The sequence below is a fragment of the Chiloscyllium punctatum genome, chromosome 18, assembly GCF_047496795.1.
Source record: "Chiloscyllium punctatum isolate Juve2018m chromosome 18, sChiPun1.3, whole genome shotgun sequence".
NCBI classification, from domain to species: Eukaryota; Metazoa; Chordata; class Chondrichthyes; order Orectolobiformes; family Hemiscylliidae; genus Chiloscyllium; species Chiloscyllium punctatum.
The window spans coordinates 16,000,665-16,072,753 of record NC_092756.1 but is presented as its reverse complement, the minus strand read 5'-3'; the positions used below and the strand labels follow the sequence as shown (position 1 = coordinate 16,072,753).

The window sequence follows — 72,089 nt, the reverse complement described above, 5'->3', positions numbered from 1 at the left end:
GAAATGTGGACACATTTGTTAAAGAGATTGCTAGGGAGTCTCCGAGCAGGAGTGCAGTAGGAATAGGAAACGTTGCCAGCGTTTAATCAGATGATAGGAACAGGGAGAGGTGAAGGTACTGGAGGTGGTGAGAGTGTTACAGAGAGGGGCAAAAGCCTAAACAATGTTACAAAGCCAGTACGAATTGCTGCAGCTAGAGCTGTTGCAAAGGTAGGGATGGACATATGTATTCTCATTGATTCATTCATGGCCTGAGGATGTCACCGGATGGACCAACATTCATTGCCCTACTGCTAATTGCCCAGAGGCAGCTCAGAGTCAGCCATATTGCTGTGGGACTGGAGTCACATGTGAGCCAGACCAGGTAAGAATGTCAGATGTCCATCCCTACAGGACATACGTGAACATGTTGATTTTATCCAGATAATCAACAATGCTTATATGGTGACCTCACTAATGTCCTTCACAGATACAATCTGACATCCCAACTTCTACTCTCAATGCTGTGACCAATGAAGGTAAGTATCCCAAACGCCTGCTCCACCAGCCTGTCTACCTGCAATGCTACTTTCAAAGAACTGTGTACCTGCATCCCTGGGTCACTGATTGGCAACACTACCCAGGGTCCGAAAATTAACTGAACAAGTCCAGCCAGGTCTGCTTTACCAGAATGCAACATATTGCCTTTCTCCACCTGCTATTCCTCAACTCAATGCCCCAGCATTACTGTTGATCCCATTGTACTCTTGGATAACCGTCTTCACTGTCCACATTATCACCAATTTCATTGTCACTCACAAATATGCTAACCATGACTCCTGTATTCTCATCCAAACCATTTAAATAAATGATTCACAGCAGTGACCCACCACCGAACCCCATGACACACCGTTGGTCACAGGTTTACAGTTGAACTGCAACCCTCTATGAACACACTCTGTCTCCTACCGTCAATCCAATTTTGTATCCAATTGGTGAGTGCACCCTGGTTATGTGTGATCTAAACTTATGAACCAGTCTGCCATGCAGAACTTTGTGAAGGGCCTTGCTAAAGTTAATGTGGACATCATGTACTGCTCTGCTTTGATCTGTCACTTGTCTATCTCTACACTTCGGTTTGAGGCATAATTTCCCATGCACAAAGCCATGCTGACTATCGTTAGTCTGTCCTTGCCTTTCCAATTGCACAATGATCCTTTCTATCAGAATCAACTCCAAAAACTTACCAACCGCTGCCATCAGTCTCACTGGTCTGTCGTGTCCGTCGATGACACAAACATCTCTGCAAGGGCCACGGTAGTTTCCTCGCTAGCTTCTCACTAGGCACTGGGATACATCTGATCATTTCCCAAGGTTTTATCTGACATTTTTTGCATTTTAAGCCATCCAGCACCTCCTGTTCTCCAATGTGAACTCTGTTCAAGACATCACTATGTATTTTCCCAAGTTCCCGAACTTCCATGTCTTTCTCCCAAGTAAATACTAACGCAAAATATTTGTTCAGTATCTCCCCCATCAGCAGTGATTCCACACAGACAGGGTCTTTGATCTTTCAGGGGCCCTATTCTCTCACGAGTTAATTTTTAGACCTGGTTGCATACTGTCAAAATGCTTCTGAAATTTCAAATATCCCTCTCCCGCAACTAGCCTCCTCCAGCCTTAACTCTTCTGCCATTTAAGGTCACACCAAAATATAGAATCCAACAGAGTTAAAAATATTCCCCTTTTATAAAATCATGCATCTCCCATTGTTTCTAAGCATCCAGTGATCATTTATTGTCATATCCTTTATAATACACTCCAACACGTTCCCGACTTACTGTCAGGTTAACACCATTTGGTTTCAGACTGACGGCACAAAGGGTTTAGGGAATCCTTGTGGATCAATCTGTAAACGGTAGTTTACAGGGTCAGCAGGTCATAGAGAAGGCAAATCAAATGTTGCCATTTATTGCAAAGGGAATGGAGTCTAACAATAGGGAGGTCTTGCTAAAACGATGCAAGGTACAAGTCAGGCCACACCTAGATTATAATGAACAGTATGCGTGCCCTAAGGAAAGACATTCTTGTATTGGAGGCAGGCCAGGGAAAGTTCTTTCGGCTGATCCTGGAGTTGGCGGGATTTTCCAATGAGAAGAGGTGGAGTAGGTTGACCTTGAACCTATTGGGGTTTTTGAAGAATGGAAAAGAAATTGAATGAAACATCCAGGATTCTGAGGGGCTTTCACAGGGTAGATGCCGTGAAGTTAGAAAATGGAACAGTACAGCACGGTAATAGGCCCTTCGGCCCACCATGGCTGTGCTCACCATTGTGCTATTCCAAACTAATCACATCTTCCTGCACAAGTGCGATATCCCTCTATTCTCTGCCTGTTCATGTTTCTGTCTAAATGCCCTTCAAATGTTTGCTCTTGTTGCCAGCTCTCCCACCTCCTGAGCAGCTTCTACCCTCTCGGTAAAGTCAACTGGCCTCATTCATCTCACTTAAAACTTCTCACTCTCGCCTTAAACCGGGGCACCCTAGTATTTGATATTTCTACATTGGAAGGAGGATTCCAACTATCCACACTATTCACGCCTTTCCTAATGCTATATACCTGTACCCAGTCACTTCTCAGTCTCTGATATTCTCACAAAACAATCCAACTGCGTTCAACCTCCTTACAGTAAACACATTCTCATCCAGGCAACATTCTGCCAACCCTCTGTTACACCCTCCCCAAAACCTCCACATCCTTCCTGTGGTGTGTCAGTGAGAACGACATGCAACATTCCAGACATGGCCGAATAAAGTTTCATTCAGTCCCAACATGACATGCAAACGTCTGTACTCAATACTGTGACCAATGAAGGTAAGCATACCATACTCCTCCTTTACCACCACATTCTGCTGTGTTGTTATTTTCAGGGAGCTACGGATTTGCAACCAAGGTCATCTGTTTATCAATGTTTCCAATTAGTCAATTCGTGTACTTCTTTCTTCCATTTGACTTCATAAATGCATCACTTCACACATGTCCCGATGAAATTCAATTTGCGATTTCTCTGCACAGCGTTCCAGCTGATCTACATACTGCTGCAACCTTTAACACTCTTCCTCACTATCCACAATTCCCCGAACTATCCCTAATCATTACATGCCTTTCCAAATGTCGTCTGCAAAATACTAAGCAAACTGCTGACCTTTTCATCTGAATCACAGATATAAATTACACACAGACATCGCAGCATTGATCCTTGTGAAACAGCATTGGCCACAGACGTCCAATCAGAAATTGACCACTCCACATGCCTCTGTGTACTATCACCAAGAAAATATTGCATCCAACTTACCAACGAGCATGGATTGTGATTTGATCTTCCAGATCCCCCTTGCTATTTCGAAGCTGTCCATTCAAAATGACTCTATATTTTGATTCCCAGATTAAATTGGCTGTCTCACTAATGCACTGACTGCGTCCTTTTTTCACAACAAAACGGGACCTTGTTTGGTTTTTTGCTGATCCTGCCTAAATCCCTACAATCCCTCAATAATTACATTGCTGTCATGATCAATCTGCAGCCACCCCTCCACAATAACAGTTCAATAATATCTGTTCCCTTCAGTTAATACTGTCATTCCATCTGCCTTGTTGCAAATGCATAGCGCGTGTCACTGTGAGAGGGCCCTTGAGGGACGGTTAGAGGTCACAGACTGGGAGAGATGTTTGGGGGCGCGACAATATTGCAGGATTAAACATAATTACAGTTGCTACAGAATGTTCGCAGGAGAAAACATTTTATTGTTTGGAGGAAGTTAGAGCGATAAATCGTCTTTGATTAGATTCCAGAGATAGGGATGTGTGTAGGGTTGTAGATCGTTACATGGACTATGTTGATCAGGGCGTAGAAACATTCACAGAATTCCAGGATGTGGTACATTTAACAACAGTTGTGGGATCTGGAGAATATCACAGTGATAGAGAGGATGGTATGGACTGGAGAATATTACAGGGAAAGGGTGGGTAGTATGGACTGGAGAATGTTGCAAACACATGGAAGATGATATAAGCTGGAGAATGCTGCAGCAATAGAGAGGAGTATATGGACTGGAGGATGTTGCAGGGAAGGGAGGAAGTTGTAGACTGGATAAAGTTAGAAGGAGAGATGATTTTATGCACTGCAAGGTATGTCAGAGAGAGTGAATGGTGTGCATGCTGCAAGATATAACAGGGATAGGGAAGCTTGTCGGGACTGGAGGAGAGAGTCATAAAGAGGGTTGTGAGAGACCAGATTCACTTATGAGCATAGGGTGTGCTACAGTGAGCAGAGTCTTTTGCAGATAGAAATGAGGATACAATGGCCACAAAGCAGTCACACCTATACATAGGTATATTGGAACTGAAGGAATTGAAGAGACTACACAGACTGGGAATGTAGTATGCAGTGGAGTAGATAGGGATGGTTTTAGAGACTCAACAACATTAGAAAATAATGGGGGTTGCAATGCTGAGAGGGGGTATTCAGCAAGGTGGAGGATATGGACCTGAAGGAGATTTCACAGATAGCGATGACTTTCGGGTCTGGTGGGGGCTGCACCGTACGGGGCATTGTAGTGGCTTGGGAAATTTACGCAGATATGGAGAGTATTAGTGGTCGGCAGAATTCACAAAAACGGGTCTGCAGGACACGACAGAAATCAGAGGTGTTGTATCAACTTGATGGTGTACACAGGCAGGAAAGCTTGTGGGGTTTGGAGCAGCTCACCATGACAGAGAGATGTATGGAGGCTGGAGATGTTGTAGAAAGATTACTACGTTTAATTGGATAGAACTCCACATAAGTCTGTCCTGGCTCTTTATATAGCTGACCCGCTGTCGATAAGCTTCTGGTACTCATCCAAAAGCACTTAAAATAGCCTGTTCGACATGTGCGTAATCTCTTGGCCACTCAGGATACAGCGCTGCAAATACCTCACTGGCTCTGCCTAACAGCTTAGACTGAACTAACTTCACCCACAAGACCTCAGGCCACTGCATCAGTCTATCCAATTTTTCAAATGAACTACAGAGGTCCTTGAAAGTAGAGTCACAGGTAGATAGGATAGCAAAGAAGGCACTTGGTATGCATTCCTTTATTGTTCAGATTATTGAGTACAAGAGTTGGGATGTCATGTTGCGGCTGTACAGGAGATTGGTTAGGCCACTTTTGGAATACCGTGTGCAATTCTGGTCTCCTTCCTATCACAAGGATGTCGTGAAACTTGAAGGGTTCAGAAATGATTTACTAGGATGTTGCCAAGGTTCGAGGATTTGAGCTATAGGGAGAGGCTGCACTGGCTGGGGCGTCGGAGGCTGAGGGGCGACCTTATAGAGGTTTACAAAATTATGAGGGGCATGGCATAAATAGACAAAGTCTTTTCCCTGGGGTTGGTGATTCCAGAACTAGAGTGCATAGGTTTAGGGTGAGAGGGGAAATATATGAAAGAGAGCTAAGGGACAAATATTTCACACAGAGGGTGGTACACGTTTGGAATGAGCTGCCAGAGGAAGTGGAGGAGGCTGGGACAATTGCAACAGTTGAAAGGCATCTGGATGGGTATATGAATAGGAGGGGTTGAGGGGGAGATGGGCCAGGTTCTGATTGGTGCGACTGGATTGGCATGGACAAGTTGGACCGAAGGGTCTGTTTCCATGCTTTACATCTCTCTGATTCTCTGACTCTAATTGCTGAAGTTTCAAATCACTGCAGGCAGTCAGTGATCGAGATAGAATTGTAAGGTCTTTTGGGGGTTACACCGTTCTGGAGGATTGTAGGGACTTGATGATGTTATATATGCAAGTAGGGTTGTCGGTACCAAAAATGGGAACAGAAATAGAGAACCGCAGGGGATTACAGAGATCTGGAGGCTCGTGATCTCTGGTGGAAGTTCCATGTAGAGGGATGTGTCGTGGAACTGCTGGACCTTGGAGAGATAGGCAGATTTGAAGGGGCTGGAGGGGTTTACAGATGCATGGAGACATTTAGTGACTGGAGCATACAGAGATGGTGAGGGTTGTAGGAGATGCAATAGTTTGGAAGGACTGTAGAAGCTGGAGCTGTTCACATGACAAGGAGGATTGTAGGGGTGTGAAGAGTTAACAGAGGTTGGAGCATTCTTAGTAATTAGTGGTTTGGAGCACTGTCCAGGCTGGGGAAGGTTTCAGAATGAGGGAGGGGTCGAGCAAAAGGAAGCAGTTACAGAAAATCAAGGAACATAAATATGTCACTTCGGTGCTTTGCCACTGATGGTCATCAGGAGGACAGTTGTCCTCATTAAAATGTACAGATCCTCATGGGAATGGACAGTGTGGATGCTGAAAGGATGGTTCCTTACACTTATGGGAGAGAGACAAACAAGCAGACTCTGTTTGACAAAGGTGGAGAAGGGGGATTTGTCTTTTTCTTCCAATGGCCCAAACCTACTTCAGGGTTGTTCCCACACAGCTCAAAGGAAAGCAATGCGATAATATTGGTCATTTAGGATTACAGGAGATAAGAAACCAAGGCCAGGCTGGAAGGGCTGGTGGGAGTGAGAGAGAAGGAAGATGTTCAACAGCTGGAAAGGTTTACAGGGAGTGGACACTGTCAGGACGAGAGAACATGACATGCTTACTCATGAGAAGGAGATAACGATATGGCACTCGGTCAAACACAGCAGGAGGAACCCAAGCTCCATACCTGTCATTTGCTCATGGAGCTGCTCTAACCCAGTCTGTGCCAAGCCCCACATACAAACAGAGTCTAGATTAGAGTGGTGCTGGAAAAGCACAGCAGGTCAGGTAGCATCCGAGGAGTGGGAACATCGACATCAGGCAAAACGTCGATTTTCCCGCTCCTCGGATGCTGCCTGACCTGCTGTGCTTTTCCAACACCACTCTAACTGCGACTCTGAACTCCAGCATCTGCAATTCTCACTTTTGCTACATACAATCGGCATGAGGTTTCCCAGCTGCTTGTGCTCAGGGCCCAGTGCACTCACCCCTGAACCTGTTGGTGAGGTATTTACATAGTTATACATTCTCCAGAAACACTGTGTCTGAGCTGTAATAAACTGGTAAATTCACACTCTACCAAGCAAAGACCATCTGCACTCAGATTCCCCGGTGAGACAACCTTCTGAGTGACAGTCTGCAGAGAACAACAGAATCCACAAATCCCCATTGCATTGGTCAGGGTCAATGACAAAACTTTCATTCTTTTAAAAATGACAACTCCTCAATTCCTGTATCTCATAAAACTGCCATTTAGAATAAAGAACATTCTAAATGAAGGCTTTGATGACGTGACCTCTGGTCAGTCCTGGAGATCTGTTTGTTCCAAGATGCACGGAGAGTGCTTTTTACCAGAGCACCACCAGGTCAGTGTCAGGCACACAGAGAGAACGGGCAAATAGATTCACACCTGAATTCACATCTTCCAGCCTGGCAATCTTAAGCGGTGCTCACCATTCCGGTAAAGATCTCTAGAAACAGGACATCAGAGCCAGAAGACTGGAGGTTGGCTATCGGGTCGCTACTATTTAACAAAGGCAGTAAGGAAAAGCCATGGAACTATAGACTGGTGAGCCTGACATCGGTGTATACCTTGTTGGAGGGAATCGTGAGCGACAGGATGTACATGTATTTGGAAAGGCAAGGACTGATTAGGGATAGTCAATATTTCTTTTTGAGTCGGAAATACTGTCTCACAAACTTGATTGAGTTTTTTGAAGAAGTATCAGAGAAGATTGATGAGGGCAGAGCAGTGGATGTGATCTATATGGACTTCAGTAAGGCGTTCAACAAGGTTCCCCATTGGAGGCTGGTTAGCAAGGTTAGATCTCACGGAATACAGGGAGAACGAGCCAATTGGTAAAGAACTGTATTAAAGGTAGAAGACAAAGAGTGGTGGTGGAGGGTTGGTTTGCAAACTGGAGGCCTGTGACCAGTGGAGTGCCACAAGTACGGTGCTGGGTCCAATATTTTGCATTGTTTCCATAAATTATCTGGATGTGAGCATAAGAGGTATAGTTAGTCAGTTTGCAGATGACAACAAAATTGTTGGTATAGTGGCCAGCGAAAGAGGTTACTTCCAATTACAATGGAATGTTGATCAGATGGGCCAATGCGCTGAGAAGTGGCAGATGGATATTAATTCAGATAAATGCAAGGTCCTACATTTTGCGAAAGCAAATCTTTTTTGCTGGACTTATACAGTTAATGGTAAGTTTTGACAGAGTGTTGCTGAACATCGAGATATTGGAGTGCAGGTTCATAGCTATTGAAAGCAGAGTCGCAGATAGGTAGGATAGTGAAGGCGGCATTTAGTATGCTTTCTTTTATTGGTCAGACTATTGAGTACAGGAGTTTTGAGGTCATGCTGTGGCTGTACAGGACATTGGTTAGGTCACTTTTGGAAAACTGTGTGCAATTCTGGTCACCTTCCTATCAGAAGGATGTTGTGAAACTTGAAAGGGTTCAGAAAAGATTTACCAGGATGTTGCCAAGATTGGAGGGTTTGTGCTATAGAGAGGTTGATTAGGCTGGGGCTGTTTTCCCTGGAGCATCGAAGGCTGAGGGGTGACCTTATAGATGTTTATAAAATCATTAGGGGCGACCATATAGAGCTTTATAAAATCATGAGGGGCATGGAGAGGCTAAATAGACAAAGTCTTCACCCACGGGAACGGGAGTCCAGAACTGGAGGACACGGGTTTGCGGTTAGAGGAGAGAGGTATAAAAGAGACTTAAGGGGCATTTTCTTCACGCAGAGGGTAGTACGTGTATGGAATGAGCTGCCAGAGTAAGTGGTGGAGTCTGATACAAAGCTATCTGGATGGGTATATGAATAGGAAGGGTTTGCAAGAATATGGGCCAGATGCTGGTAGGTGGGACTGGATTGGGTTGGGATATCTGGTCGGCATGGACAGGTTAGACCGAAAGATCTGCTTCCATGCTGTACATCTCTTTGACTCTAAGATCAGCTGAATGGTCCAATCAAAGACGATCTGTGGTTCAAATCGTAACATCCTTCAGGGTCCACAACCCATTCTTGATCCCATCCTGCAGGCTCTATGAATCCCACACTGTCTAACCTCCTGCAGGATCCACTTTCCTTCCTACATTAGTACCATCCTCCAGGTTCTGCAGCCCTTCCTACGTCTGTAACATGGCCCGGTCTCTACAAATCTTCCTTCCTCTGCAATGTTCCCCAGAAAGGCACTGGAGGATGGTGGCATTTACAGAGTTAGGGAGGGATATCGGGATTGGAGAATTTTGCAGGCATTAGGAATATAGGGACTTGAGGAGGTTTCACAGTTTATGAGTGTTATATGGACTGTAGGAAGTTACAAAGATAGGGATGGTTTCAGATTGGAAGAATCTGCAGAAAAAGTTTACATGGTTAAAGGCAAGAACCTTAGCGGTGTGCACGAACAGAGTGATCCTGTGTACCTGACGTTACCACCCAAGTTGAGAGGTGTTAAGAAGGCGTATGGTGTGTTGGCTTTCATTAGCAGGTATGGCTAAGACCCTAAACAATTTTTTTTTCCCTCCAGAACTTACTGTGGACAAAGACTGTGGAACGCAGAGAACAAGAGTAATACGTTAGACCACAATTGGAGTTCTCTGCCATTCCAGTCTCCCTGCTATAAGAAGGATGCTGTGAAACTTGAAAGGGCTCAGAAAAGATTTACAAGATTTTACAAGGGTTGTTGCTGAATAAGCTGGGGCTATTTTCCTGAGAGCGTCGGAGACTGAGGGGTGACCTTACAGAGGTTGAGATAAACATGAGGGGCATGGATTTGGTAAACATTCAAAGTCTTTTCCCAGGGGTTGGGCAGCCCAAAACTAGAGGACATAGGTTTAGTGTTAGAGAGCAAAGTTTTAAAAAGGGACTGAAGGGACAACTTTTTCATGCACATGGTGATGTGTGTATGGAATAAGTTGAGAGAGAATGTAATAGAGACTGATACCTTTTAAATGTTGTAATTGTATCTGGATGGATATATGGATAGTCAGAGTTTAGTGGTACATGGGCCAAATGCTGGTAAATGGGATGAATTTATTTACATCTTCTAGTCAGCATGGATGAGTTGGACTGAAGGCTCTGTTTCCATGCTGTACACCTCTATTATTTGAAAAGAGTGTATGTTATAGAAGAGGTGGTGCTGGTGGTTTTAAAACACAAAGGAATGGAAAGCCCCAGGCCCTGATTAAGTGTATCACAGGACATTGTGGGATACGAGGGAAGAAATTGTGGAGCTACGAGCAAGGGCATTTGTACCATTGACAGCCATGTGTGATCGGCTGGAAGGCTGGAGGGTGGCATAGTGGATTTCGAAGATTCCAAATGGATCTTGATGAAATGGGTGAATGGGCTGAAGAACTGCAGATTTAATTCAATCTGAATAAATGCGAGGTAATGCATTTGGTAAAACAAACAAGGGTAGAGCTTATACAATTAATGTTAGGGCCTCAGTTAGTGTTTTAGAGCAGAGGGATCCCCGGGTTCGGGTACATAATCCTTGAAACTTGCATCACAGGATGGATAAGACAGTGCTTGGCATGCCTGACTATTGCTCAGTCCATTGAGTGGAGGATTTGGGACGTCATGTTGAGATTGTACAGACATTTGTGAGGCCTGTTCTGCAATACCCCATCTAGTTCTGGTCGCCCAGTTATAGGGAGGATATTATTAATCTGAAGGGTGTTCAGAAGAGATTTACCAAGACGTTGCTGGGTATAGAAGGCTTGAGTTCTGAAAAATGGCTGGATATGCAGAGTTTATTTTTTCACTGGAGCCAGGAGGTTGAGAGGTGACCTTATAGAAGTTTAAGAAAAAAAGTTGGGATATAGATAGAGTGATAGCTGCCTTTTCCTTCGGATGACAGAGTCTCAAGTGGAGGGGCCACATTTTTTAGGTTAGAGGAGAGAGATGTTCAAAAAAAAGGATGTAAGGTGCAAATTGTTACACAGAGGGTGGTTTGGGTGTGGAATGAACGTCCTGAGGTGGATGTCGGTACAATTACAACGTTTAGTTAAGTACATGAATAGGAAAGGGTTAGTGGGATATAGGCCAGCAACAGGCAGCTGGGACGAGTTTAGTTTGAGATTATGGTTGGTGTCCACTGTAGGGTCAGTTTCCATGCTGTACAGCTCTGACAACACTGTGGTTTTGACCCATTATTTAAGAAAGGCTGCAAGAGAAAGCCAGGGAACTGAAAACCAATTAGCCCAACGTCATTGGTGGGTTAGTTGTGAAAGTGATTCTGCCAGACTGGAGTTACATTCGTTTGTAAAGGCAAGGATTGATGAAAGATAGTCAGCAGGGCTTTGTGCATACAAAGTCAATCTCACTAACTTGATGGCTTTTGTTGAATTGGTGACCAGACATTTTCTACACCAACGTCAGCAGGGCCTTTGATGGGATTTAGCATGATTTAGGGTGTAGGTTTGCTCGTTGAGCTGTAGGTTTGATATCTAGATGTTTCTTTACCTGGCTAGGTAACATCATCAGTGGCGACCTCCAAGTGAAGCGAAGCTGTTGTCTCCTGCTTGCTATTTATATCTTTCTCCTGGATGGGGTTCCTGGGGTTTGTGGTGAACTCCAGGAACCCCATCCAGGAGAAAGATATAAACACAAAGCAGGAGACCACAGCTTCGCTTAACTTGGAGGTCGCCACTGATGATGTTACCATGCTCAGGTAACGCAACATCTGGATTGTCAAACCTACAGCTCAGAGAGCAAACCTACATCCTAAACCTCAATCTGAGCAACAAACCTTCATAAACCTTGCATTTAGCATGATATACTGGTTCGTAAGATTAGATCACGTGATCAGGAAGAGCTAGTCAACTGGACACAAAATTGGCTTGACAGTAGGAGACAGGGGTTGGTGGGAGAGGGTTGTTGTTCAGACTGTAAGCCTGTGACCAGCGGTGTGCTACAAGGATCAGGGCTGGGACCACTGATGTGCATCATCTACATAAACAATTTGGTTGAGAATATTGGAGTCATTGTTAGTAATTTTGTGGATGATCAAATGAATGGTGTAGTGGGCAGTGAATACGGTTATCAAAGGGGATCTCGACCAACTGGGCCAGTGGACCAAGGCATGAAAGATGGAGTTTAATTCAGGTATTGAGTTTTGGACTAACACAGATAATGGTACAACCCTGGGTAGTGTTGTCGAACAGAGCGAGACCAAGAGGTGCAGTTACATTGGTATTTGGAAGTAGCATCACAGGTGGACAGGGTGGGGAAAGTGACATTTGGCACACTTGCTGTCATTGGCCAGCACATGAGTTGGAGATATTTGTAACATTGTCTTCAATATTTCCCTTGGACAGAGGAGGCTTATAAGGGGTGACCTTATAAAGGTTTATAAAACCATACGGAGAGTAAGAATGGTGAATAGCCACGGGTAAGTGAGACCAAAACTAGAGGGTATAAACGTGAGGTGAGAGAACAAAGATTTAAAGAGGGAGCTGAGGGGCAACATCCACAGAGGATGGTGCATAGACAGAATGAACTGCCAGGGGCACATGGGAGGAACAAGAATAATTACAACTTGGAAAAGAAATTTAGGCAGGCACATGGAGAGGGGAAGGTTTGAACGGATATGGGCCAAACACAGGCAAATGCAACTCGTTCAGGTTTGGGGAAAATAGTCAGCATTGATGACTTGGACTGAAGGTTCTGTTTTCATGCAGCATGACCCAGTACCCAGTTAAAGAGGACGAGAATACGAAGATAAGGCATGTTGTAGACACTGAAGCAAGGTATAGTGATAGGGATGGTAGTCTGCAATGCGGTACATTTCAAATATGCGGAGGGCCCATATGGAAAGAAGGAGGTTACAGAGATAGGAACTGTTATAGGAGTTAAAAATTATTGAAGACACTGATCCACAAGACATACCATAGCTACAGTGTTGGAGAAGGTACACAGAACAGAAAGATCTCAGGCAGCATTCCCACCCTCTCGTGGGAGGCCTGCTTTCCCCTTTGTTGTACTGATGCTCACTAAGAGACCACAGGCCTGGATTGATAACTCTCTATGTTGTCTCAGTACAACGTAAGTTAAAGTAGATGTGGTGATTGAGCCAGAGTTGTGTCTGTACTGTGCTCCCCCTCCAGCACTGTATCTATGTCATGTCCTGTTAGCTGATGTGTGGATCCCTCACATTGCTGTCTGCTCTGTGCACTGTGTGTGATCTTACCTCACTGCAGGATTTATTGAAGGCTCTAGATCTCCCTGCACTTTGTCTCTCTGGCTGACCAACCATCTTCAATGTGGTGATGGATGAAACACCCAGCAGCTGGGAAGTCTATTGAATCTCCCTGAGTACCTACAGGAGACAGACAAATAGACAGAATGGAAAATTACACTGATGTAGTGAAGGTTACACATGTAGAATGGCACTGAGTCCCATAGAGTCCCTGTGCTGTTGCATCTCTCTGGATTGGAGAATTCTGTTGGCTCAGGATCTGGAGTAGCTGCAAGAGTGAGGGACACTGACAGAGGCAGCAATTAGACCCACACAGTGAGGGATACCAAATGGAGAGATACTGAGTGATATCACCAGAGTTCAAGAAGGTGTTAGGATCAAACAATTGTGACAGAAGAAGATGTTTAGCTTCATGATGCCCTGGTATCAGTGCTCAGGCATGAGCAACGTGCGAGCAGGTGAAGTGATGGCCTCGTGGTATTATTGCTAGAGCATGTATCCAAAACCTCAGCTAATGTTCAGGGGAGACAGGTTTGAAACCCACCATCTGAAGTGGTGGAACTTGAAATCAATAAATTCAAATATTATAATTAACCATCCATAAATATGTATGAAACCATTGCTGATGTACAAAAAACCAAAACACTTGTCCTTTCGAGAATGACATCTGCCCATCCTCACATGGTCTGCATGACATACCCACAGCAAAGTGTTTTCCAAATCCAAATAGAAAAAGGTGATGCATCGGAACAGCATGGGGATGTGGCTGAAGACAAGCAGAAAGGAACAGGCTTGGACAGAGTGTAACTAAAACTCTACATTAACGAATTGGATTGTGATAGGAAATTGTAGAAAAGAGTACAGAAACTTTTTTTTCCGCATAGACAAAGTATCTTCAATAAGTTAGCTGGATTTGTGACACAGCTGAAAGAGATTTAGATCCCAGAGAGATGTGGTTACAGGGGAAACAAAATGTGGAAGATAAATATTCAATGGTTTACAACCTTGTGGAAACTCAGGCAAAATGGACAACGCTAACAATAATTGGTAACAAAGGCGTAGGATAGAAAGCGCGGGGGGTGGGGATTCCTTAAAAATCAACGGGCAAACAATGGTCACAAAATATCCTTAGCAGATAATGTTCAGGATAAGCCACTAGATATTCAATAAGTACAGTTAGAGGAAGAGGATCCCCAACTAAGCAGTGGGGCCTGTTAGAATCCAAAGGGACAATCTGTGCATGGAGCCAGAGGAAGTAGTTGAGGTCTTCAATGAATACTTCCCATCTGTATTCACACAGGAGAAAGACATTGTAGGGATTTCAGTTGGGATGGTGAGGCTCTGGAACATCTTATGAGAAGGAGGCGCTAAATGTATTCACAGGGAGAAAGGTGGAGAAATTCCCAGTAACAATAAAATAAATCCCAGGCAGTAATGGGAAGTAAGAGAGGAGATTGCTGGGGCCCTGGCGGATCTATTTAAAACTTTGCTGGCCACAGGTGAAGTGCTGAATGACTGGAGGATGGCGAATGTGGTTCATTTGTTCAAGAGTAGCAGTGATAGGCCAGGTAATTACAGAGAAAATCGTCTGACAGTAGCGGGAGGGAAAATATTGGAAACAATTGTGAGGGACACGAATCAACATTCGAAAGGACAGGAATACATTAGGGATTGTCTGTTTGGATTTGGTAGAGGACTGGCCTCTGATATTGATGAGGCCAGTGCAGATGGTGTGGTAACATGGTGTTTATTAATGTCTTTGACAAGGTCTCACATGGAAGGTCGGTGCAAAAGGAAAGAGCCCATGGAATCCAAGGCATGTTGGAAAATTGGATCCATAATTGGTGAAGCAGGTTTTTCACGAATGGAAAACTTTGCCCAGCGTGTGTACCACAGGGTTCTGTACAGGAACCTTTGCTGGTTATTATGTACGTTAATATCTCGGATGTGAAAGCAGAAGGTATCATTGGTAGGTTTGCAGATGACATGAAAGGTGAGGGTGTTGTCCACAGTGAGGAGCATGGTCTCAGGCTGCTCTCTGATACTGATCCGATGATAAACTGAGCAGAGTAATGGCAGATGGAGTTTACTTCTGATCACTGTGAGGTAATGAACCGTGGGAAGTCTAATCAGCGAATGATATCCATCATGAATGGTAGGTCCGCCTGGAGTACTGAGGAATACAGGGACCTTGGTGGACAAGTCACTGGATGTCTGAAGGTGTCAGCACAGGTAGACAGAGTGGGGAAGACACCTGAACTGGGAACAGGAGGGGGAACACATATCCTGGTGGGGAGAGTTGCTGGAGCTGCTCGAGAGGATTTAAAATTGTCTGGCAGGGATGTGGGACCGCAAACAGTCGTACAGCCCGAAAGAAGGTTGAGGCTGGTATAGATGTTCAAGAGAGCAATTTAAATAGACAAGGCAGGCAAGAACATAGCAGGCAATGAGGGAAAATTGATTAATTAAACTGCATTTATTTCAATGCAAGGGGCCGCAGAGATAAGGCAGATGAACCCAAAGAATGGAAGGGAACATGGGACTGCGATACCATAGATATTACAGAAACACAAATAAGGGAGGGACAGGACTGGCAGCTCAATGTTCCACGGGACAGAGGCTACAGGAAGGATAGAACAGGAGGCAAAACAGGAGGAGAGCTGGTGGTTTTGATTGGGGGAAAACAACACAGCAGTACCTCGAGAGAATATTCATTCAGGATCGGCCAGTTAAATGATATTAGTGGAACCAAGAAATAAAAATTGGTCATCAGTTTGCTACGATTGTACTACAGCGATAGGCAATGGGAGATGAAAGAGCAAATATGTCAGGAGATCTCAGATATCTGTTAGAATGATAGCGTCGTAATGGTATGGGATTTTAACCTTTCCAAACCTGGACTGGGATTGCTACTGTCTTAAGCAGTTGGATGGAAGGAATTTGTTAAGTGTTCCAGAAACTCCCAGTCATCATGTAAATGACCCAACGGGAGAATGGGGCTAAACCTGACCTCCACTTGGGAAACAATGTAGGAAACGGGACTGAGGTGTTAGTGGGGGAGCACTTTGGAAAGTCACCAGATTGGTATTAGTTTGAAAATAGCGATGGAAAAGGACAGGCCTGGTCCACAAGTTCAAGTTATACAATGGAGCAAGATAGTCATGAATCTTTAAAGTAGATTTGGGGAGGCTATTTGCAGGTAAAGGGAAGTCTGGCAAGTAGGAATATTTTAAAACCGAGATAAAAAGGAGCGTTCAGCGCCAGCGTGTTCCTGTTAGTGTGCAGCTCAATGCTGACTGACTTAGGAAACACTGGCTGAGTTTCGAGGCTCCAGCCAAGAAGGGGGCACATGTCAGATATAACTGGTTGACTCAAGGGAATCCCTTCAGGAGCATCAGGGCTGTAGAAATACATTTCGAATGGAAATCAGGAATGTAAAAAGGGGACATGAGATAGCTTTGGCAGAGAAAGTTAAGGAGAATCCAAAGAGACTCTACAAGTGTATTAAGAGCAAAAGAAGAGCTCGGGACAAACCCGGTCTCCTTATTGATCAATGAAGAAGGCAACGATGTGTGAAACTATAAGATCCAAAACAAATATTTCACTTTGGAACTTACTGTGGATAAAGACTGGGGCGCTCTGGGAACTAAACAGTGTTTGTCCTGACTACTATTGGAATACTGTGTGCAATTCTGGTCTCAATGCTGTGGATGTTGTGGAACATGAAAGGGTTCAGATGACCAAGGATTTGCCAGGGTTTTAGGGTTTGCGCTGCAGGGAAAAGCTGAATAATCTGGGGCTGAATTCACTTGAACATGGGAGGCTGAGGAGTTACCTGATAAAGGTGTTTAAAATAATGATGGTCATCGATAGGGTGAATAGACAAGGTCTTGTCCCCAGGTTGGGGGATTACAAACTGATAGGCCATAGATTTAAAGTTCGAGGGGAAATTTTCAAAGGGACCTAAAGGACAATTGGTTCCTGCAGATTGTATGGAATAAGCTGTCAGAGGAAATAGTGGAGGCTGATAGAAATACATTTAAAAGGCATGTGGATGGGTATATGAATAGGAAGGGTTCAGAGGGATATTGGCAAAATTGTGGCAAATGTGACTAGAAACATCATGCAGGAGTTGGTCTGAAGGATCTACTTCTGTTCTGTACATCTCTGTCACTCAATGTCCTGAAATGAGTCCACATTATAGGAAAGGAGGTGCTGAAGGTTTTAATACACAAAGGTAGATAAATCTCCAGGACCTGATCAAATGTATATTAGGACATTGTGGGAAGCTGGTGAAGAAATTGTAGGGGCACTAGCAGAGATGTTTGTACCATAGAGAGCTATGTGTGATAGGCAGGTCGACTGGTGGGTGACATTGTGGACAGTGAAAAAGGTTTTCTAAGATTACAAAGGGATCCTGATGAAATGTGTGAATGGCTCAAAAATAGTAGATGGAGTTCAATCTGAATAAATGTGAGGTAAGGCATTGGTGCAACAAACACGGGAAGAACACCTGAAGAAGGGCTGATGCCCGAAATGTCGATTTTCCTGTTCCTTGGATGCTGCCTGACCTGCTGCGCTTTTCCAGCAACACATTTTTTCACTGAAACCTGAATGTTGACAGATGACCTCATAGAAGTTTATAAAATCATGAGGGGGATAGATAGAGTTAATGGGAGTTGTATTTTCCCATGAACAGGGGAGTTTCAAGACAAGGCACTACATTTTTAAGTTTAGAGGAGAGGCATATTAAAAAAAAGACATGAGAGGTACATTGTTACACAGAGGGTTGGTTGTGTATGGAATGAACTTCCCAAGGAAGGGGTGAACATGGGGACGATTACAATGTTTAAAAGACATTTGGATTACTCCAGGAATAGGAAAGATTTGAAGGGATATGATCCAGGAACAGGCAGATGGGACGAGATCAGTTTTAGAGTATGGTTAGTGCTAACCTACAGTGCAGTATGACTGTCTGACTGTGATTATAATATTGTGTCATTAATTATGGAAGGATGCAAGAGAAAGCCAGGTGTGTACAGACTGGTGAGCCAGACATCAGGTTTGGGTCAGTTGTTGTAGGTCATTCTGAGAGATATGACTTACTTGCAGTGGGAAAGATAAGGACTGATTACAGCCAGCCAGCATGGCTTTGCGCGTGAGAAAACATGTCTCACAAACTTGAATGGAGTTTGTTCAAGATGTGACCAAGAAGATAGACGAAGGCAGAGTAACAGACGTCAAGGTGTAGCATGATACATTGGTAAATAAGGGTAGATCACAAGGGATCAGGGAGAGCTCGCCAACTGGATACACAATGGGATGACAGTGGGAGACAGAGGGTGGTGGGGGAGGGTTGTTGTTCAGACTGGGGCCTCTGACCAGTCTGCTTTCAGGATTGGTGCACCACTTACATAAACAATCTGAGTGAAAATATAGCAGTCTCTGTTAGTATGTTTGCAGATACCAAGATTAGTGGAAGAGTGGGCAGGGAATATAGTTATCGAAGGGGATGTTAATCAACTGGGCCAGTGTGCCAAGGAATGAAAGATGGAATTTAATTCAGGTGCTGGATTTAATTAAGTCAAACCAGGGAGGACTAATACAGTTAATGGTCGGGCCCTGGACTGTGTTGTCAAACAGGGAGAGACCAAGGGGTGCAGTAACATGGTTAGTTGGAAGTGCCATCACAGGTGGACAGAGTGGTGGGGAAAGTAATTAAACCATGTAGGGCCTAAGTAAGGTAAATAGCCAAGGGTAGGGGAGTCCAAAGCTAGAGGCATAAACGTGAGGTGACAGAGCAAGTATTTAAAGAGGGAGCTGAGGGGCAACATTTTCCACAGAGGATGGTGCATAGACGGAATGGACTGCCAGAGGAAATGGTAAAAACAAGTACAATTACAACGTGGAAAAGACACTCGGGCAGGTACATGGAGAGGAGAAGATTTGAAGGGCTGTGGGCCAAACATAGGCAAATGCAACTCATTCCATTTAGGAAACCTCAGCCGAAGAGTCATGCAGCACAGAAACAGACCCTGTGTCTCCAGTTGTTGGAGAAGGAGACTATCTAGACAAGGCATGTTGTCGAGACTGAAGCAAGTTACAGCGATATGGATGGTCATCTGGACTGGAGATTTGAAATATGTGAAATAATTGGTGAGAGGGGAGGAGATGACAGAGATAGGAACTGTTATAGGAGTTAGAATGATTGAAGACACTGGTCCACAAGACAAGCCATAGATACAGTGTTGGAGAGGGAATAGGGAACAGGAAGATCCCAGGAAGCATTACCACCATCTCGTGGGAGGCCTGCTTTCCCCTCTGTTGTCCTGATGCTCACCAAGACAGTACATACCTTGATTGAAAACTGGGAACTCTTGATGCTGTCTCAGTACAAAACCAAACTTAAAGTAAAGGTGGTGACTGAGCCTGGTGTGGGTCTGGACTGTACTCACCCTCCAGTACTATATTTACGTCATGTCTTGTTAGCTAATGTTTGGAGCCCTCTAATTACTCTCTGCTCTGTGCACTGGAATGATCTTACCTGGCGGCAGGATTTATTAAAGACTCCCGACCTCCCTGACCTTTGTCTCTCTGGCTAACCAACCATCGTCCCAACCAGCAGTTGGCAAGTCTATTGAGTCATGAACTCCGAGTACCTGTAGAAGACAGAATGGGCAGAAATAGGCAGAATGGGAAATTTGACTGCTGCTGTGAGGGTTACACATTTAGAATCGCATTGAGCCGCACAGAGATCTGGAAAATCTCAGTCTCCAATCCTGGCCTGTGCTGCCTCATCTCTCTGGAGTGGAGAATTCTGTTGGCTCAGGATCTGGAGTAGCCTCAAGAGTGAGAGGCGCTGACAGAAGCAGCAATTAGACCCACACAGTGAGGGATACCACATGGAGAGATACTGAGTCATATCACCAGAGTGCAGGATCAAACAATTGTGCAGGAAGAAAGGGTTTTGATTCATGCTGCAGTGGAATGCGCAACCTGTGAGCAGGCAAAGTGATGGCCTAATGGCATTATTGTGAGATAATTAATCCAGAAGCTCAGCAAATGTTCTCTAGACACAGGTTCAAATCCCACCATTGCAAATGTTTGGATGTGAATTAAATGTTTCAAAAAAGATTAGATTAAAAACCCATAGGTGAGTATTAAATAATTGCTGATGTTAAGAAATATCCATAGAGTGCATTCAAGTCTTAAGTGAAGTAATCTAAGATGGGTCTGGGATACCACAGGTATCACAGAACCACAGGTGAGGGAGGGACAGGACAGGCAGCTCAATGTTCCAGGGGACAGATGCTGAATGAAGGACAGAAGGGGAACTGAGAGAGAAGGAGAGCTGCTGGTTCTGACTGGGTGAAACATCACAGCAGGACTGAGAGAGGATATTCCTGTGGGATCGCCCAGTGAAGCTGTGTTCGTGGAATTAATTGTTCGAAAAGCGCAGCAGGTCAGGTAGCATCCAAGGAACAGGAGAATCGACGTCGATTCTCCTGCTCCTTGGATGCTGCCTGACCTGCTGCGCTTTTCCAGCAACACATTTTCAGCTCTGATCTCCAGCATCTTCAGTCCTTACATTCTCTTCGTGGAATTAATCAATAACAATGGGCCTTCCCTTTCCTCTGATTGTTCCACAGACCCCAAAGCCCCGCCCTCCTGCAACTTGACCTTCTCAAGATGGCGGCCCTCAGGCCCGTGCTCCCTTTTCCCTCAAACAAATGGCGGCCGTGATCCTGGGCCGTTTCCCTGATCAGAGACCGCCACATCCTGACCCGGGCCTGAAGGGTCTTTTTCGGGGTTTTTAACTTTTACTTGGGACTTGTGAATTCTCTCCGTTCCTTTCTCCCAGCGAGGATCCCTCACACCGCTCTGAGCGCCGCTCTTTGAAGCCGATCGCAGCCGCTGCCGGAGAAAGTAGCTCCATGTCTCTCCGTCCTGGTCAATGTGACATTGCGCATGCTCCACATAGAAAGCAAACTACGCGTGCGTCTGAAGTTATCAATGAGTTTACAGAGAATATTCATACCCGCACAGAATCATGGGGGAAATATTATTCATTAACAATTGCTCTGTCGAGTTATAGTCATGGCGTTATCTAGCATGTAGATAGACTGGTCGCCTCAATTTAACCATACCGGCCAGGTATGTAAATTAACAATTGTTCTGGGAGTTTGAAAAAAGGTTTCTTACTCGAGTTGTGCAAATCGTTTGGAAATATGTACGTTATCAGATTTGCATCTCAACTGTTCGTTAAAATTTCACATAGATTTTTGAGAGAGGTTTAATGCTCCACTATGTTAATGAGAATTATCAATCCTGCAAAACAGTTTGCTTTCTGACCAATCTTGAAGCGTTTACTCCCCGAGAATGCTTTGGCCCCGATCCGCACTCACTTCTGGTTGGAGGACCGGCCGCTGCTCGGTCATCAGTTCCACCCCTTCCTCCCAATTGCAGAGTTGATTTAGACGTGACTCAGCAGGTTCAGCACAAGAAACAATAAGGGACAAAGGAAGTTAAAGTCGATGTCTTGTGATGTAGTGAAAATATCCCGAATCTTGGATCGAGAGGCTTGAGTTCAATTCACAGCTAGTGCAGGTGTGTGTAATAAGTACTTTGAACAGGTTCATTCGGAAAAACAAGGGAAGTTAGGAACCAAGGAAAACATATAGAAAATACATACAATGTGGTGGGGCTCTCAATGCTCAGAAGATTTAACTCTTTACCAAGTGTTTCAGGGCCCCATTGGTCCCAATACAGACTGTTGCACTCCGCCTTGTGCACAGCCAGATACCACGATTGTGGGGCAAAGTGTTGTGGTGGGATATGGAGGTGCTTTTGTAAAATTTCCTCAGTTTTAGAGGTGAAAATAGGTGAGAAGGTGTAGGGTTTTGTATGGAGTTACCTATTCCCCTCCTGTTGCAGCATCATATTATTGCCCTGACTCTACCTTGTACATTGTTGGCAGAGATCGCTGACATTTTGAAAGCCCACAATACAAGTTCCATCACTCTGTTTAAGACAGCAGAAATCTCTTGTAGCACTATAGTCATAGAACAATACAGTGCAGAACAGGCCCTTCGGTCCTTGATGTTGCGCCGACCTGTGAATTATTCTCAGCTCATCCCCCTACACTAACCCAAAATCACCCATGTGCTTAAGTAAAGGATTGTTTAAATTTCCCTAATGTGGCTGAGTTAACTACATTAGCAGGTAGTGCATTCCATACCCTAACCACTCTCTGAGTAAAGACCCTGCCTCTGACATCTGTTTAAATCTATCACCCCTCAATTTGTAGTTGTACCCCCCATACATGCTAGCGTCATCATCCGAGGAAAAAGACTTTCACTGTCTACCCTATCTAATCCTCTGATCATCTTGTATGTCTCTATCAAATCCCCTCATAATCGCTTCTTGCCAATGAGAACAGGTTCAAGTCTGTCAACCTTTCCTCATAAGACCTTCCATCCAGACCAGGCAACATCCTGGTAAATCTCCTCTGCACTTTTTCAAGTGCTTCCACATCCTTCCCGTATTATGGGCACCAGAACTGCACACAATATTCCAAGTATGGCCGCACCAGCATTTTGTTCAGTTGCAGCATGATATTGCAGCTCCGGAACTCAATCCCTCTATGAATGAAACCTAACACACCGTATACTGCCTTAACAGTACTATCCACCTGGGTGGCAATTTTCAGGCATCTATGTACATGGACTGCGCCATCCCTCTGCACACCCACACTACCAAGAATCTTTCCATTAACCCAGTACTCTGCCTTCCTGTTATTCTTCTCAACGGCATCACCTCACATTTAGCTGCATTTCACTCCATTTGCCACCTTTCAGCATAATTCTGCAGTTTATCCAAGTCCACCTGCAATCTGTAACATTCTTCCACACTGTCCATTCCACGGAATTTAGTGTCGTTTGCAAGTTTACTGATCCAGCCACCTATGCCTGCATATACGTCATTTATAAAAATGACAAACAGCAGTGGTGCCAAAACAGATCCTTGTGGCACACCACTACTAACCTGAGTCCAGGCTGAATATTTTCCATCAGCCACCACTTGCTGCCTTCTTTCAGAAAGCCAGTTTCAAATCCAAACTCCTATATCACTCTTCGTTTCATGTCTTTGCATTTTCTCCAACAGCCTACTATGTGGAACCTTATCAAAGGCTTTTTTGAAGTCCATGTATATCATGTCAACTGTCCTACCCTCATCTACATGCTTGGTCACCTTCTTAAAAAACTCAGAGGTTTGTGAGACATGACCGGCCCTTGACGAAACCATGTTGACTCTCTGAAATCAAATTGTTGTTTTCTCGTTGATTATAAATCTTATCTCTTATAATCCTTTCCAAAACCTTTCCTACAACAGAAGTAAGGCTCACTGGTCTATAATTACCTGGGTCGTCTCCATTGCTCTTCTTGATCTCTCCATTGCCCTTCTTGATCAAGGGCACAACATTTGCAAACCTTCAGTCCTCTAGTACCAAACCTGTAGAGAATGACGACTCAAATATCAAAGCCAAAGTCTCTGTTATCTCCTCCCTAGCTTCACAGAGAATCCTCAGATAAATCCCATCCAGCCCAGGGGACTTGTCTACTTTCTGGAATTGATAACACCTGATCGTAACTAACCTCGATCCTTTCTAGTCTAATATGTTGTACCTCATTCTTCTCCTCTACAATATTCTCCTTTTCCTGAGTGAAAACTGATGAGAAATGTTTATTTAGCACCTCTCCGATCTCCACAGGGTCCACACTGAACTTTCCACTTCTGTCTTTGACTGGCCATATTCCTACCCTATGCTTTTGTTCCTCACATACCTATAGAAAGCTTTAGGGTTCTCCTTTATTCTATTCACTAAAGACTGCTCATGTCCTCTCTTTGCTCTTAACTCTCTCTTTAAATCCTTCCTATCTGATATGTAACTCTCCATTGCCTCATCTGTTCCATCTTGCCTCATCAACACATAAGCCTCCTTCTTCTTCTGAACAAGAGATGCAATTTCCGCAGTAAACCATGGTTCCCTTTCCTTATCACTTCCTTCCTGCCTGACAGGGACATACCTGTCAAGGACATGTAATATCTGTTCATTAAACCAGCTCCACATTTCAATAGTCTGTATCCCCTGCATTTTGCGACCCCATTTTATGCATCGTAATTCTTGCTGAATTGCATTATATTTGTCGCGCCGCATCGATAAGGAGGAAGTTAATTAGGTTGTTTCCGGAGTTGAGGGGTTTGGTTTAACAGTAGATTGGTAATATATTCATTGGAATTCAGAAGAATGGAAAAATATAAAATAATGAATGGAATGGATAAAATAGAAGTAGAGAGGATGTTGCCACTGGCAGGTGAAGCTAGCATAAGAGGGATCATCTCAAGATTAGAGGCAGCAAATTTAAGACTGAATTGAGAATGAACTTCTTGACCTCTACGGAACTCATTGCCCAGGGAAGAAGTTGATGCTAGTTCAGTAAACGTTTATAAAGCTAAGGTAGGTTTTTTTAAAAAAGAAATAATTAATTAAGGGATACGGTGAGAATGTGAGTAAATGGTTCTGCATCCACGAAATGATCAGCCATGGTCACATTGAATGGCAGAACAGGCTCAAAGGGCAGGACGGCCTTCTCCTGTTCCTAGATCTTTTGTTATGTTATGCATTCTTCCCTCACTCGACTTGGAAGTGCTGCTTCTGGATTAGTGGTGCTGGAAGAGCACAGTAGTTCAGGCAGCATCAGAGGAGCAGTAAAATCGACGTTTCGGGCAAAAGCCCTCTGTCAGGACTAAAGGCAGAGAGCCTTAAGTGTGGAGACATAAGCTAGAAGAGGGTGGGGAGAAAGTAGCATAGAGTACAATAGGTGAATGGGGGAGGGGATGAAGGTGATAGGTCAGGGAGGAGGGTGGAGTGGATAGGTGGAAAAGGAGATAGGCAGGTAGGACAAGTCAAGGGGACAGTGCTGAGCCAGAATTTTGGAACTAGGGTGAGGTGGGGGAATGGGGAAATGAGGAAACTGTTGAAGTCCACATTGTTGCCCTGGGGTTGAAATGTGGACTTCAACAGTTTCCTCATTTCCCCTTTCCACACCTTACCCTCGTTACAAACTTCCAGCTCAGCAGTGTCCCCTTGACTTGTCCTACCTGCCTATCTTCTTTTCCACCTATCCACTCCACCCTCCCCACGTACCCATCACCTTCATCCCCTCCCCCACTCAACTATTGTACTCTATGCTACTTTCTCCCCACCCCCACCATCCTCGAGCTTATCTCTCCACGCTTCAGGGTCTCTGCCTTTATTCCTGATGAAGGGCTTTTGCCTGAAACGTCGATTTTACTGCTCCTCGGATGCTACCTGAACTGCTGTGCTCTTCCATCACCACTAATCCAGAATCTCGTTTCCAGCATCTGCAGTCTTTGTTTTTACCTTCGAGGTGCTGGTGTTGGATTAGGATGGACAAAATTCAAATTAACAGAACACCATGTTATAGTCTAATGGGTTCATTTGGAAGTACGAGCTTTGCTGCTTCTTCATCAGGTTGTTGTGTGATTTTTAACTTTGTCCCTCACACTTGTAACTGATAAACAGCAACAAAAGTCATGGAGCAGTGCGCATGCTCGAGCCAACAATCGGGCCCGGGTGGGAGGAGGTTGAGCAATTCATCAACTTCACCAACACATTCCACCCTGACCTTAAATTTACCTGCATCACCTCTGACACCTCCCTCCCCTTCCTGGACCTCTCCATCTCCATTAATGACTACCGACTTGACACTGACATTTTTTTACAAACCCACCAACTCCCACAGCTACCTGGATTATACTTCTTCCCACCCTACCTCTTGCAAAAATGTCATCCCATATTCCTAATTCCTCCGCCTCCGCCGTATCTGATCCCAGGAGGACCAGTTCCACCACAGAACACACCAGATGGCCTCCTTCTTTAGAGACCACAATTTCCCTTCCCACGTGGTTAAAGATGCCCTCCAATGCATCTCATCCACATCCCGCACCTCCGCCCTCAGACCCCACCCCTCCAACCGTAACAATGACAGAATGCCCCTGGTGCGCACCCTCCACCCTACCAACCTTCGCAAAACCAAATCATCCACCGACATTTCCGCCACCTCCAAACAGACCCCACCACCAGGGATATATTTCCCTCCCCACCCCTTTCCGCCTTCTGCAAAGACCGTTCCCTCCATGACTACCTGGTCAGGTCCACGCCCCCCTACAACCCATCCTCCCATCCTGACACTTTCCCCCGCAGGAACAGTAAAATCTGCGCCCACACCACCTCCCCTACCTCTATCCAAGGCCCTAAAGGAGCTTTCCACATCCAAAGTTTTACTTGCACATCCACCAATATCATTTATTGTATCCGTTGCTCCCGATGCGGTCTCCTCTACATTGGAGAGACTGGGCACCTCAAAGCAGAGCACTTTAGGGAATATCTCCGGGACACCAGCACCAATCAACCACACCGTCCCGTGGCCCAACATTTCAACTCCCCTTACCACTCTGCCAAGGACATGGAGGTCCTGGGCCTCCTTCAACCCCGCTCCCTCACCATCAGACGCCTGGAGGAAGAACGCCTCATCTTCCGCCTCAGAATGCTTCAACCCCAAGGCATTAATGTGGACTTCAACAGTTTCCTCATTTCCCCTTCCCCCACCTCACCCGAGTTCCAAACTTCCAGCTCAGCACTGTCCCCATGACTTGTCCTACCTGCCTATCTCCTTTTCCACCTATCCACTCCACCCTCTCCTCCCTGACCTATCACCTTCATCCCCTCCTCCACTCACCCATTGTGCTCTATGCTACTTTCTCCCCACCCCCACCCTCCTCTAGCTTATCTCTCCATGCTTCAGGCTCACTGCCTTTATTCGGGCTTTTGCCCGAAACGTCGATTTCCCTGCTCCTTGGATGCTGCCTGAACTGCTGTGCTCTTCCAGCACCACTAATCCAGAATCTGGTTTCCAGCATCTGCAGTCATTGTTTTTACCTCTGGTTAATGATGTCAGTGGTGGACCAATGGAAAGGCAGGGGTAGAGCTGGAGGACCTGGTGGGGTAGTTGGTCCTCCAGTCAATCAGTGAATGAGGGGCGGGACTTGACTATACCACGTGATCATCCTCGCGGTCGGCGCGGATGTTGGGGATGTATGTGCGGAGAGCTGTCGGTAAGGAAAGAAATAAACAGCCGGAAGCGGGAGGGAAATGGTGTTGGTATGGTCTGAGAGATTTTACAATCATTTGGTACACATCGGAAAATACAAATTTGAAACTTTCAGTCTCATTTTTCAAGCAAACGGGAAAATGCCTCGTTGAGTAATCGGCCCAAGTGAGCGCCGCCATCTTTATTCGGGGCAATGATTCACTGGATACGTGCGCGGCCGCCAGCTTTGGAGGGGGCAAAGTTCAGAGGGATGTGAGTGCAGCCTTCCCTGGTAAAAAGAGTCATACTGCAGGATTTACACAGAGCACATTCAAACCCAGAGAAATGGACTTTTTTTTTGATTTGTTTTGTCATTCATTTAAATGATTTGGATGTGAATAGAGGCCGTATAGTTAGTAAATTTGCAGGTGACACCAAAATTGGAGGTATTGTGGACAATGAAGAAGGTTATCTCAGAGTACAGTGGGATATTGATCAGATGGGCCAATGGGCTGAGGAGTGGCAAATAGGATTTAATTTAAATAGATTAGGTTAGGATATCTGGTTGGTATAGGTTGGACCGAAGAAGTCTGTTTCTGTGCTAGACATTTTTGACTGTGGGATCATACAAGTGAACTCTGCTCTGGTTCACCTCTGGGTTCTCTGATGTCCACTTGTTCATTATCTAGCTTCCTCAGTCTCTTATGGGTGTATTTTTGGTCTGTATAGTATTTTACAATTACTTTCACAGCTGTTTTGTAAATGAATTAAAAAATGTAGAGCTGGAAAAACACAGCAGGCCAGGCAGCATCCGAGGAGCAGGAGAATCGACGTTTTGGGCATAAGCCCTTCTTCAGGAATGTAAATGAATTGTCCACTGCTGCCCGGCTCCTGACCATGTGCTGTTCCATTATCAGGTTATTTTTTTTTCACAATATCTTTGACAGTCAAGAATTCTTTTTTCCAATAAGCGAGTGCATTTTCCTTCAATTTTCGACAGTCAAATTCTGCACCATTTTCATTCCCTGTAATTCATATTGCACTCCCTGAAACATCAACTGTGTATTTCTCCTTCCACAGAAACCAGCGATCAATGCCAAAGCCTTGTTGCCTGTGGAGAGGGTGATGTTTGACTTCCTTGTACTGCTGCAGTTTGTATGGTGAATGTGCTCCCACAACGTGGTTGGGTAAGAGACGTTACAGATTATTCACTCAGCGATATTGAAGAGTAGAAGATATCTGTACAAATCATCATGGTTTTAATTACGCAAAAATATTATTGAGACGTTTTGACATAAGGCTACAAGATGGAGAATATTGTGTCCAGTGACCAAAACCATTGCCAAATAAGCAGTTTTTCAAGAATGCCTCAAAGGAAGAAAGTAGATCTTAGAGGGTTAGAGTGGGGATTCCAGACCATGTTCCCTTGGAGTCAGTAGAAACATTCACACAGGAGAACTTAAAAATAAACACATCATTGAGAGTCTGGACTAAAATGAGTTATTGAGATATGAAAGGGTGTGTGGTGCAGGGAGATAGGAATAATTACAGCCAGGAATTAATTCAAAGGTGCCAAAGTAAATTGTTGTTGCTTATAAATGGGAGTCTTTTGATCAGCAAGTTTTGATACAAGTGAGCACTTCGGCAGTAGTGTTTTCAATATTCCTGAGATTATCGGGAGGGTGAAGGTGGGATGCTGGCCAGGAGTGCGTTTAGACAATGAAATCTAGAGTCAACAAAAGGAATGAATGAGAGTTTCAGCAAATGAGCTGAGACTGTGGTGAGGTCAGGTGATATCACTGAAATCGAAATAGTGGACTTGGAGGGGGTCTGGCCTGTCATCCTCACCTCATTCAGCTGTTTGTCAGTTTGTGAATCAAGTCTGTAACAAGCTCAGGAACTGAGTGGCCCTGGCAGAACCCAAACTGGGCATCACTGAGCAGGTTATTGCTGAGCAGCTGCATGACAGCACTGTTGATGACACCTTCCATCACTTCACTGCTGAGCGAGTGTGGACTGATAGAGGGGAATTGGCTGATTTGGATCTACCCTGTGTTGTTGTGTTGGAACATCCCTGAGCAATGTTCCACAAAGTTAGTAGGTGCCAGTGCTGGAACAGTACTTGCCTTGGTGGACAGCAAGTTCTGGAGCACAGCCAGCAGTATAATTGCCAGAATATTGGCAGGGCCCATACCTTTACACTGCTTATCCATTTCGTGGTCTGATTGGAAATGAGTTTTCAACCAAGTCGATTCATATCTGTGTTGTGAGGGACCAATGGAGAAGGCTCATCCACTTGGCACTGCTGGCTGAAAATCGCTGCTAATGCTGTCCTATTATCTGTTGCATGAATGTGTGAGACCCCTCCACCTGTAAGGGTGGGGATATATGTGATGCTTCCTCCAGTGAGTTGTTTAATTGTCTATCACTATTCTTAACTTGGTGTGGCAGAACTGCAGAACTCCGATCTAATCTATTGGTTATGGGATCACTTCGTTCGATTTGGTGTTGCTTGTGCTGTTTGGCATGCAGGTTTGGTAGCTGCACCAGGTTGGCACCTCATTTTTAGGTATGCCTTGTACTGTTCCTGACATGCCCTCCTGCATTCACCATTTAACCAGGGTTGATTCCCCTGGCTTGATGTTGATGGTTGAGTGGGGGATATCAGGCCATGAGATTTCAGATTGGGCTGGAGGACAGTTCTGCTGCTGTTGTTGGCCCACAGTGAGGCAGAAGTTGCACGGTCAAGAGGGCTGATTGTGTGGTTGTATTTGCTAGTGCATTGGTAGATGTAATGTGGTCCATCCAGTTTCAATCCTTTGTTGAGACTGTGCAGTGATTAATACAATGAGTGACTTGATGGGCCACTGTCAGGTTTCTTTCCCTCAAGGACATTGTCAATGGCAGAAAAACATCCCCAATGGTTCCATGGCAAACAGTAGATTCTTCATTCCAGTTATTTTTTTTCTTGAATTCAGAGCCAACCTCTACCGATTTTGGGATTCAAACCTGAACTTCAGTTGTATATTTTAATATTCTTGATAAATGATAAATATGACAGGTTTGTTCACTTATTTTTAGAATCACTATCACAGGTTTTGTTTATTGTTTTGGAAATAAAAACACTGTCCATTATCCTGTCTCCTCCATCCTCCCCTCCAACAACAAGTGAGGAGCACATGGAGTTTCTCTGTCCATAACATTGAGACAATCCGATCAGCTGCCTCTGCTTCTTTCCTCCCTCTCCACTAGCCCACCGAGCCACACTGCCTCACAAGGGTGCTCCTCATTTTAGTTCTAAACTTGCATTTCCTCGAGTCCCTTGTCAAGCCTTATTAGAGATTTTCTTGACCATTTACCCTAGTGTAGCTAAATCTTGGACATTCCAAATCTCTGTCTCATCCTCCTGCTTGTCACCACCCTCTTCCCCCCACCATTGCAATTCACAGATATTCTTCCATGATCTGTCTGTCTGTCTTTTCTGGTTACGTTCTTCTCTCCCATTCTGCTAAAACCTAATATTTGACCTCACCATCATTGGAAAATCCTGCTCCATCTCCACTCTCCCGTTCCTGTCTGAATTCATTGTATTTGGTGTCCCTCCAGGATCTATCCTTGGTTCGTCCTGTTTCTCACCTACATACTGCCAGGAGGTAACATCGCCCAAAAGCACTGTGTTAGGTTTCACATGTACATTGACAGTGTCCATCTCTCCCTCCCCATCATCCGTCTCCATTACTCCACTATTACTCAGTTATCAAACTGCTTACCACGCTTCGATTAGCTGCAATTCACTCCAACGGAACACTGTAATTGTTAAAACCATTGCCTTCAGTTGCTATTCCAAATTTATTTCCCTTACTGCTGTGTCCCTCCCTCTCACTGAGAAGTGTCTGAGGCAGAACTACATTCTTCACAATATTGCTTTCATATCTGACCCCAAGGTGACCTTCTGATCAGACATCCACACAATCACAAACACCAGGAATTCCAATCTCTAAAATGTTGCTTGTCTCTTTCTCACCCCAGCTCCATTGCTACTGAAACCCTAACCTGTGTCGGTGTTGCCTTTAACTTGACAAATCTGAAACAAAATCCTTGATTCCGCGACTGACCCAGAATCTGGTTCAAGACTCACCCGTAATGGGACACATCCTCTCCATATTTACCCTGTCAAACCTCGACAGAATCCTGTATGTTTCAAAGAGATCACCTCTCATTCTTCCAAGATCCAGTGAGTAGATTCCCAACTTATTCAGCCTTTGCTTACAGGATAATTCCTTCAAAACAGGGATCATCCCAATGGATTTTCTCTGAAATGCCTCCAATAAACTATTCTATTTCGTTAACTAAAACGACCAAATCTGTTCACGTTACTCCAGATGTGGTCTCACTCGCCATTTGTTTAGTTGCCCTAAGGTATATACTCCAAACTCTTATATTGCAAACTCTTTGAAATAAGGGACAGCATTCCATTCCCTTTCCTGATTCCCTGTTGTAACTGTGTGCTTGCTTTCTGTGTTTCCTGCTCATTTTCCCCCAGTCCCTTTGTGGTGCAGCTTTCTACAGTTTATCCCAAGTTATACTCTATTTGCCAACTTGTTGCCCACGTTTCCTGTGAATATCTCTCTGTAAACTGTTTATAACCTTTTGGAACTTTCCTGTTATGCCTTTTCTAGGAGATTTCCCCCCTCATTATTCGAAACATGGACTGTGAGCACTGGGCAGTGGGAAGCATGCGCAGTTGCTCTCGTTCAGGGATACTCTGTTTCATGACTGGGAGGAGCTTGTTGCCCATTGGGCAGAATGGAGACATCTTGCCCATCAAGCTGCATGAGCCTTTCACATCCCATGTCTTATTGAGGAGGCACAGCGGCAGAACGAAAGGAAAGAAAAGGAAGCAAATCCTGCTCTCCATATCTCACTGAATCTTGGATTATTCTGTCCCATGTTCAGTCACACGAAGTCCCAAAGTGGAAACTCATAGAAACCCACATAGATTTGTCCTTGAAGTGCCTGCTAACCTCCACCAGGGGTAATGTGTAAGGTCATCCTGGGCCAGGAGGAGGGGATTGTATGAGTTTCAATCTTGAACTGACAGTGACGGATTTTATGAACTTGTATAACAGGTAGACATTCAGATGGTAATCTCAGTCATTGTAACACCAAACTCTGACAGAATTACTCCATTCATCAGGACCTGGATATTCATATTGTGTGAGAGTATTGTGTTCCAGATCAATACCATTTGCTGAATAAAAGTTCTCCTTTGAATCAAACCTTTCTCTCAATAGATCTTCCCAAATCTTCAACATGTGTCCTGTAATCCTTGTATAATGAGCTGATGGGTGAAAGGTTTATTATTATAATGTGTAACCCCCCCCCCCCCCACCCCAGCAATATTAAAGAAAGTGAACATCCTCCAGGATAAAGCACTGTACCTGAGTGGTTTCCCATCCACCACCTTCAGCATTCCCTGTCCCCACCCTCGAGGCACAGTGGTATCACTGTGTAAAAGATCCAGTCAGAATTGTCCTACCCGACCATAGGACTCCTCTCTCATTAGAGAGAGATATCTGGTAGTGGTTAACCTGAATCTTTACCACAGAGAAGGCAAGGGGGGAGGTTGAAAAGTAGAGTCCATTAATTGTGGATGGTTTTTCCTGATATGTATTAGCATCACACATGTCACGTGAACAATTAATGTTAAAAAAGCCCCACAAATTCTGCAACTAAAATCCCCCATTCCTTGAACCATCCTGGTAAATCTCCTGTGCCCCCTCTCAGGGACCCTGCCATCCTTCACAATGTGTGGGCTATCTCTGGTTCGCACAGACCCAGCTGCTCTGAACCCTGTGGGTGATAGAATAGAGCAACAGTTGCACTAAACCTCACTGTCTGGAAGAGAGTGAGAGACAGAAATCCCGATGGCATTTAAAATCTATTTAGGAACACACTTGCAAGGCCAAGGCTGACAGGTCTATGTGCTCTGTTTTGGAAAATGGGATTAAAATAGTTAGCTGGGAGATTTCTTTACAGCATAAACCCAATGGACCACAAAACCGTTTTCTGTCATGTAGACCACAGATGCGTAATATAGGAATATGACAAGCCACAATAGAAACCAGGTCAGAGAAGGTGATATTAGAATAGATGATACATGATTGATTAATGTTTTTTTGGAGGAAAATGTGGCAGAGGTTAAGCGGGACATTGTGGAGGTCTGGGTGCAGGAACATAAAATAAAAATGGGTTATCCTGAAGGCTGGAATTAAAGAAAGGCACATCACAGAGATTTGTGAGGGTGGACAAGATTAGAGGTAGGGAGGGTGTTGAGACTGGAGGAGATTAGAGATTGGAGGATGTTGCATAGATTGAGATGTTTTTAATGCCAGAGATAGAGATAGTTCTGAGGCTAGAGAGGAATTATAGAGATAAGGATGAGTTTTCAGCTTTGCCAACACTACCTCTTTACTGATAATGATTGTTTCTCTGTCCTCATCTGCCATTGCCTCCATAGGCTTGCGAGAAAAGCACAGAAACAGAGATCCGTCGGTCCAACCAGTACATGCTGATCAGATATCCCAATGCAATCTAGTCCCACCTGTCAGCACCTGGCCCATATCCTTCCTATTCATATACACATGAAGATGCCTTTTAAATGTTGCAATCGTAATGCCCTCCACCACTTTCTCTGACAGCTCATTCCATACACGTACCACCCTCTGTGTGAAAACGTTGCCTCTCAAGTCTCTTTAAAGTCTTTCCCCATATACTATAAACCTATGCCCTCTAGTGCTGGGATCCCCCACGCCAGGGAAAAGACCTTGTCTATTTATCCTATCCATTCACCTCAGGTTTTTGTATACATAGATAAGATCACCTCTCAGCCTCTGACGCTGCAGAGAAAACAGCCCCAATAGATTCAACCTCTATTCAACCTCCAGCCTAGCTCAAATCCTCCAACCCTGGCATCGTTCTTGTAAATCTTTTCTGAACCCTTTCAAGTTTCGCAACATCCTTCCAATAGGAAGGAGACCAGATTTGCACGCAACGTTCCAAAAGTGGCCTAACCAATGTCCTGTACAGCTGCTACATGATCTCATAACTCCTGTACTCAATATTTTGTCTGATAAAGGAAAGCATACCAAATGCAGCCTTCACTATCCTATCCACCTGCACTCCAAGGTCTCTTTGTTCAGTTACACACCTCAGGACCTTACCATTAAGTGTATAAGTCCTGCTAAGATTTGCTTTCCCAAAATGCCACTCCTCAGCCCATTCACCCATCTGATCAAGATCCCATTGTACTCTGAGGTAACCTTTTTCACTGTCCACTACACCTCCAGTTTTGGTGTCATCTCACTAACTATATCTCCTATGTTCACATCCAAGTCATTGATATAAATGATGAAAGGTAGTGCATCCAGCAGTGATTCTTGTAACACTCCACTAGTCACAGGCCTCCAGTCTGAAAAGCGACCCTCCATCACCACCCTCTGTCTTCTGCCTTTGAGCCAGTTCTGTATCCAAATGGTTAGTTCTCCCTGTATTCCATGAGCTCTAACCTTGCTGAGCAGTCAGTGTCATAGTGCAGGATGCTTTTAGACTGGAAGCCTGTAATGAGCAATATGCTGTCAGGCTGGGTACTGGATCTACTGCTTTTTGCCACTGATATAAATGATTTCTATGTGAATATAGGAGCTATGGTTAGTAGGTTTACAATAGACACCAAAATTGGAGGTGCAATGGACAGCAAAGTTACCTGAGAGTACAATAAGACTCTGATCAAATGGGCTGAGGAGTGGCAGGTGAAGTTTAATTTAGATATATGTGAGGTTCTGCATTTTGGAAAAGCAAATCAGGGCTGGACTTCTACACTTAATGGGACGGTCCTGGGGAGTGTTGCTGAACAAAGAGATCTTGGAGTGCAGGTTCATAGTTCCTTGAAAGTGGAATCATAGATAGGCAGGGTAGTGAAGAAAGTGTTTGGTGTACTTGCCTTTATTGGTCAGTGCATTGAGTACAGGGGTTGTGACGTCATTTTGCGGCTGTACAGGATATTCAGTCAGCCACTTCTGGAATTCTGCTTTCAGTCCTAGTCTCCCCGTTATAGGAATGATATTGTGAAACTTGAAAGGATTCAGAAAAGATGCAAAGATGTTGCCAGGGTTGAGGGATTTAGCTATAGGGAGAGGCTGAATAGACTGAGGCTGTTTTCACTGGAGAATCGGATGCTGAGAGGTGACCATAGAGGTTGATAAAATCGTTAGGGGCAAGGATAGGGTAAACAGCCAGGGTCTTATTCCTGTTTAGGTGAGTCCAAAACTAGAAAGCACAGGCGTGAGGGAAAAAGATTGAAAAGGGATATTAAGGGCAAAGTTTCAAGCTGAACGTGGTATGTGTATGGAATGAGCTGCCAGAGAAAGTGTGGATGCCGGTACAGTTACAACATTTAAAAGGCATCTCATTGGATACGTGATTGGGAATGGTTTAGAAGGCTATGGGCCAAGGGCTGGCATATGGGACCAGATTAATTTAGGATATCTGGTCGGCATGGACAAGTTGGACTGAAGGGTCTGTTTCTGTGCTGTACATCTCTATGGCACTAATAAATTAAAATTAAGATCGTTTTCTCTTTTATGGAGAGTTAGCAGAAGGCCAGATAATTCTGCTTGGAGCTGAGAAGGTTAAGCATTGGTATCGACCAGGAGTTGATTTGTTTCCAGGGTATTTCATTTACAGAGAGACAGAGTGAGAAATCTTTAACGTCACAATTTTTAGTAACTATTTTCAGGTAACTGGCAAATAATGCAGGTTAAAAATGTGAAGATTATTTTACTCACTAAGTTCTGAGCTTCTGGAACAGTTTGCCTGACAGCTGGATGCAGATTCAGTAGTTATTGTCAAAACAAATTTGAAATTTAACTTTTTTAAGGAAGGCTTTGGAGGGCTATATCCAAATGGGAGGTGAGTTGGGACTGACTGGCACCATCTCCAGAGAGAGAGAGTACAGCCCCAATGGGCTGGATAGCCCCCAGCCCTGTGCTCTGTGATACTGACCCATTCACTGTGAATGATGAAGCTCATCACAGGGTAGAGCCGTAGAGATGTACAGCATGAAAATAAACCCTTTGGTTAAACTGGTCCATGCTGACCAGATATCCCGACCTAATCTAGTCCCATTTGCCAACACTTGGCACATATCACTCTACATACTGGATTAGTGGTGCTGGAAGAGCACAGCAGTTCAGGCAGCATCCAACGAGCAGCGAAATCAACGTTTCGGGCAAAAGCCCTTCATCAGGAATAAAGGCAGTGAGCCTGAAGCATGGAGAGATAAGCTAGAGGAGGGTGGGGGTGGGGAGAGAGTAGCATAGAGTACAATGGGTGAGTGGGAGAGGAGATGAAGGTGATAGGTCAAGGAGGAGAGGGTGGAGTGGATAGGTGGAAAAGAAGATAGGCAGATCGGTCAAAAACTGTATGTACAACAAACTTTTATCCACCCACCTCCATAACCAGCGCTCCTCAAACATTCCAGAAGATTCCCCTGGCCTCGGAAACGCCATTAGCCATGCGGCTGACGCAGCTACCACCCCCACGCTGAGTGATGATGTCACTTCCGCCCACATCATGGCCACTCCCACAGCCACTTCCGGCCCTCACATCATCGCTGATGCCACATGCTCAGTGACTCCCGCCACCCCTACTGCCATGATCACCACCACTTCCACCTCCACCAGCGCCACTCACCTGCATTCTGCTGACACGGCCCCCACAGACCCCACTGTCACTATCCCCACCCCCCAGAACCCCGAGGCCAACATTACCCCTGCTCATGCCTCCACCCCCATTCCCCCCACTATCACACCCACTCCACGTACTGGCTCCGACCCCACTCCCAGCTCCACACCCACACCAGATCCCAGCTCCTGGCCCGGCCGAGTTTTCACCATCCCTCCAGACCTCCCACTCACTGAGGATGAACGATCAGTCCTCAGCAAAGGACTCACCTTCATCCCCCTCCGTCCATGCATCAATGAATTTATTACACGACGTGACATCGAACAAATCTTCCGTCGCCTACGCCTCCGAGCTTACTTTCACAATCAGGACTCCCGCCCAACTTTCGAGGACCCCTTCGCCCACCTCCAACACAATGCATCCACTTGGACACCCCGCGCTGGCCTATTCCCTGCCCTCGACCTCTTCATTTCCAACTGCCGCCGGGACATTAACCGCCTCAAACTGTCGTCCCCCCTCCCCCACTCCAACCTCTCACCCTCACAACGCGCAGCCCTCCAATCCCTCTGCTCCAATCCCAACCTCACCATCAAGCCAGCGGATAAAGGGGGCGCAGTGGTAGTCTGGCGAACTGACCTCTACAGTGCTGAAGCCAAACGCCAACTCGAGAACACCTCTTTCTACTGCCCCCTCGACCATCACCCCACCCTCATTACCAAACCACAATCTCCCAGACCATACAGAACCTCATCACCTCAGGAGATCTCCCACCCACAGCTTCCAACCTCACAGTCCGGGAACCCCGCACTGCCCGGTTCTAACTCCTTCCCAAGATCCACAAGCCTGACCACCCTAGCCGACCCATTGTCTCAGCATGCTCCTGCCCCACTGAACTCATCTCTACCTACTTTGACACTGTCCTGTCCCCCCTAGTCTAGGAACTCCCCACATACGTTCGAGACACCACCCACGCCCTCCACCTCCTCCAAGACTTCCGTTTGCCTGGCCCCCAACGCCTTATCTTCACCATGGATATCCAATCCCTGTACACCTCCATTCGCCATGACCAGGGCCTCCAAGCCCTCCTTTTTTTCCTCTCCAGACGTCACCAACAGTACCCTTCCACTGACACTCTCATTCGTTTGGCCGAACTGGTCCTCACCCTTAACAATTTCTCCTTTGAATCCTCCCACTTCCTCCAGACCAAAGGCGTAGCCATGGGCACACGTATGGGCCCCAGCTATGCCTGTCTCTTTGTTGGCTATGTAGAACAGTTGATCTTCCATAATTACACCGGCACCACTCCCCACCTCTTCCTCCGCTAAATTGATGACTTCATTGGCGCCACCTCGTGCTCCCGCGAGGAGGTTGAGCAATTCATCAACTTCACCAACACATTCCACCCTGACCTTAAATTTACCTGGACTATCTCTGACACCTCGCTCCCCTTCCTGGACCTCTCCATCTCCATTAGTGACGACTGACTTGACACTGACATTTTTTACAAACCCACTGACTCCCATAGCTACCTGGATTACACCACTTCCCACCCTATCTCTTGCAAAATTGTCATCCCGTATTCCCAATTTCTCCGCCTCCGCCGTATCTGATCCCAGGAGGACCAGTTCCACCATAGGACACACCAGATGGCCTCCTTCTTTAGAGACTGCAATTTCCCTTCCCACGTGGTTAAAGATGCCCTCCAACGCATCTCGTCCACATCCCGCACCTCCGCCCTCAGACCCCACCCCTCCAACCGTAACAAGGACAGAACGCCCCTGGTGCTCACCTTCCACCCTACAAATCTTCGCATCAACCAAATCATCCACCGACATTTCCGCCACCTCCAAAAAGACCCCACCACCAGGGATATATTTCCCTCCCCACCCCTTTCCGCCTTCCGCAAAGACCGTTCCCTCCGTGACGACCTGGTCAGGTCCACACCCCCCTACGATCCACCCTCCCATTCTGGCACTTTCCCCTGCCACCGCAGGAACTGTAAAACCTGTGCCCACACCTCCTCCCTCACCTCTATCCAAGGCCCTGAAGGAGCCTTCCACATCCATCAAAATTTCACCTGCACATCCACCAATATCATTTATTGTATCCGTTGCTCCCGATGTGGTCTCCTCTACGTTGAGGAGACTGGGCGCCTCCTAGCAGAGCGCTTTCGGGAACATCTCTGCGACCCCCACACCAATCAATCCAAACCGCCCCGTGGCCCAACATTTCAGCTCCCCCTCCCACTCTGCCGAGGACATGGAGGTCCTGGGCCTCCTTCACCGCCGCTCCCTCACCACCAGACGCCTGGAGGAAGAACGCCTCATCTTCCGCCTCGGAACACTTCAACCCCAGGGCGTCAATGTGGACTTCAACAGCTTCCTCATTTCCCCTTCCCCCACCTCATCCTAGTTTCAAACTTCCAGCTCAGTTACTGTCTCCTTGACTTGTCCGACCTGCCTATCTTCTTTTCCACCTATCCACTCCACCCTCTCCTCCTTGACCTATCACCTTCATCTCCTCCCCCACTCACCCATTGTACTCTATGCTACTCTCTCCCCACCCCCACCCTCCTCTAGCTTATCTCTCCATGCTTCAGGCTCACTGCCTTTATTCCTGATGAAGGGCTTTTGCCCGAAACGTTGATTTCGCTGCTCGTTGGATGCTGCCTGAACTGCTGTGCTCTTCCAGCACCACTAATCTAGTATTTGGTTTTCAGCATCTGCAGTCCTTGTTTTTACATATCACTCTACAACCTTCCTATTCATCTCCCCATCCAGATGCCAAATGGTTTAATTGTACCAACATCCTCCACTTCCTGACAGAAGACTCCATACACGCACCAACCTCAGTGGGAAAACATTGCCCCTTAGATCCATTTTAAACTCTTCCCCTGTCACCTTAAACCTACACCCTCTCATTCTCGACTCCCCGACCCCAGGGAAATGACCTTGTCTATTTATCCTACCCAGGCCCCTCATGGTTTTATAAACCTCTATGAGGTCACCCCTCAGCCTCTGATGCACCTGGGAGGATCCCACCACTCAGGTCACAATGGGGCCTGGCTGATTGACACAGCTTCAGACCAATAGGAGAGATGGCGTGATCCTCCAGCCAATGGGAGTGAATGAGGGGTGGGTCCAGCAGGCCAACACATGACCATCAGCTTTGCAGGCGCAGTGTCACTGTGAGGGGGGACTGAATGTGAAGGAGTGGGAGAGACAGCAGATACTGGGAGAGAGATGGAGTTAGTGTGGACTGGGAAGGTTGATAAACACTGTTTCAGTCTGCTGGACCTGAATTAGATACTCCAGGTAAATTAGAACCAAAAGAACTTCGGATGCTGTAAATCACACACAACAACCAGAAGGTACTGGAAAAGCTCAACAGATCTGTCAGCATCTGTGAAAAGAAATCAGTTCACATTTTCGATCCAGTGACGCTTCCTCAGGAACTGATGTTACTGAGGAAAAAAATGACCGTTTTTATGTCGAAGGTAGGGGTTAAGGCGTAAATGATAGGTGGGGATAGAGTCCAAAGAGAGCGATAAGAGCAGTTGGACAAAGGAGTGAATAACGATCTGTCGGGGGGAGGGTGAATAGCTGTTTATGGGGACTGTTAGTGGCTAACCATAGGTAGTGTGTAATGGTAGGCTACGTAATAACAAGGCCTGGTATGTGGGGTCGGGGGGAAAGACACTCGGATGTGGGAGAGTTCAGGACCTAAAATTATTGAATTTGATGTTGAAGTCAGAGGGTTGCAGGGTTCCCGAGTGGGAGATGAGGTGGTGTTCTTCCAGCTTGTGTTAAAGTGTGGCTCTGGAAAAGCACAGCAGATCAGGCAGCATCCAAGGAGCAGGAGAGTTGACATATTGGGCATGTCAGCACTTCATCAGAAATGTGGGTGGTGGAATATGGCTGAGAGATAAATAGGGAGGGGTGTTTGGGGTTGGGGGAAGAGAGCTAGGTTGGCAATAGGTGGTTGTGAATGGAGAGCAGAATGGACAATTCGAAAGGAAGATGGGCAAGTGGGACTGTTCAAGAGGGTTTTGCCGAGTTCGAGGGTTGAATCTGAGATAAGTTGGGGGATGGGAGATGAGGAAACCTTGATGCCGTGTGGTTGAAAGTTCCCAAGGTGGAAGATGAGGTGTTCTTCCTCCAGGTGTCGGGTGGCTCGGATTTGTGGGATGGAGGACTTGCATGTCCTTGGCAGCGTGGTGGCGGAGGGAGTCGGGGGTAGCCGAAATGGTCAGCTACAGGGCGATGGGTTGGTTGGTGCATGTGTCCCAGAAGTGTTCCCTGAAATACTCCACAATTTGGCGTCCCGAGAGCAAGGGACACAATAGGTGAGGTGTTTGGTTGGGCAGGGAATTCTCTGCTGGATGTCGGAGGATCCAGTGGTGCCTTGGATGGAGGCGAGGGGAAGGTGTGGGCACAGGTTTTCCACCTCTTGCAGTGGCAAGCGAAGGTGCTTAGAGTGGAGGGTGGGTTGGTGGGGAGTGTGGATCTAATGTGGAAGTCACAGAAGGTATGGTCTCTGTGGAAATGAAATGAAAGGGGTGGGGAGGGAAATATATCTCAGGTGGTTGGATCTGATGGTGGAAATAGCAGAGGATGATGTGTTGTATCTGGGTGGAAGGTGAGGATGGTGGGATTCCACCTTTGTTGCATTTGAAGGGGTGGGGTTCAAGGGCAGTGGTGTGGGAAGTGGAGGAGATACACTGGAGGGCATTGTTGACCACATGTGAGGGGAAATTGCTGTCTTTGAAATAGGAAGCCATTTGGTATGTTCTGAAGTGTTCTTCCAGCTTGCATCAAACTTCACTGGAACACTGCAGTAAGCATGAGACAGAGACGTTGGCCAGGGAACAGTCTTGTGTGTTAAAGAGCAGGCAACTGGAAGCTCAGGGTCTTTTTTGCAGGCACAATGCAGATCATCAGCCGCCATTTCCCCCACCGCCACTGAGATGCTAGAAAGTTCCTGTCTCCTCCATTAACAGCTTTCCAACCTCCCACTCCTTTGTCTTTCCAAATGTTCCTGTGTTTCTTTGGGCTCTGTCCCCACCTATTATTTACTCTTTAACCCTTATCTCCTATAGTCCAAAGATCTATAGATTAGGTGAATTGGCCCAGCTAAGGTTCCCGTAGTGTTCAGGGATGTGTATTAGTCCGGGGAAATAGAGAGTAATAGAATAGGAGAATGGGTCTGGGTGGGATAAACTTCGGAGGGTGGGTGTGGAATTGTTGGGCCAAAGGGCCTGTTTCCTGAAGGGATTCTAATTTTCCCAGCTGTCATCGGTTCTGAGGAAGGGTCACTGGACCCGCGATAACCCATGGTGTGTGTAGGAGGCGGAAAGGGGAAAGGGGAGAGTGGCAGCAGGAACCGGATGAAATGTATCCGTGTAGACTGGGAGGGTTTAGTTACACTCTGTGCAGGTCGTTAGTCTGAATTAGAAACTCTTGGTCCCACGTTTGCAGCAAAGGGGAAGATGGCTTGGGCCTCAGGCAGTGAGAGGACCTGGGTTATGGCCGCCATCTTTATTTGGGGCAACGAACAGCAAGGAGCATGCACGTGTCCTCTTCCTGGGTGGGGGCGGGGTGATTTGAAGAGGAGCATTTACACATCAAACACATACCGAGAGAAGTGTTTGTCTTCACTATTCATCTTGCACTGACTGTGAGCTTTGTTTTGTGAATTCATTTTATAGGATATTAATTGAGAATAATTGAGACTGGGATCTCAAAAAAACAAGTTTCTACAGTCAGCGGAGTCATCAGGATCTGAATATCATTGGCATTTAACTGTGGAACAAGAAAAAATTGTCTGTTCTGTCTGTTGGAAAATATCTTCAATATTTTTGCAAGCCAAAAGCAGAAAGATGTTCAAGTTCATGGTTGGATCGCCCTTGGGGTATGTGTTAAATTCTTGGCCCTGCAGCTGTGGAATGAGGTATTGGCCTGAGAGAGAGCACAGATTTATCCAAATTACACCTCGTCTTTTTGCAGGAACTGTCAGATTTAGTTTCAATTATCCACTTTATAATGTTAATCTGTAAACTCCCTACTTCCAATTCTCTGCAAATTTCTCGTGGACTCAAATTCCAGCACCATTTCAGGTGGAACGTTCCAGATTCTGACAACTGTCTGTTCATTCAGAAACTGCTGAAGTCCATTTTGACTCTGGAGTTACAAAGGGTTGAATTGAAAGATGAGGTGCTGTTCCTGAGCTCCCATTGCGATGCATTGGAACAGTACAGGAGGCTGAGGGCAGTGTAGGTGTGAGCACACAATGAAAATGACAGGGCTGCACTGTGGGTTCTGTTTGGCTCAATGAGAGTGTTTTGGAGTTGGGTGTAGATAGTGAGGTGAGACAGGGAGAAGGTGAAGCTGAAACACCGTTTTCGTTCAGGCCTTTCAGAAATTCACAGTCCCAATGGGAATAGCCAATTTGTTAGTGATACCTGCGGAGTATTTAAGTTTTTAAAGTATGACATATCAGCATAAGTAAAGTTATTTTGTTATTATAATGGACATGTTTAAAGTGAAGGAATGTTGCTCACCCATTTAAATTCTCTTCATGGGAGTAACTAGATGAATATAGAGAGACGTTGTGACAGGAGCCCTCAGACCCGTGGTGTGCTCCTCTTGCACAATGTGGGAAATAAGGGCAGCTTCCAGTGTCCCTGACGGCTGTGCGTGCAGGAAGGGTTCCCAGCTGCAGCTACTGGGCACTGCTTTTCAGAGCTGGAGCTGAGAGTGGACTCACTGTGGAGCATCTGCAATACTGAGAATGTTATGGACAGCACGTTTCGTGAGTTAGTCACACTGCAGGTGAGGGTTACACAGTCAGAAAGGGAATGGGTGAACATCAGATCTAGTAAAAGGCTCAGGAAGCGAGTACAGGAGTCTCCCGTTGTTATCCCCTTCTCATAGAGATACTGTATACCGCTTGGGATTCTGTAAGGGCAGGAATGGGTGGGGTGGCTTCTCGGGAAATCAGCAACAGCCAGGTTCATGACACCAGAGAGAGCTCTGCTGATCAGAACAAGAGGGCTGAGAGTGGCAGGGCTACAGTGACAGGGGATTCAATAATTAGGGGTACAGCCTGGCACTTCTGTGCCCACAGACATGAATCCAGGATGGTATGTAATCTTCCTGGTGCCAAGATCCATGATATCATGGAGTGGCTGCAGGACATTCTGGAGCTGGAGAGTAAACAGCCCGTGGTCGTGCAACACACAGATACCAATGGCATCGCTAAACAGAGGGATGAGGGCCTGAAAGCTGGATATAGGGAGAGCAGAGATACATTAAAATGTAGCTCCTGAAATGTAATAATGTCAGACTTACTCCCTGTGCCATGTGCTAATGAGAGCAGGAATGAGAAGCTGGATCAGCTGGATGTGTGGCTGGGGAAATGGTGTACCAGAGAAGGGTTTTGATTCTTCAGGCACTGGGACTGTTTCTGGGTGGGACCTGTACCAGCCTGACCGGTTACCACGGGCAGAGCTGAGACAAATCTGGTGGGGGCTTTTGCCAGTTCTATTGGTGAGTTTGTAACTAGTCTGGCAGGGAGATGGGAACTAAAGTGTAGGCTTATTTAGGTCAGATTCAGGACAGGGAATGGGAGGTAGAATATTAGTGATGTCGTTAGCGGCTCAGAAAGCCAAAGGAAAGGAGGATTAAACGAAGATTGAGTCCCTCTTCAGCCATCAGTCCTGACATCCCGGGAATGTGAGTCAACAAAATATGGAGCTGTTTACATGTCTATGACTCTGTGCTTCAGCAAAATGGTGGAAATCTGCAATAAAAACAAAAAGCGCTGGAGATCCTCAGCAAGTCTGTCAGTATCTGAAATGGTGACAGATGCAGGAAACATTGCAGCCTTGAAGAAGTGTTTCGATGATCACACCAAGCACTACAATATCGATTACACGCTGAGTCCCAGAACGTGGGACTAGCATAAATAGGTGCTTGATGGCCAGCATGAATATGATGGGGCTGGAAAGGTGACGTTTCAGGTCAGGGTTATTTATCAAGACTGACAAAGGGTCCCGATCCAAAACATCAACCTTCCTGCTCCTCTGATTCTGCCTGACCTGCTGCACCTCCCCAGGTCCACATTTTACAGACTCTGACTTCGAGCATCTGCAGTCCTAAACTATCTTTACATCCCAGGACTCATCTGGTGATCCTCCTTTACACTCTCCTGGCTATTGAGAGAGCCTTCCTTGGAAAAGGGGAACAAAGGTCTATACAGTACTCCAGGTGTGGTCTCACCAAGGCCCTTCCAGAAAGGGATCCCTGTCCCCATCTTATCCATAATGGTCATCAAGCACACATGCCTGGTGTGATCATCTAAACACTTCTTCAAGGCTGCAATGTTTCCTGCATCTGTCACCATTTCCGATGCTGCCAGACCTGCTGAGGATCTCCAGCACTTTCTGTTTTCTCTGTTAGAGAGTGTTGAGAAATTCAAATTGAACTTCATGTTACTGGATCCGTGTCGATCTGAATATCATTGACCTTTTCATCTGGATGGAAAGGTGGCGCATTCTGTCCGTGGACGAATATTTCAAATGTCCGTGTGACTGGAAAAAAAGTACTGAGACAGCGAAGTCCATGTTAGCGTGGGGACTGTGGAGAGAAATATCGTTGGTTTTTGTAAGTATAAACAATCATGGCACATTTCCCTGGAACAGGTAAGCCACAGATTGGTTTTGTATGAAGACAATTAACCATGAAACCAGAAAGACAAAAGGATTCCTGCATCATGGAAAAAGCTATGAAAATGGGATTGTTGTAATGGAGTGAATTATCGATTATTGATTGTAATCCATTGGCGTTGTCACATCGGTTCCAGCGCCGTGAGGAAACGCAGGAAATGTGATGAGTGTAGTGTAGGTTTCAGTTATTCAACTGGAAAGGTGAAGAAGAAATTTGCAAGGATGATGCCAGGTCTCAGGGGTCTGAGGTACAGGGAGAGGTTGGACAAGCGAGGACTTTTTTGTTTAGAGCAGAGGAAATTGCGGGGGAATATTTCATAGAAGTGTATAAGACCATGAGAGGCATGGGTAAGGTGAATGCACTCGGTCTTTTTCGCAGGGTCTCGAGGATTGGAGGGCATCAGGTTAAAGTTAGAGGAGAAAGAATACATGGGAAACTGAGGGGCAACTGTTCTACAGAAAGGTGGTATGTATATGGAATGAGCTGCCAGTGGAAGTGGTTCAGGCAGGAACACTCACAACAGGTAAAAGACATTTGGACAAATACATGGATAGGAAAGGGTCAAAAGCAAATGGGCCAAGTGCAGGGAAATGGGGTTAGCATGGATGGACATTCTGGTCGGCATGGGCCAGTTTGGGCCAAAGGGCCTGTCTCTGCTGTAGGATTCTATAACTCTAAGTGCATTTGCTCTTTCTCCCACTAACTCTGTTGGTATCCTGGGATGTATTCCATCAGGGCAATGAGACTTGTTTATCTTCAGCTCCATGAACTTGCTCAGCTCTAACTCTTTCACGATAATGGTTTTTATCTCGGTCCTCACCTTCCTCAGTCTCCTTATCCATTACTGGCATGTTCTTCGTATCCTCCACTGTGAAGACTGACTGCTGTGTACTCATATTCCTGAACCCTGCTGGATAGGAATAACTAGGCACAGAACTCTGAGAGGTCTTCTTTGAGTCTTTATTGCTGAAACATGCCAGTAACATGCATAGTGTACGTGCAAAACACCTCCAGGCAGTATCAGGTAACTCCCCGCCTGTCCGATTGTACAGCTCCCATTCTTATGACTTTGTGGTTTGGGACTTTGAATAGAGACTGTCTCTCAGTATTCTCTCCATGAAAACGGCAGTTAGAAAGTCTAGTTTAGTTCAGCACTTTGTGGTTAAACCACACACCCCTCCCCCACGCCCCCGTGGCTCTCTCAAGTATCTGACAGGCACTTCAGTTCCAGTGGGGTATCTATCAGGATTCTGATGTGGAGGAGCCCGTGGTGGGGTGGACAAAGTTAAAAAAATCACACATCTCCAGGTTATAGTCCAACAGGTTTATTTGGAAGTACAAGCTTTTGGTGTGTGCTGTGATTTTTCATTTGATCAGGATTATCTCTATGGTAACAGTTAAGTACTTCAGCAATTGCAGAGGCCATATGTTCCCCACACAATAGGTTCCCCTCTAGCAGTGTAAACTGCTATTCTGGCCCTGAGGATAGCTACTCATCACTTTTCTCCTCCAATCCCATGTCGCTTTCTGTTGATCTTTATTTTTTTCTAAACTCCTTGGTCTTTGGCAATCTGTATGCTTTATATTTCAGTTTGATAGACTCCCTTATTTCCTGAGCCACCCACGGCAGATTACTCCTCTTCCTACAGTCCTTCCTTTTCACTGATATATACTTTTGATGAGCACTTCGAAAAATGACTTTGATATTCCCCCAATGTCCATCAATTTTCCCATCATAAAGTCTTTGTTTTCAATCTACATTAGCCAACTCCTGCCTCATCCAATTGTAGTCTCCTTTTGTTTAAGCACTGGATCTTGGGAGTGGATCTAATCTTCCAGCTTTCCATCTGTGTTCTAAGTTCAACCAGACTTCTCAGAATTCTTTTATCAGATTACGAGGGGAGGCGATGTTTCCTGGGTGTTTTGGTTTTCATTGTCAGAAACCTTGGCTTTGTAATAAAGTACAGGATAGATATTCACAACAGAGTATTCTGGACGATGTGAATGTACCACACAGTCTAAAATCATATATCACTGTCTCCCCTGAGTTTAAAATTGCAAAATCCTTATCTCCTACACGCTTCCTCACTATCTAAGTTTGGAACGCTAATCCACTTGACTATCTGTCATGTTCCGAAAATCTCCTTTAGTGAAGTTGGTGATTTTTGGATTCAACTTTCCAGTTATTACCGTAAGAAGATAAGCACTGGGCAAAGGAGAACCAGCCCCACCATTTAATACGGTGTTGATTGAGCTCACATTGGTCCCTGCTGGATTTTCCCGCCTGTCCTCTCTCAACCTTCATCTCATTGCAAATTAATTATCTTTATCTCTTCATTAAATTGGCTCATTGTCCTGGCATCCACCGCATTTTGAATAGGGAAATCCACAGATTCACAACACATTGAGATAAGTACATTCTTCCTCATGAGAATAGAATAGAGTCCGTTCAGTGCAGAAACAAGGTATTCATCCATCGAGTCCACGCCAACCCTATGATGAGCATCCCATTCAGACCCACTCATTCCCTGTAACATTGCATTTCCCATGGCTAATTGTCTAACCAGCACGTGCATGGACACTATCAGCAATTTAGCATGGGCAATCCACTGAATCTGCACATCTTTGGACTGTGTGAGGAAACTGGAGAACTGCACGAAACCATGCAAACATAGGGAGAATGTGTAAACTCCACACAGTCGCCTAAGGTCTCTGACGCTGTGAGGCAGCAGTGCTAGCCACTGAACCACCTCTGCTTAAAACCGACTGCGCCTTATTAACCTCCCTATGTCCCAATTGGCTGATTCTTTGTTCCTTACATCAGAAATCAGATTGTCTAGGCGGATGTCTCAGTAAATCCCAGTGAGAGCTCACATGGCATGCGATACACAACATTCTCCATCCCACACTTTTCATTGACGTTCCAGAGACAGGTTTTCAGTGGCTGCATGGGGACTACAACTCCCAAATTCCGAGGCAGGGGCCACACGTCTGTGGGGAAACCTGGCACTGCACACGTACAGAATGTGGGTGAGTTTTGGAGCATGTGCTTTGGGGTAACTGTTGTGGTTCTGTTCGTCGAGCTGGGAATTTGTCTTGCAAACGTTTCGTCCCCTATCTAGGTGACATCCTCAGTGCTTGGGAGCCTCCTGTGAAGCGCTGCTGTGCTGTTTCCTCCGGTATTTATAGTGGCCTGTCTCTGCCGCTTCCGTTTGTCATTTCCAGCTGTCGATTGTAGTGGCCGGTATATTGGGTCCAGGTCGATGTGTTTGTTGATAGAGTCTGTGGATGAGTGCCATGTCTCTAGGAATTCCCTGGCTGTTCTCTGTTTGCTTGTCCTATTATAATAGTGTTGTCCCAGTCGAATTCATGTTGCTTGTCACCTGTGTGTGTGGCTACTAAGGATAGCTGGTCGTGTCGTTTCATGGCTGGATGGTGTTCATGGATACGGATCGTTAGCTGTCTTCCTGTTTGTCCTATGTCGTGTTTTTTGCAGTCCTTGCATGGGATTTTGTACACTACATTTGTTTTGCGTGCAAGGACTGCACAAAACACTACATAGGACAAACAGGAAGACAGCTAATGATCCGCATCCATGAAAACCAACTTGCCACGAAACGACACGAAAAGCTATCCTTAGTAGCCACATGCACAGACGACAAGCAACATGAATTCGACTGGGACAACACTACCATTATAGGGCAAGCCAAACAGAGAACAGCAAGGGAATTCCTAGAGACATGGCACTCATCCACAGACTCTATCAACAAACACATCGACCTGGACCCAATATACCGGCCACTACAGCGGACAGCTGGAACTGACAACTGGAAGCGACAGAGACAGGACACTATAAATGCCGGAGGAAACAGCACAGAAGCGCTTCACAGGTGGCTCCCAAGCACTGAGGATGTCACCTAGACAAGGGACGAAACGTTTGCAACACAAATTCCCAGCTCGACGAACAGAACCACAACAACGAGCACCCGAGCTACAAATCTTCTGCCAAACTTTGGGGTAACTAGTGGAACACTGTGATTGTCTGGAGAAGGAACGTATTTTGCTTGTAATATTGATCTGTTGGGGGGTCAAAGTGTCATCACACCCACATGGGACCAAGTTACATTCCCAACTTGTCATAACACTGGAATCTACCAATGAGAAACAAAAAAGGATGTGACCCATTCTCCCAGACTTAAAGTTCCTCTTCTGTCCAGGATCTGCCACCTCCTTTTCTGTTTCCTTTTGATTCATTCTGCTGTTACATTATTGACTTGCAGCAACTGAAGGGAAAGGAAGTGAACCCAGAAAGGGTGCAGAGTCTAACCAGGGACGGGAAGTGGTGGCAGAGACCTGTTTATCAACAACTCCATGAGAATGGTGAGGGTGTAAATTAGGGGTAGTAGAGTCAGAATGGCGGGAGAGAGTAAGTGGGTTGGAGGGTTACAGCTTTTGGGGAAGAAAGGGGTAAACGATATTCCAGAGAAACTTGAATTGTCTGCTCTGAATTTCTAATCTGTACATATTCCTTTATACAGGGTGCGAGATGGTGAAGATTTGCAGACTGAAATCTCAACATCATTTGCCGATCATGATAAGGTTAACCAGAATTTGAAGAACTAAAGATGCAGAATCACTCGGCCAAAATCCTGCAACACTCTCCTCACGGCATTGTCGGTCTATCTGCGCCAAATGGACGGTGAATGGTACAAGACAGCAGCTCACTACCATCTTCCCAAGGGTAACTAGAGATGGGAAATAAATGCTGGCTGAGCCAGTGATGCACATAACCTGGAAATGGTTTCTATCTCTCGTTGCTGAAACCGAATTGATGTTACTGCAGGATGATGAGGGATGCTGAGTGCATCCTCCAGGAGGCAGCACCATCACATTACCCCTGCCTACACCCACACAGTAACACAGCAACGCCACTGGAACAAAAGGCAGTGAAGCCCAAGGAAGACTTCGATATAGTTCTTTGAGGTAAAGTCATGAAAGGGGATTAGAACACAGCAGGAACAGGAGATTGAGCTGCATGGTTAGCTGTTTCCCCTTGAATCGTGGAGCAGGATTGAAAGGCCGAATGGCCTCCTGCTGCTATCTCCCAGGTATGTATATAGCCATGGAGCCCGGGTAGGAAGAAGTAAGCAGGACAGGGATTCTCCAGGAGATTGCACTTCCGCATCGGTTATCAGTGAGGGATGGTTTGATGGATTTTATTTAACATTTGTCTTTAACATAAGGTTTCTGAATTTGGTTTTAAAATATTGCAGCTGTTTACTCCACAATAAATAAAACTAAAAGAAAAGGAATGAAACTATCTGAATATAACAGTTTTTTTTAAATTTCAAACGCCTTATAAAACAAAATCCTGTCTATTCCCGGGCACCATCACTTTCCAGTTACTCAAACTCCAGGGAAATATTCCCTCCCTTTCTGAACCATTGGTTTGATTTAACTGCTTTTGCTTTTTCTCCTTCTGTGAGCTGTGAAGTGTTCTATTCCCTCCCTCATTGGTTGATTCCAGTGTTATCTCACACAGCTGAGCAACCTTCCCACGTTCATCATTACACCATTTTGGGTTTTGTTAATATATCATCACCAGCAGTAAACCATCCGTGTAACCAATTAAATATTTACAAACAAAGCCCATTACGGGCAAAGCAAACCATTACAAATGACAGAGTGGGAAGGGAACAAATCAAAGTAGAGTTAGGGGTGAGGGGGCAGCAGTGGAGATAAAGCACTGCATCCCCTGCGATGCCCACCTCTATCTAAAGGCATAGAGAGCATTGATACATACCACATGCTCCTTCTCCAAGGACACCCTGTTTTATCCTCAATCATAGAATAGCCTTTATCCTCAATCTTAGAATAGAATCCCAACAGTGTGGCATGACAGAATTGGCCCATCAAACCCCACCAACCATCCAAAGAGCATCCCACCTAGAGCACTCCATCCTTGTAACACTGCATTTCCCATGGCTGATCCACGGAGTCTGCACAATCCTGGACACTGTGGACAATTTCGCACAAGTGATCCACCTAACCCACAAATATTTGTGGGAGGAAACCAGAGCACCTGGAGGGGGCCCAACAATCATAGGGGAATGTGCAATCTCCACACAGGCTATTGACCAAGGCTGGAATCCAACATTGTACCTTGTGCTGTGAAGCAGCAGTGCTATAATCCCAATTTAAATCAAAACAGATGATCCCTGCTCACTGTCACAGTGCTGTTTGTGGAGACTTACTGCCCAGTGAGACATCCTGAGATTCAGAAAGAGACAATATAAATTCAGTCAACTCCAGCCAGGTTAATGTGATTAACAACAACATCAATACTCTAACAGTGCCATCAGACCTCGTACCTACTCTATCATTTACGATTTTTAACCCATGGAAAGTTTGTTACCAGCTTCGATGACAGCCATAATGCTCTGACCACTTTGACGGAGCCAGTGCAAGTCAGTTCTAATAGTTATCAATGGATTGAATCTAAACAGGATGCCCCACAACAGGAAGTGATCTGACACTCAATGCCTGCAAGTCAAGGTCATTTTACTAAAACCACTCACGTCTGGTAATACCATTGAAGATATTTTATACAGTAACCTTTCAGTCTCAATTGCTAGTTCCAGTCCATGAAGCAGCCAGTAACATGCACCAGTGAATTGAATTCTAACAGCAGCATTGCCCTGACAGGAGAGATTGAGGAGCTTGAAGCTGTCTTCTCTGGAGTATCTAAACATGAAACACTTCAAATGAACAAAGATCTTCAAGAGCTCGATAGGATAGATGCAGGAAGGATGTGCTCCATGGCTGGTGTGCCTGGAATAAAATAAACACTAACGACGGTATCTTTACCCAGCATCCCCTTTAGCTGTATAAATGTTGAAGATTTATTTGCTGCTCTAATTCCACTCTCTTGATCACTCCCATTTTTAACTGCTGTAATGTTGATGACTATGCAAATGTATAAAATATAATTTAATCCATCCCAAAACGTCTATGTACCTGTGTCTCACTTGTGCTCACTGAGACACTCATTCAATCTGACCTCTTTACAAACCCTGCCCTTGTATTTCCTTCGACGGCTCAGAATGAAATATTTACAGAATTGTTACTGTACAAAAGGAGGCTGATTGGCTCTTCAGCTCTCCAAAGGATCACCTCACTGAATGCCATTCTTCTCCCTTTACCCCATAAACCTTACCATCCGTCCTCTTTCAATGACACCTGCGAGTTCACAACTAACGACAGCGATCAGATTTGTTTTGTTTGTTCGTGGGATCATGGCATCACTTGCTGGGGCAGCATTTATCATCCATTCTAACTGCCCAAGAGATGGTTCAGAGTCAACCACGTTATTTGGTGTCTAGATTCACATGTAGGCTGGACCAGGTCAGAATTAACAGTTTCTCAGACCCAATGACATGAAGAGTTGATTTCTGTCTTATTATCTTATTTCTGATATGATAATGAATAATTTTTGCAGTTGAATTAAAAGTGAAAGACCAAAATGTGTTTTATTCTGATTGAGCACATCTTCCTATTTTCTCAGTTGTTATTGACTGTCTCATTCCCCTCGCACCAGAACCTGTTCCAGAGAGTGTTACTGAAAAGGCAGAATGGTCAGCTGCAGGTGGTCACCTGACCGGTCACTGGACCCAAAAGGTTCACTCTCCACAGATGCTGCCAGATCTGCTGACTTTTTTCAGCAATTTCTGTTTCGTTCCTGATTTCCCAGCATTTGAAGATGTTTCGTTTTTGAATATTGATCTTGTCTGTTGCAGAGGAGTTTATGGATGAGTTTTTTGGAGAGTTTTGAACATTGCAACTTAGGCCACAAATCAGCCATGATCTATTGAATGGCAGAGCAGGGTTGAAGGGCTGAATGGCCTCCTCATGTTCCAATGAAAGTTATACATCTGCAGCTTGTGGTAACATTTCCCATCAATGCTCACTTCACATCCATGTCTAACACACTGTTACTGACTGAACAAACCTCCTGTGTTCGAACTAAACCTGCTAATGTTCAGTGGCTCCCTCCACTGCCACCCGGATTTAACCCTCACCATGGAATGCTGTCTTGTGTTACTGCGGGAATGCCCACAAGTACTAATCCTGGAGTCTGTATTCCCTGGGATCTAAAAATCCCGTTTTTTTCCTTCTTCCTATTTCATTCTGGCATTGAACTCCCGGTTTAAATCCATTCTACTGTTATGCTCTTCAACTTGCCCATGTGGGTGGACTAGAGGCAGCTGGCACCTGAGTTTGAATCTGCCTCCCCCCACAATCAGGGATTTGGGAAAACACTCAGACAATGACATATCCATCTGATTGTTGACTCAGACAGATAGGAAGAAAGAAATTTGCACTTTTAGATAGCACCTTTGATGACCTGGGGCAATGAAACATGCTTCCAACCCAATGATTTCAACCTCAAATCTCTGAAAACACAGACACAAAGCTTCCTACTTGTACCAGGTTGTCTCTTAGCCTCCTCTTCATAGTTTTAAGCTGTTAGGCCTTTCCTGGTGATTATAACCTCTGTGTTTCTGACAGATTTCTGAACCTTTATTTTCCTGTTGTGAGTGATGCTAATAGCAGAAACAGTTCCTGACTTGTGAGGGGTTTCGGTTGGAGTATTTCTATTTACACATCCATTCCCACCCTCACGTACAGTGTGAAATTGATGTAAAACAGAAGGAAAGGATTGAGTGAGCACCCACAGAAACACAAAAGGCAGCGTGTGTACCAAAGTTGAATGAACCTGGACTTAGGAAAATGTTACACAACAATCACAACTAGTTAGAATTACAGAATCCCTTAGGCGCACAAAGAGACTATTCCTTCCATTGAGTCTGCAATGACCTGCTGTCCCACCTACCTCTATAACCCCATATTTAGCATAGCTAACCCAACCCACCTAACCTACACACTACTGGCCATATTAGCACGACCAATCCATCAAACCTGCACAGCTGTGGGATGGTCACATATTATGTCTAAGTGCTCAGGATTGTGGATGAAGGCTCACAAATACTTGACTCTGACGCAAATCCTCTTTTTTTTTCCAAAATAAAATCTGGGGGCAAATGCAGCCAGAAAGATTTCCGATTACCTCATGAGGAAGAGAATTAAAAACTCGTGCCAGTGACCCGGGGGCGCAGTGAAGTCATCGAGGTCTGGGAACAATCAGAAATGTAACAAGGTGGGGATGAGACAAGGACAAAAAGACAGTCTGTCACATGGGGAAGACAGGAGAGATTAAATTGCAGAAATGATAGTCCCTCAAGGCCATGGGGAATGGAGTTAGGGCTGGGAATGGAGTTAGGGCTGGGAAAGAAACCAGGAAAAAAGGTGAGCAGCTTTCAAAGAAATACATTGAAAAACAGATTAGAACAACAAAGAGGGCAGAGTACACAGTCTGAAATTGTTGATGTCATTGGTGAGTACAGAACGCTGTAAAGCCTGGGTCATTCTATTACAGCCAACACATGCAGGATAGGCCAAGTGGCCTCGATCTGTGCTGTAACTTTCTGATAAATTTATTCTGCCATTTGGAATTCATATCGGGTGATGTTCATAAATTCTCAAATTTGACTGGAGTTTAATATTCTGGAGAAATGTTAAATAAATCACATTGATGCCATTCTGCAGACTTTAGTCCACAGCCCTGCATGTTCCAGCATCTCAGTTACATCCATGTCCTTTTGTTCTAATGTGATGCTGGTTACTGCCTCTGCCACCCCATCAATGAGTTCCTGCTCCCTACCATCTCTGAGTGAAATGAATTATCTCCTTCTTTCTGGGAATTAGTTTCAATCTAAATCCTCCAGTTTCTGACCTCTCAGTTAATGAATAGCTCCTTCCTATCCACTCGATCTGGATTCCTCAGCATTTTATCACTTCAATTAAATCTCAGCTCATCCTCCTCGGAAATCATCCCCAGCCTATCCAACCTTTCCTCACAGCAGACATTTTCCAATTGTAGAAACATTCTGATCAGTCTCCTGTGTACCCTCTCTGGTGTGATCACATCACCCTGGATTAAGGGGATCAAAAGTGTGTGCAGTACATCAACTGCAGTCAAACGTGTGTTGCTGATATTTCCCATGTCACCTCCGTGTTCTTGTGGTTGTCGCTCACACAAGAAGTGTCTTGGATTTCCCACATGGAACTGGATGTGCACTCCATAGGGCTAGGATTCCCAACCATTTGTTTATTTGTTAACTAATCCTAAATTAACTTCAGATTAAACAACATTTTCAGCTACCCACCAATCAACTTCCTCCATTATACTCAAGTCACTTAACGTTTTAAAATCTCTTTAAAAATATTACTATCTAAACACAACAGGCTTTAATTTGCTGAACAAGTATTCAGATGTCTCCACTGTTACAATCACTTGAAGATTATTTTTACCTTCAGTTACATTTGGTGAATTGAACACTGATTGTAAATATATGAATATCAAAAGGACTTGAGGAATCCAGTCTGACATTATTCTTGGTTAATATCTTGAACAGAACTGTCCTCAGAACTACAGCTGTGCTCTGACTTCATTCACAACTGGATTTGGTTGGACTGCAGATCTTAGATCTGTTCTGTTGTTTCCCGGATTGCTTCACTCTGCCTATCACTTGCTGCTTATGCTGTTAGGCACACAAGTAGTCCTCTTTGGGAACTTCATCAGGTTAATACCTCATTTTTAGGTATTCGTGCTGCTGTTACTGTCATGCCCTCCTGAATTCTCTCAGTTGAATGAGGATTGATACTCTGGTTTGATGGTAAAAGGTAAGTTGGGGGATATGCTTGGACGTGATTCTGTAAGTTTTGTTGGAGTACAATTCTACTGCTGTTGTTGGAAAGAAAGAGCTAAACTCTTACACTGTTGGCCCCATATACTACCTGCAGTATCATGAACACTGATAGGCCAAGACTTGAAATATGAGCAACACTGTACAATAATGCAGGATCACAACTGCACTAAGGGGAGTTTAAGATCCAACTTGACATAGGAGTAGGGAAAGAAGCAGCAGATCAGATTGTCTCATTCATAGTCACAAAGAGACTCTATGAAATTATTGTACTGTTGGGTGTGAGGATGGAGGAGGTTGGGGAGATGGAGAGTCCTTCAAAAGAAACTAATCTGCCTGAGAGTTGTGAGATAGAATTGATTGTCATGCATTTAACAGAAAGCTAATTGAAACTGTTTTTATCCCCAATAGATAACAAGACTGATGGTGCTTCCAATCATCACCAGAAACAAACCCCAGAATACATGGTTCAGAGATGGATGTCAATTGCCAATCAACATCCAACTCCTGCAATCATTGAGCAAACGTATGTGTGATTACCCAGTTATGATGAACCAGAAAATCCCTGTTCACTCTGTGCAGATGGACAGCGATGTGTGGAAGTATTGGCCGAGTGGTATTGTCGCGAGACAGTTAATCTAAAACCGCAGTTAGTGTTCTGGTGACCTGGGTTCAAAGCCTGCTGCAGCAGATGGGGGGGGATTTGAATTCAATAAAAAAAACTTATGAATGTAGAGTCTAATGATGAACATTAATCGATTGTCAGAAAAACCCATCTGGTTCACGAATGCCCTTTCAGGAAGGAAGCTGCCATCCTTACCTGGTCTGGCCTACATTGTGACCTCAGACCCACAGCAATGTGGTTGACTCTTACCTGCGCTCTGGGCAATTAGGGATGGGCAGTAAATGCTGCCGGGCCAGCGACACCCTCATCCTGTGAATGAATAAAGGAAAATAAAAGTCTGTACCCAGTGTGAATCTGTGCATGTTCATCAATGTTGTGAACATTTCCAAAGCTAAGATCTCGATGTGCACAACGTTATGAGCTGCCAAAACCATTGTTCATTACTTGGCGTGAAAAAGAAAAAAAATCCTTCAACTGTGGCTATCAGTAAATTGACTGGTGTCTCAGCCGGATGGATGCCTGAGTGAATTCCTTCCCCACCCACCCCCACCCCCCACCCCCCACATACACACATACAGAGCAGGTGAACAGCTCCCCAGTCTGACTGGTTTGGCCAGTTTCCAGGTGGGATGGGTAAAGAATTCCCTTCTGGCATTCCCCACATTTCCAGAGTCTGTCCCTAGTGTGGCTGCACTGGTGTTTTGCCATTTCAGATAAATGCTGGCAGACTGTTACACACACCATCAGCAAACACCCCCCCCCCCCCGCCCCAATAATCCAGTATAAAGCAATAAACATTATCTCCTGCTGTGGAGGGACAGCCTGTATTGGTCTGAGTAGCAACAGTGAGCAGATTTACTTTAATAACAATTTAATCAGTGAACAGAGCACGTTAAGCAAGTCCAAATAAAATGCATTATAGCACAGAAAGAGACCCCTCAAATCCAAGCTCGCTCTCTGTAGCAGAATCCCACATTCTCATTCCCCATACGTACCCCAAACTCTGCAAGTTTATTTCCCTCAGAACAGATGAACAGATCTAATTGTCTTTTTCAATCATTGATCTTCTCTACTTGCACCACCATAATAGGCAGCATGTTCTGCATATTTCCAACCAATACAGTCAGCAGAAACACTTGCTCATCTCCCGCTGTCTCAAAACCTTACATCTGACCTTAATTCTTGTGCCATCACCTATCAAATACAGATATTTTAGTCTGCTATATCGAGGTCTGTTATAATCTTATACAGCTCTATCAAAAATATATCCAACTTCTTCACTTCAATGAAAATCGCAATTTCTTCAAATCAATCCAGTGACTGCATTTTCTTCATCAGTGAACCACTCCAGTAAGTCTGTACGCCACAGTCTGAAGATCACTCATATCCTTCATTGTTGATGCCTATTTTGTTCCACAAATCCAGACGATGCAAGTTTTCTGCACAACAGCAGTAGCTTTATTATTGGACAGCCGGCGAGAGTTTCAAAATATCTCTAAAGTAGCTGAGTGTCTACTTGTCGACACTCTTCACGAATCTCTGCCTTACCCACAGAGACAGTATATTTAATAGGAATTAGACAAAGGCATATCAGTCACATGGGCGATTGTCATTACATAGGTTAAAGTAGGCAATTATGAACTTACAAAGCTTTATGAATGGCGATGTCCTGTCATAACGTGTGATGGATTACAGAAACTGATGATCGTATTGTTCATGATTATGTGTTGATGGGAGGAGATTAAGGCAGAATGGTTCTTCCTTCAGTAAATAAGGGATTCACTTACCTATGCTCATATGGAGGGGAGGTAAGACAATGGGAGTGGGAGGCAGTTTAACAGAGTTGTGCCCAGAGCTACCAGTCTTGTCTGGAAAGGGCAAATTCCTTTGTCTGGGGTTACGGGGCAATCCACATGTGTGGCTGCAAGAGGTTCTATTTTGAGATACTGTCAGCCTCCCCCATTCTGAGGTGCTCTGTCTGTATTCTAAGAGTACAGGCCTTCAGTCGATGAAGTAAGGCCTTTTGCAAGGTAATGTTTAACCTTTGAGACCCCACGGTGTCCTGAAAGAGAAGCAAAAGGTATGGAACTGGTCCCTGTATGGTATTTTAACTTCCTCGTTCTGACCAGGAATCTGTTGACCAGAATTGAATGCAATGATTGACTGTGACCTAACTCAAGCTTTGTCAAGGGTCAGAATCTTTTCCGTGAGTTTGTTATCATTCCCCCATTAATGAAGCCCAGCATCCCATTTGTTTTACTCAAAACACTTAATGTTTTCTCTCCTTTAATGATTGGTACACATTGTCCCCATTCCTGCTGTCCTGCTGTATGTGTCTGTGACATTCAAATATATATTCCCTTTCTACATTGCTTCTCTCAAAATGTATCAACTTACTGTGTGTTCTAAAGAAGAGACATATTCCATTCAAAATATTATTTCTCGTTCTACATATTCTACCCCCTGGAAAACAGAACAGTGCAGCACCGGAATAATTGGCCCACCATGTCTGTGCGGACCATGATGCCATTGCAAACTAATTTCATCTGCCTGTAAATGATCCATATCCCTGCCAACCTATGCCTGCTTATGTGTCTGTGCAAATGCCCCTTAAACATTGTGATTATTTCTGCTTTTCCCATCTCTCAGGAAAGTACATTCTTGTCACTTACCAGCTTCTGCATCAGAAACTTCTCTGACTCAACTCCCTTTAAACTTGCTCAAGTGCTGTTGGAAATGCTCAGCAGATCATGCAGCATCTGTGAAGAAAAATCAGTTAATATTTCGGGTCTGGTCACCCCTCCCCAGAAACGTTAACTTTAATTTATCTTCATAGAAGCTGCTAGACCTGCAGAACTTTTCCCGAAAATGTTTTTGTTTCTGGTTTACAGCATCTGCAGTTGTTTCAGTTTTCATTTCCATTAAACTTGCCCCCACTCCCCTTAACACTATGGCCTGTAGAATTTGCCATTTTCACATTGGAAAAAGATTCAGATTATTCAGCCTGTCTGAGCCTTTCGGATCACCCGCAGCCACTGACTTTCCCAACGCAAAAATCCAAGACTTTCCAACCTCTCCCAATCCAGGCAATTCGTGGTAAACCTGTTTTCACGCTGTCCAAAGCCTCAACAACCTCCTTTTTATGTGGTGATCAAAACAGCACACAATACTCCAAAGGTTGCCTAATAACAGTTTTATATTCAGTCCCTGACAAAAGAAGGCAAGTATGCCATCCACCTCCTGCACCACTTTCAGGGAGCTGTGAACCTGCCCCTGGAGATCCCTGTATACATAAAAGCTGCTGAGAGCCCTTTAGTTTAGTGAATACATTCCTCTTGCAATGAGCCTCCCAAAATACATCACCTCACACTTGCCTGGATTAATATCTATCTCTGTATGGGTTTTCCAACTGATCTCTTTCTTGCTGTATCCTTTGACAACTTTCTTCACGATTCACAACTTCATCAATTTCTTCCATCTATAAACCTGCTAATCAAATCGTTTACATTTCCATGCTAATCATTGATGTATGTTGCAGACAATAGATGTTCCAATTCTGATCCTTGTGGAACAATACTGACCACAGAACTCCCGCCAGCAACATGCTGTGGAAGGAACATATTTCATTTAGTCAGTCAGTCGGAAAGTATTTCAGGTATTGGTGTGGCACTAGATGTTCCAAGATATTCACAATCCTGGTTAAAACACCCTGGAGCAGATTTTCGGTTCTGGGTACCCTACCTGGGGACTCCCCCAGAACCAATTCTAAAGCAGTAAACATTATCTCCTGCTGTGGAAGGACAACCTGTGTTGGTCTGAGCATGAACACAGAGCAGATTTACCTTAATGATAATTTAACCCTGAGACAAATAACCAGAACAAGTTAAGCAAGTACAAAAAAATGTGTTATGGCACAGAATGGGGCCCATCAAATTCAAGCTGGCTCTCTGCAGCAGAATCACTTATTCTCATTCTCCAACTGCCCTCAAAACCCTGAAAGTTTATTTCCCTCAGATCTGATATAATCGTATTAGTTAATCATTGATCATCTCTACTTTCAACACCATAATAGCCAGCACGTTCTGCATATTTCCAGCCAATACAGTCAGCGGAACATTGCAATCTTCCACTTTCTCAAAACGTTATATTTGATCTTAAATTTTGAGCCATCACCTATTGAGTGCAATTTATTTTGTTTTGTCTGCTCTATCTAGGTGTGTTATAATCTTATCCATTTTAATCTATTAAGATATATTCAACTTGATTTCTTCAAAGAAAATAACATTTTTTTCTCCAAATCACTCCAGTGACTGCATTTTCTTTATCAGTGCACCACACCAGTAAGTCTATACTCCACACCCTGAAGATCACTCAGATCCTTCCTGAGCAGGAATTTGTTGACCTGAATTGGATACAATGATTGATTGTGACCTAATCAGTCACTGAAAATGTTTCCATGAATTTGTCCTCATTCCCTTTGTTAATGAAACCCAGGTTCCCATATGTTTTGATCAAAACACTCTGATTATGTTTTCTCTCCATTAAAGAATTGTACACATTTCCCCCCTTCCCTCAGTCTCTACTCTTCGTGGCTGTGCCAGCCAAATATATATTTACTTTCAACATTGCTTCTCTCAAAATGTATCAACTCACTGTGTGTTAGAAAAAATATTAACTCTCGCTCCATGCATGGTACCTCCTGGAAAACAGAAAGGTACAGCATCTGAATAATCGGCTCATTATGTCTGTTCAGACCATGATGTCATTCCAAACTAATTCCACCTGCCTGGACATGATCCATATCCCTGCCAACCCCTGCCGGCTTATGTGCCTGCCCAAATGCCTCTTAAGAATTGTGATTGTTTCTGCTTTTACCACCTCCCAGGAAAGTACATTCCAGTCATCTACCACCTTTTGCATAAGAGACTTGCCTGATATAACTCCCTTTAAACTTTCACATGTTGTTGGAAATGCTCAGCAGGTCTTGCAGCATCTGCGAAAATAAAAATCCGTTAATGTTTTGGGTCCTTCTTCAGAAACGTGACCTCTGCTTTCTCTTCACAGATGCTTCCAGACTTGTTGAGCATTTCCAGACACTTCTGTATTTTTTCTGATTTACAGCATCTGCTGTTCTCTCGGTTTTTATTTTCTTTAACTTTCTCCCTGTCCCCTGAAATCTATGGCCTCTAGAATTTGTCATTTCTACCTTGGAAAAAGATTCAGATTATAGAACCTATAACATAGAACAATACAGTGCAGAACAGGCCCTTCGGCCCTCAATGTTACGCCGACCTGTGGAATTTTCTCAACTCCGTCCCCCGACACTATCCCAAAATCATCCATGAGCTTATCTAAGGATTGTTTAAAGCTCCCTAATGTGGTTGAGTTGACTACCTTAGAAGGTAGGGCATTCCAAACACTTACCATTCTCTTTGTGTAAAGAATTTGTCTCTGACATCTGTCTTAAATCTATCACCCCTCAATTTGTAGTTGTGCCCTCTCGTCCAAGCTGTCGTCATCATCCTAAGAAAAAGACTTTCACTGACTAAAATATCTAATCCTCTGATCATCTTGTATGTCTCTACCAAATCTCCCGTTAGCCGGCTTCATTCCAATGAGAACAGATCCATGTCTCTCAGCCTTTCTTCATAAGACATGCCCTCCACACCAGGCACCATCCTGATAAATCTCCTCTGCACCTTTTCCAATGCTTCCACATCCTTTTTTTAATGGGGCGACCAGAACTGTACACAATATTAAAACTGTGGCCGCATCAGCATTTTGCATAGTTGCAGCATGATATTGTGGTTCCAGAACTCAATCCCTCTACCAATGAAACCAAACACGCCGTATGCCGCCTTAACATTACTATCCACCTTGGTGGCAACTTTCAGGGATTTCTGTACATGGACTTCAACATCCCTCTGCACACCCACACTACCAAGAATTTTTCCAATGACCCAGTACTCTGCCTTCCTGTTATTCCTCCCAAAGTGCATCACCTCACATTTAGCTGCATTGAACTCCACTTGCACCTCTCAGCCCAATTCTGCAGTTTATCTAAGTCCCCTGCAACCTGTAACATTCTTCCAAACTGTCTACTACTTCACAGGTTTTAGTGTCGCCTGCAAATTTACTAATCCATCCACCTATGCCTGTGTCTAAGTCATTTATAAAAATGACAAACAGCAGTGGTCCCAAAACAGATCCTTGTGGAACACCACAAGTAACTAGGCTCCAGACTGAATATTTTCCATCAACCACCACTCGCTGCCTTCTTTCAGAAAGCCAGTTTCTAATCCAAACTGCTAAATCACCCTCAACTCTATGCCTCTGCATTTTCTCCAGCAGCCTACCATGTGGAACCTTATCAAAGGCTTTCCTGAAGTCCATGTATACCACGTCAACTGTCTTAGTCTCATCTAAATGCTTGGTCACCATCTCAAAAAACTCAACGAGGTTTGTGAGACACGACCTGCCCTTGACAAAAGCATGTTAACTATCTGAAATCAATGTGTTGCTTGTTAGATGATTATAACTGTTATCTCTTCTAATCCTTTCCAAAACCTTTCCTACAATGGAAATAAGGCTCACTGGTCTATAATAACCTGGGTCATCTCTACTGCCCTTCTTGAACAAGGACACAACACTTGCAATCCTCCTGTCCTCGGGTACTAAACCCATAGACAATGATGACTCAAATACCAAAGCCAAAGGCTCTGCTATCTCTTCCCTAGCTTCGCAGAGAATCCATGGATAAACCCCATCCAGCCTGGGGACTTGTCTACTATCACTCCTTCTAGAATTGATAGCAACTGTGCAAAACTAACCTCAATCCTTTCTAGTCTAGTATCTCGTACCTCATTTTTGTCCTCTACAATATTCTCCTTTTCCTGTGTAAACACCAATGAGAAATGTTCATTGAGCACTTTTCCGATCTCTGCAGGGTCCACACTCAACTTTGAGATCAGATTACTTACACTGTGGAAACAAGCCCTTCGTCCCAACAAGCCCACACCGACCTCGCTGAAGCACAACTCACCCAGACCCATTCCCCTACATTTCACCCCTTCACTTACCGCTACGGGCAATTTAGCAGAGCCAATTCACCTAACCTGAACATTTTTGGACTGTGGGAGGAAACCAGAGCACCCAGAGGAAACCCATGCAGACACGGGGAGAATGTGCAAACTCCACACAGTCAGTCGCCTGAGGGGGGAATTGAACCCGGGTCTCTGGTGCTGTGAGGCAACAGCGCTTACCACTGTGCCACTGTGCCACCATGCCACCCATAAAAACAATAATACATAAAAAACATAAAAACTTCCCACTTCTGTTTTTGATTAGACCTATTCCTCCCCTAAACATCCTTTTATTCTTCACATACCTATAGACAATTTCAGGGTTATCCTTTGTTCTATTTGCTAAAGACTGCTCGTGTCCTCCCTTTGCTTTCCTTAACTCTCCTTAAATCCTTCCGAGCTGATCTGTAACTCTCTATTGCTTCATCTGTACCATTTTGCCTCATCAACACATAAACCTCTTTCTTTTTCTTAACAAGAGATGCAATTTCTGTAGTAAACCATGGTTTACAAACTCTGTCTGTGCCAGTTGTGTCACCCCACAGCCATTGACTTTCCAAAGACAACAATCCAAGAATTTCCAACCTCTCCCAATCCAGGGAACCTCCTGGAAAACCTGCTTCCACCTTCCCAAACGCCTTCACATTTTACTTTTAATGTGGTGATCAAAACGGCACACAATACCGCAAAGGTGGCCTGATTGTAGTTTTATATTCACTCCCCTGACAAAAGAAGGCAAGCCTGCCATTCAACTCCTTCACCACTTTCAGGGAACTTTCAGCTTACAACTGAAGAGACCTCTGTATATCAGTCCTGCTCAGGGCCCTTCTGTTTATTGTATACATTCCTCTTGCTATGTGTCTTCCAAAATGCATCACCTCACACTTGTCTGAATTAAAATATATCTGCAATTTCTCCACAAAATTCCCGACTCATCTCTTTCTTGCTGTATCCTTTGACACGATTCTTCACAATTCATTATTGCTGTTTCACTGGGATAGTTAGCTGCTCCCACTAACTCTCTGACCTGTACTTCGTGCTCTATGTGGCCCCCAGACAGAATGATGTACCCTCACCGATCCCAGGCCAGCACAGGGTCATGAACAATACCAAAGGCATGCTGTCTGTCTGTGTATATGATGACTCCCTGACCCCTGGCTAATGTCCGTGCTTCTGTCAAGGCTGGTGATGGTTCTGCCAATTCTCCACAAAATTCCCACAGTAATTAAATAATTCTAAAGTTTGCATTACCCCTTTCACGGTGTGTGGGTGGGTAGTTTTAAAATCATGGTCTGTCGTTCCGCTGGGATTGTCCCCTCTCCCTTCCTGATTTGATCTCCCTGATGTGATGTCCCAGTTCCCCTACCTTCCCACTCTCTGTGGGTTAATTTTAAGCCCGGCCTGCCTGACCTGACCCTATATTCTGTTTAATATCTGGATATATTCTTTCTCACCAACTGAGGTAATGAGGTGTTGGTAAGATCAATGTGACTAACTCCATCAGCCATGGGATATAGTGGAATATTGTGGGATCCCTGAGGTAACTGGATCCAAGTGTACTGTTTTCCTCAGCCAGTAAACGCCAGCTTATTCTGGGATTCCAGGTCCACAGGTATGGACCAGAACCCATTCACAATATCAAGGATTGAGACAATATACTGTTGCGATTTCAATCCATTAAATACAGTGGTGTGGTTCGCTAATGTCTGATACTCTTTCGTGGTGGATTTACTGAGTGAGGTATACTAAATAGTGTGGTGGGATGAGCTGTCCGGCTTCTGTGAGTTAGTCTGGGATACTCTCTGTCTGACTATAACCTGCTTCTGTCAATCTGTGACTGTCACAATTACTGACTCCTCAGCTTTAATGAGATCCTGTTTGTGTGGAGTGTGAGAGGGCCCTCGATCTTTACACTATCTGCAGGTAATAACCCACATTCCTGTTTAAGTTATCGACACTGCTGGTTGGGTCCTAGATTCCCTGACTGTTCCAGTCTCCCTGCAAGGTAACTACTCTGCAGATGTCGCCTTTCCTTTGCTTCCTGTCCCGGGCCTGTTCAGGTTGTTCCCATATTACAGTTTGTGTCTCGACCTCAATAGTTGCTCCGAACTGTTCTAAACTGGCAACTCCCAGAGCGGTCCCTTCCTCAGTTTCCCACTTCCATATCTGAATATATTTTGCCATATCCGTGATCTGCGTCGGGAGAGGTTTATTTCATCCAGCTTCCTCGATTCTCTCTCCGACTGCTCTCATTTTAGTAATTGAGGTGATATGGTGCAAATCCATATCGGTAACTGATATAGATGCTCCTGTATTAATATTATGTTCTGCTGGTTCCCAAACACAGCATCAAAGAATATTCATGTGCCTAGGTGAACACATGCACACACACAATGTGAACATCTATCTCCCTCCCTCTGCCTATGTTCCTTGGCTATATGTCCTTTCCCGCTTCACTTGTAACATTGTCAGTCTGGTTACCCTCCCTGGATTGCAGCTATTCCCCTGTGTTTCTGAGTTTGTCTCAGCTCTCATGGTCCAATTCAGAAGGTGGTTAGAATGATCTCCCACTGGGAATCACATGTTTATATTTACAGTTAAATGGGGTCCCAGTTTAAAAACAACAAACTGATATCATCATCACAGATTGGGATTTGCTAATCCCCGTGGCCCTTACACACCTCAGGCGTCCTCTCTGAATGATCCTCGATATTACCCTTGGGCCCCTGAGTCACCAAGATTATTCTAGCCCATTCAGCCTGTCCCCTCCCCAGTGTGTCCCTGTAATATCTGTAAATGCCTGGAGCCACTGATCGGCTGTGCACTGGGGGGATCTGGCTCGCAGCCTCACCCTCTCATTGCGAGACAAGTGCTGATGTACACGTCGCGGCATCTTGGCCTGAGAGATTTTGGCCTGGCACCATCATCGGTGAGACTGTACCTCAACTAATTCATCCATATTCTCCCAATAAGGCCCATTATTACCATTTCTCTATCAGGCCGGGTGTTAACTCACCAACTTTTGTCATTCAGCAGGAGAACGGTTCATGTTTGGTTTCTGTCAGTTCCTTTGTTGCTCCCTACTGTCTGTCCAAGTTGAGCTTAGATGCCCAGTGGTGCCATAGAGAGGGCCTTCTGGACCTTATAGGGCAATGGTTGATCCCACTCATTGCAGTCCCTCTGTCCATACGTGTGCGCTTTGTCATCTAACCCGTTCCAGTCAGTGTCACCATCCTCACTGCCTTCTGAGGAGAGCGGGGCACTAGATACCTCCCGCACTGTAACTACCACCTGGCCCTTTGGCTTTAAGGCCTCACGTCTGAGAGTCACCACCTTCAGTTGTTCCAGTTTCATTTGTTCCTGTTTCTGTGATTCCTGGAATAAAACAGAGCAAAATGTAATTTGGTTTTACTTGAGATAATAATTTGACATTCACTCGACATATCTATAGAGGTGAGAATTGTACTGTGATTATTTAAGTGAATTTAATGTGATCATACAGTGAAAATAAATGATAATCAACGACAATATGTGATTATTTGTACCAGTTCTTGCAATGAAAATTCAATTTTATTCAATGCTTGTCACTCATTACACCATGGGCATTGTTATCAGGGAATAAAGTAATGGAAGGATATCAGAGAAAATAAATAGACTTTAATGTTAGCTTCACTGCAATAATGAACCAAAACAATATTTGGAAATATGGGTCAACTACATAACAAAGTTTCCAGTGTCATTATTGACATGAAAACTATTTTAGTTTGCAAGTTGTTTTGCTCTAAGAATAATTGGAAATGAATTGTGATTATGAATTAACCATTTAAAATATACTTTGAAGAGAAGAGTCAGATGCATTTTTTGGAGGAAATTAGGAAAGGAAATAAATATGTATACATTGGTATTAATAGTTTTTAAATGTTTGGAAGTTGACTGTGATTATTTGATTGAGAGAGGCTGCATTATTATAAAGACTAATAAACCTTTTTCATTGCATTGTTGGTTTCACTAGAATCTGTTGTGGTCTAAGCTCTTGTTGTGTGCAATGGACTGTCACTAATCGCTTAATTAACCTGCGAGTCTCAGATCAGGTTTCCTTTGTCTGTAAGTCAGTCTGTAAGTGTGCAACACCCCTGCTTTTGTGAGGGGAAACAGAGATGCTTTTCAAAGGAAATAAGTGACAGTTCTCACTGAGAATGGTGGCTACCACACACCATAAGCAGGGAAGTGTTTTTCTGAAGAATTTCATTGTCTATCTATAAACTGATGGTACCTGTGTTTGTCAGTTTGTGGAGGATTCAACACCTTTGTGCTGAGCTGTTTTTATACAAGCAGTTGGTTCATTATGTCTTTGTCAATAATGTTGTTTACTTTCTCCTTTTACTGTGATTCTGCAGGTTAGAATATTCTGAGAATCAATAATGTTCAATAACTGAACATTGAAAGGTTTAGACTCTAAGAGAGCAGTGGCTTTGTTATCAGGTAATTATTCAATTTCCATTTCCTGGTTGTGTTGGATGTGACAGAAACAGGCTCTGAGCAAAATTTCCATTCACTTGTGTTGGCGTCACTGACAGCCACGTGGTCACTCAGTTTCAGGCTGATGGATCAGTTTCTCTGTCCTATTAGATGGTGGTCACTTGCTCAGTTTCTGATGGCTCACCTGAGCGTCAGTCCATTAGCTGCTGAAACCCTGCATCCAGCATTTGTTCCCCCTCACCATGACTAATCCAATACAGTCCCAGCTTGTCTCCCACATTCACCTCCACATACTCACGATCACCTCAGATTCTACTGTCTGTGTCCTTGCAGCAAGTTGTGTAAGACACCTACTTCAGTTTTAACCTGATCTATATTATGTTCAGAAAGATCATTTCAAAAATTGGTTCACTGCTTCTTCAGGACCTTCGTGAAGAAGGGCTCATGCCCGAAACGTCGATTCTCCTGCTCCTTAGATACTGCCTGACCTGCTGCGCTTTTCCAGCAACACATTTTCAGTTGTAAATGTAGCAATCAGTTAATTACAAGTTACTGACAAAGTATTTTAGCAGGAGCTGCTATTGGTGGTGGAAATGCTGCTGGTTGATATAGAACAGGGCTACGGTGAATACTGTACTCGGTTTTGATGAGAAAGTTGAACAATGTAAGACTATATTATCTTTGTTAATAAGAAGAGGCAGAGATTGCAGCTCGGACATCCACAAGCATCCACCCTCACTACCACTGATGCTCAGTAGCAGCAGTGCCAATCAAGTGGGCTGCTTTATTCCGGATGGTATCAAGTTTCTTGAGTGTTGTTAGGGCTGCACTCAACCAGGCAAGTGGGGAGTGTTCCATCATACTCCTGACTTATGCCTGGTAGCGTTTGGACAGGATTTCAGGAGCCAGGAGTTGAATTACTCTTGTAGCCACTGTGTTTATGTGGTGAGACCAATTCAGTTCCTCATCAATGATTATCCCCAGGATAGTGTTGATAGTGAGTGTTCAATGATGGTAACACCATCGAATGTCAAGGGATGGTGGTTAGGTTATTTCTTATACGTGATGTCATAGCCTGCATTTGTGTGGCATGTATGTTACTTACCCCTTGTCAGCCCAAGCCTGGATATTGTTCAGATCTTGTTGTAGTTGGACTTGGACTGCTTCAGTACCTGAGGATTTAATTATTTATTAATTTTAAATAGTCATGAGATTATGCAAATTCATTTTTCTATCAAATATCATGGACTGTATCTTGTGGTCACTATCATATTCACTTTCATTATCTTTTTATTTGCTTCCTAATTCAGACACAAATGTTTGAGCATCGATCAGAATTAAATTACATAAATTAAAAACACATGTTTCTACAAGTAAACTAATTGAATGAAATACATTACTTCTGTATTGTCTGCATTTTAACAAAAAAAAATATTTTCAAAAACTAATGAATGGCTCATTTATTGTCCTCAATCCATCAATCTAGATTTTATATTTCAGTCTTCAGTTTACCGATCTTAATGTACGTCTAATCAACACTAGAGCAAAGTGTTTTTAAAATATTGAGTAAATTTATTTGTTCATAATACAACATTTATTAGGACTTCATTATCCTTATAATAATTGCTGAATAAGTATTTTGTCTTTCTAACGTGTATCGTCAGATCCATATATTATTTTATTTCATATTTTAATTTAATCCACTGCAACAATGCTATTGTTTTCAGGTCAACTATCGCACAATGGAACCAATCATTTTGCATCCAACACGCTTTGCAAACTGACTTTTGCTCATTTGAATAATCACAGTAATCTCAACCTTATGAATTCAGAGAACTGTAACTTCTTTTCTCTGCAATAATTTCTGTTCATATCTGCGCATTGCACAGTCATGCAACAAAATTAGATTTCTCCTTCTAAGTGTACTGATAGATTTTAGAAAATCTAAGTTTTGCTAATATCTAAGTATTGTTCAATTCAGTAAGGGGTATAAATGTGTAATAATGGCTCAGTACATAAAGTAATGTGAAGATATTGCAATATACAAACTCACAATGATTGTGAATATCAATTTTTATCTTAACCATGGAACCAGTTTAATTGATTTAATTATAATTCACTTCGATGCTCATGTTCATTGTATTTCTAATCACAATAAGAGCGAAATATTTCATGTGACAAAATTATTTAAAATTCATGTCACTTTTTTATGGACACAAAATACAATTAACACCCGTTTGTTCTTTCCTTTACCAATCACAGTGAAGTTTGAATTGTAGAATGCTAGACTGTCACAGCACAGAAACAGACCATTCAGCCCAACTTGGCATTCCGGCCAGGTTTCCTAAACTAAACTAGTCCCATTTCCCTGTGTTTGTCCCATACCCCTTTGGACGTTTTCTATCTAATAAACGGTCCAAAAGTCTTTTAGATGTTGTAATTGTACCAGCCACTGCCCTTCCTCTCACAGCTCATCCCAATATGTGAAACACACTGTGTGGAAAAGTTTCCCCTCAGACCCCTTTGAAATCTTTCCCCCTCACCTTAAAAAAATATTTACACCGTAGAATCTTTACGACTGCAAAATTATTAAAAGTTGAGAGGTATTTAGAAGCAGCGTAATAACATTCATACTTTAATCAGTGATGTGAAGCAAATAAATTCAAGATGTTGTGATCATTATAATGAACAACAGTTACAAGTTGAGACAATGTTGATTGAAAAGCAATTCAATCGACACTTCGATATTTTTAAATCAACTCTGAGGTGTTTTTACACATCGCTGTTGAAGGTGGGAATTGAATCCATGCCCCCTGGTCTACTAATACAGACATTACCGGATTCCTCCATCATATTCCGCTGCAGGAAGGGCAGGACTATAATCACATACTTACTGTGTTTATTCACAGGGAAAACTACTCAGATATTTATTGTTAGAATTGGACAAGGATTGCATTAGACAGTTCCATAGTGTAATGGACCGATATAAAGAATTAGTCATTTCTAATAATGAAGGAACGAAGCAACAATGATCTTAAATAAGCATAGATCTCATGATAATCAAGTAAGTCAATATGTTTGAAGCAGTTATTCATCTGCATAAATAAAAATTAACCTGCTTTGTAATGCACATGAATTGGAAATAAAGCATTAGTCATTCAATGTGACTACTCAGCGAAAGACAACTTCCCTCATTTTCAAA

At 44.4% G+C, this 72,089-nt stretch overlaps 1 long non-coding RNA gene across 1 annotated transcript; it reads left to right on the top strand.

The window, feature by feature from the left end:
* The first annotated feature begins 27,381 nt into the window (after positions 1–27,381).
* On the top strand, positions 27,382–50,610 carry LOC140488925 (uncharacterized). The gene is made up of 3 exons (XR_011963057.1): positions 27,382–27,430; positions 28,486–28,592; positions 50,414–50,610. It is a non-coding gene; the product is annotated as an uncharacterized lncRNA (long non-coding RNA).
* Positions 50,611–72,089: the final 21,479 nt, after the last annotated feature.